The sequence below is a fragment of the Elaeis guineensis genome, chromosome 7 (genome assembly GCF_000442705.2).
Source record: "Elaeis guineensis isolate ETL-2024a chromosome 7, EG11, whole genome shotgun sequence".
Lineage (NCBI taxonomy): Eukaryota > Viridiplantae > Streptophyta > Magnoliopsida > Arecales > Arecaceae > Elaeis > Elaeis guineensis.
In genome coordinates, this window is record NC_025999.2 from 97217564 (window position 1) to 97283252 (window position 65689).

General features: G+C 35.9%; 4 protein-coding genes, 1 long non-coding RNA gene and 1 pseudogene across 10 annotated transcripts in view; 5 read left to right on the forward strand and 1 right to left on the reverse strand.

Annotated features, from left to right (window-relative positions):
• LOC105048383 (uncharacterized) overlaps window positions 1-3628 on the forward strand; it is an 11955-nt gene extending 8327 nt beyond the window's left edge. Inside the window, exons 3-6 of one of the 5 annotated variants that reach the window (XR_012142503.1) lie at window positions 1-553; window positions 686-755; window positions 823-2797; window positions 2876-3626. The exon at window positions 1-553 is cut by the window's left edge and continues 159 nt beyond it. This is a non-coding gene — a long non-coding RNA (uncharacterized lncRNA). Of the gene's footprint in view, window positions 2798-2875 lie in introns of all 5 variants that reach the window. The other 4 variants (XR_012142501.1, XR_012142502.1, XR_012142504.1 and 1 more) reach the window with 4 other exon arrangements.
• An 8555-nt stretch (window positions 3629-12183) lies between these two features.
• Window positions 12184-18079, forward strand: LOC105048224 (uncharacterized). The gene is made up of 5 exons (XM_010927469.4): window positions 12184-12837; window positions 13177-15283; window positions 16198-16258; window positions 16352-16575; window positions 17992-18079. Exons 1-5 carry the CDS (start codon window positions 12720-12722, stop codon window positions 18056-18058), a joined length of 2577 nt encoding a protein of 858 aa, XP_010925771.1. The 5' UTR covers window positions 12184-12719; the 3' UTR covers window positions 18059-18079.
• Window positions 18080-19479: 1400 nt separating this feature from the next.
• LOC105048382 (protein trichome birefringence-like 23) lies at window positions 19480-23050 on the forward strand (annotated as a pseudogene).
• Window positions 23051-23924: 874 nt separating this feature from the next.
• LOC105048223 (uncharacterized) lies at window positions 23925-28991 on the reverse strand. Of its 2 annotated transcripts, none has more exons than XM_010927468.4 (2): window positions 28504-28984; window positions 23925-24217 (listed from the first exon to the last, which is right to left on the reverse strand). In XM_010927468.4, the coding sequence occupies exons 1-2, from the start codon at window positions 28872-28874 to the stop codon at window positions 24214-24216; spliced, it is 375 nt and encodes a 124-aa protein (XP_010925770.1). In that variant the 5' UTR covers window positions 28875-28984; the 3' UTR covers window positions 23925-24213. The 2 variants fall into 2 exon arrangements, with proteins under 2 accessions (XP_010925770.1, XP_010925769.1); XM_010927467.4 differs by lacking the exon at window positions 23925-24217 and adding an exon at window positions 24469-25028 and having other exon boundaries at window positions 28504-28991.
• A 6419-nt stretch (window positions 28992-35410) lies between these two features.
• Window positions 35411-38242, forward strand: LOC105048222 (uncharacterized). Its single transcript, XM_010927465.4, has one exon. The coding sequence runs from the start codon at window positions 35508-35510 to the stop codon at window positions 35958-35960; it is 453 nt and encodes a 150-aa protein (XP_010925767.1). The 5' UTR covers window positions 35411-35507; the 3' UTR covers window positions 35961-38242.
• An 18292-nt stretch (window positions 38243-56534) lies between these two features.
• LOC105048221 (hydroquinone glucosyltransferase) lies at window positions 56535-58140 on the forward strand. Its single transcript, XM_010927464.4, is given in 2 exon segments — window positions 56535-57470; window positions 57473-58140. Coding segments are annotated over 2 exon segments (1422 nt in total). The 5' UTR covers window positions 56535-56602; the 3' UTR covers window positions 58027-58140.
• Window positions 58141-65689: the final 7549 nt, after the last annotated feature.

A 65689-nucleotide genomic window follows, 5' to 3' on the forward strand; every position in this document is an offset into this window, starting at 1 on the left:
TGAGGGTCATACAGTGATTCACAAGGATCATCAGATCACAACCCAGTGATGTTGGTCATGTGCCATATTGCAGCTATAAGTGATTCAATTAAGGTTGCTGCTCAGTTGCTCAAGGCCAGGGTAGGTGAAAAGCCCAGTGTAATTGTTGCTACTGGCTCCGCTGCATATAGTTTCGTCTGTGCTAGCAGCTATGCACCACTAATCAGTTTATGAGACATGTATAATGCCCCTTGTATATATACTTCAGTAGCTTTTGCAAACCTAGTTTTGATTATTGGAATAGTAGACGTGGGGTGTTATTGACCTCCGTGCTTGTTTGATCTAAACTTGGCTAAGCCAACTCCACATGATTGTGTGAATGAGATCATTCTGAGTGTATGATAGTGATTAACATATTACGGACAAGTCAAGACTCTAAACCTGCCCAAGGAAATTATGGGGTCCAGATTCTTTGGAATGGACAAAAAGAAGAAAAAAAATGGACTGAATCTAGAGCACTCCAAGTAGAAAAAGGGTTCGACTGCGAGGATGCCTCATTCATGATCCACTCGAGGTAGTTAAATCAAAAACTTGTTAGTTTTGAAAAGTCTACTGATTAAGCTGGTCTCTTAATCTCGTATATACATTTCAGACTTGCATTATGTTTCTAAAGTTTTGGTGTCAATGTATGATTGTCTTCCCCCAGTTCATGTTTTTTTGAGTTTCAACACAGGCAGATATGGAGTGGACTCAACACACTGAGGAACCGCTTTTTGGTGGGTGGAGTAATTTTACCTCTCTTAACGGCCATTGCAGAACTTGATCGTATCCTTACATGTGCAGGTATATGCATGGCTTGCTGGAGCCTAAAGGTGGTTGCCTTCTACCTATATAAATACTGAGTTTTGCTGAAACTAAGCCAAGCACGCCATCGGCAGCCTCAAGGTTTGCTTGGTATTATGCAAAATGGTTGGACCACACCATTTCTTGTACTCGAGTAGCCATCATAATGAAATACCCTAGTTAACACTTCATTTGCCACCATAATGAAATTAGTAGCCATCAACCTAATACAATCTTGAATAGGATTTTTCTTTGAAAAAAATATTGTCAATTACAAATGAGGTACTATTGGCCATTTTAACAGAAAATAAATGACGGCAGAGACTTTATTTAGTGCTTTAATATTCATATAATTTTTTTTTTTGATTTTATGCATAAATTTATGTCAATTTTAAAAATTAAAGTCATTATTTTAAGCATATGAATAGTTTCATCAACATTATCACTTCATGCTCATCTCCATGTTCCACAAAGCCACCAAAGATTAAAAGAGTTAAATCTAATATATTTTTATATGAAAATACATAAATAAAAATGATTAGATAAACTAGATAGTGAATAAATAATTGATATGAATAAATAAATAAAAATGATTAGATATTGAATAAATGTAAGGGGAAAATGTTGATATAAGTTCATAGATGGAAAGCATATATGCAATAGCTTTACCTTCAAGAACCTGATTTTTTTTTTCACTTCTAATGAAATTTCGAAACCAAAGACCATGCTTTAGTTTTAACCTCACCAAAACTAGCACTTTATTTATCCAGGAGATGCTTAAATCTGTGTCATCAGCAATTCCCAATTACATCTACCATAAAAACCAGTGCAAATTAATAATAAATATTAAAATGCAGAAAAAGAAATTGAGCTCTTGTTTAGGAAGGTATATGACTCACCTAATTGTAACAATAGGATATGGATAGATCAAACAATAATGTTAGTAATACACACAACATAGGACAGGAGGAGAAAGTAGGGAAGACATCATTGTACCAGAGTCATGGATTCTAAGGGTGGTGATGTAACCATGGGTAGCATGGGCAAGCATTTGGTATCACTGCAAGTAGCGCAGCTCCAAGAAGCCACGAACTATTACTATCACATTCTTTGTCCTTTTTGGCTATACAAGTGTTGATCTTGTTCACCACCACTATTTAATTATCTATCTCTAAAGTCATGCTTCATCTTCTTTATCAATCTCCTTGCTAATGCTTGTTCTTGACTATTTGCTAGCTCTATGGTGGGAACAAAAAGATGTCATTACAAATAGGTAAGAGTCATTGCCTAACCCTGTCCCTAAATGACTATGAACAAAGGTCCTTTGTATGTTTAATAGTATGAATAATTCGGCCATCAATTATGGCTCTATTATTAACTTGATGAAACATTTTAACCTATAAAGCGGATATCATGCATTTGTTAATCATAAGAAGAAATTATTCACCTATGAATTGCATAACAAGGACTCCATTTTATTTATGATTAAATAAAAGAATTTATATAATAGGTTCCAGAGTATAGTAGATATTTCCATGAGGACGATCAAAGCTTAAATTATTTGCTTTTAGGAGCTGTACATACATGCCTACATATACATATCTGTGCCTGGATGCGTGTGCATGTGCAGGCATGTGGGTCTATATGCATACGTACGTACAGTCAGAAAAAGGAGAAAAAAAAGGTTAAGAGTGTTTTCTTCAATTCACTAGCAGCATGTTACCCTGTGGACACCATTTCTTAATAATAAAATACTTGCTGATATCCCTTTGTCCTTTTTATTTTTTTTGCGTTACAGTATCCCTTTGTCCTTTAATGGAGAATGAAGCGGTTGTAGGAAATTCCCCACTGGTCTTGAAGTTGGTGTTCTGGTACTAGCTTTAAATAAAGCTGATTAAAGCTAAAGGATCCAAGGAGATTTGGTCTTTACCATTTCCTTTTTCTTTTGAGACCACCATGGCTTGCTCCTTACGCGGTACTGTAAACGTTTTTCTCTTTATATGACGAAATTTCTCAGCAGATCCCATTCAACTGCGTCTCTTTATTTCTGCAGAGGATGCAGTAGTGGGTGGAAAAATGGAAAAAAATAAAGCCTAGCAAATAAGGGATTTAGGCAAATGAATGAGCTGGCGTTACTGGAAACCAAAATGATTCAGCTGCAAGGTACAACATAGCAGAAGAATGGTGCATTGCTTGAAACAATATGGTTTTGGCCTGCACCTATAGAGAGCAGTTTTCCTATTTAAACCCTCAAAATCCACTTTTGCATTAAATGGGTCTCGCCACCTACTTACCAGTCCCAAGCGCCGATGTCCTCTATTTGGCCTAGGAGGAACGATAGCGTGTCCAGACATTGTATTAATTGTCATTAGTTGTCTATATGCATACTGGTACATGTAAAAATTTGGATGCAAGAGTATGAGAGTAACAGCCGTACTTTGAATAAATATTGATCATAGTTAGCATTAAGACTTAATTTAGCAGTTTCCTTTGACGAGAATGATCTTGAAGGATCAAATGCAAGCCTTTGGTTTTTTGCCTTTATTTTCTTTTTAAGATTAAAAAAAAGTAATAGAGTAATGTTATCTTTATAATAAAATTTAAATTATCATAATATTTAATGTATATTAAATCTTTGCAGATATCTCTTCAGACAAATGCGGAAAAACGTTCATAACCCATGACACAAATCCTATCCCTTCCGGATAAGTTCTCCGACAAAAGAAACCGTATCTGGAATAAAGATATCCAAGGTGATTCGAAGCCATAAAACAATGTAATTTTACTCTTGCATTCCTTTTTTTTTTTTTTCCCCTCCCCTTTCTTTCTTTCTGTTATATTCGTAACACTTTTGTGTAATGGGTGCATGATTGGCTTCAAATAATTGGACCAATATCAACTGTTCGGTTGCTGCGACTGCACAACCATAGAATCTACGCCTAGCTGGCTCTATACCGGACTCCCACAGCCACTTCTATTGGTGCGGTTCATCCAAAACCGTACACACGGCGCTGCCAACTAGATCCTCGGCGACTGACCTCCAGTATCTCGTGTACCGCGCCCTCTTCTTCCTCTTTTGACCGTGTTTCCCGCTGCTCCCCTGTCCAGCATCGGCATCAGCGGGACCAGATGCGCACACGTGTAAAGCCTGGCATCTGCCACGTACAGTAGCCCGTCCTCGCTTCCATCCACAGCATGTGCCCAACCTGGCCCAAATCCCTAAAACACCCTTCGTCCGGACTCTCATTTTTTTTTTTTTTGGTAGAACGTCCCGACTCTCTTTAATGCAATTTCGTCGCAACATTTGACGCAAAAGGTTTGTCTTCATAAGAAGGGTAGATTGGGCCTGGTCGGGACTGGGCCCGGAGACAGGAAATAAAGTCGAGAATTGGTAGGATTTGGACCTTTTATTTTTTCAGGTCCGACTCCTCGGAAGTGGGAAACGATTCCTGCTCCCTTCATTTTGTTCAGAAGAACTCAAACCGCCAAAACCGTACTTTATCGATAGGTTAAACAAAGGGGGAAAAAAAAAAGAAAGGAAAAGATCGCCGATTGACCGCGATTTTTCGGCTAGGCCAGCACGAGTTGTCTTCCGGGTTAGTGCGGAGCAGCTTAACATTATTATTATTATTATTTGGTATCAGCGAGGGAAGGTGGTTAGTATTTTTTTTACTTTAACCTGTTATCTTCGAATTCGGTCATGAGGGCCCCATTTGGGCAGTAACGTCTTGATTTTAAATACAAAGATGGGCCGGTTCTATCTTGAAAGGTGTAATGACGAACTGGCAACTCTTACCACCCTTCTCCATCAACACTCAGTCCTCTCAAGGGTAATACAGATAAATAATTAAGGATGATCATTGCAGGTGACTCCCTTGTCTTGCTCTTGGTTTTAGAGAGAGTGAATTCCTTGAAGCATTTGTTCAGTGGTTGATGATGACTATAAAAAAACAACATCTAAAAGACAAATTATAAGAATTAAAATTTTGGTGTACTCGTAGAGAGAAGCACATAGAGTAGCCAATTTGGCCGTGAACCGTGCAAGGCGACTTATTTTGCTTCGATTTTGTATACTCCCCTGTGTTGATAAAGCTATTGTATTTTGGTAATTCAGCTGAATTTACTCAATAACATAACTATGTGTACGTCCATACACTTATTGTTACAGGTGGTTTTATAGTATGTCATCATTTTGATACTTTCGTGACAAATTCAGAGTACGCAACAAGAATGGCTATGGACAAAGGAAACGGTCAAATGCTTAAATGATTATTTGCATTATCTTATGTGCATACTTGCTCTTCATGATCGCGTAAAATGGTGAGTTGTCAAAAAGAATTAGGTAGGTATGCCTTTCCATCAGTACTTAATCTAGTGAGTCCGTAACAAACTTAGGTTGTCGGTAATCGATGAAGTATCCAATTCAGTAAATTCATTATCGATCATTATCTACATACTTGACTACAGTTTCCGAAATGGTTAAGATGATATAAGGTTGGTGCTAAATTCTAGCACTTAGCAAGATTATTATGGTATTTATGAATTTGCATGGTCAATTGCCCACAATTTGCATGAAGGCTTAGCACCTATTCTTTTTCACAGCTCACCTAGAAAATAATACAGCTATATTGATAGTTACATTACACATCTTTTGTCAACATAAAATAATGATAAGATATATGAATAATCTTTCACTCGTTAAAGGCCCAAAAGTAATTTAGTTGTCTTTATCAAAGCTTCCTATAGTTTTATTTATTTCTACAATGGCAAAATTCATGTTGAATAATGGATACAATACCCTAAAATTAAAATCTAACAAGTATAAATTAACGGCTTATGCATGGAAATCAATTTTAGCAGCCCAAAAGTACTTGTAAGATGGCGAGAAACCTACAACATGATAACCTAGAATCTGATAAAAGAGCAATTCTTTGAGAAGCCTATTTTGGATAAATGAAAGCTTCTCCCCATGAGCTGGTGCAGGAGAATTTTTGTCACTCAATGTTATTAGTATTCAGGGCCGGCCCTGGGGCAGGTCAAATTGGGCGACCGCCCCAGGCCCCAGGTCTAGACTTTGTATTGACATTCCAATAAGATGCAAAGATAGCTTTCTACAATATTATAATAAGAAAAATAATTAAATAGGTTAATGATGGGTTTTATACACTGCTTAACGAATATATTTATAGAAAATTATTGCACGTAGATTAATTTTTCAATAATAATTAATATTTAAAGTATGTTAATTTTTAATAGAGAAGGTCCCATTTTTTCATTTAGCCCTAGGTCTAAAAAATGTCAGGACCGGCCCTGTTAGTATTATACGTGGGAAGTGATCGATTATTAAATTGCTAAGCTAGAAATAGTGGTCACCACGAATTTATCATATACCTTTGACAAGTGTTTTAAAATAGGGATGCCAGTTGTTCAATGACTTGGTTCAGATCCCACCTACATCGGGTAGCTGAATGGGGATACCTTCCTCCATTTTCTTAGAGGAAAACGATATGTTCTTAATAACATTTTCTTGCAATAAACGTTTAAACGGTCATTTGACAAACTAGTTCAAGCAGTAATTTAACATTGGTCGCCCAACATCCAGAACGAACCTGAAATATTATATCACAGAGATGAAACCACGTTATCTTAACTAAAGAAGTCATGTATGTGGTGCTTTTCTAGCAAGGCACACTTGTCCCTGTGAACAGGACCATGTATTTAATAGAGGACACTGGTAATTTATCCAAAAAAAAAAAAAATGGAGGACACTGGTACACTTTGTCGTATGGTACACTGCCCTTTACCATTACTCATGGCCCATTAGTATCTAACTGTGACCATGCTCGCCAATATCATTCTTTTCCTCGCTATGGGTCCCCCCTAAAAGCATGCACACTCGATCGGTGTTCACGTGAGGCACGGCATCAATCAATCCTCCTAGTTGGAACAGGGAAGGGCCCACGCATCAGATAGCCTACGTGGTACTGTTTGTCATCCAAGTAGATCTACTTCTATATTAGTTAGTTATTAATATTTTTGTACTTACGATCGTACATGTTCACAAATAGAGCAATGAATTCAATTAAATAAATATCAAAATGAATGCGGATGTAAACTTTTTCGTCAAGAAAAGTGTCAAACAAACATGACCGCATATAGAACAAAAAGAAGCACGCGTCGAGGTACTCCTCATGCACTAAAGAAAGTTGGCTGTACCACAATTATGAGTGCTTTATCTAATTAATTTAAAAAAAAAATTATTTATAAAAATAATTTAATTTTTAATTTATTTATTAAATTGATGTAAATAAGATAAAATGCTATTTTGAATGATATTTTATGATGGCCACATCACCTACTTTTTTTTTCTATTTTCCATGTAGACGACGGAAAAAAAAATCGTCAAAACAAATGACGTTTTAAAAAAAATATTTTATTTGATGATTTTAATTTTTTTTTCAAAAAAAAGAGAAAAAAATGAAAAAAATAAAAATTATAATTTTAAATTTATAAAAAAATAAAAATTATAATTTTGACTAAAATAAAAATCATCATTTCAAATTAGTATCCTCATTTCAAATTTTCTTTTTAAAAAAATATCTGAAAAAAATTGATGTAAAAAAAATAAAAAATACCATAAAAAAAATAAAAAAAATAAAAAATATAATTTAAAATTTAAAGAATATAAAAATTTTAATTTTAATTCAAATAAAAATCATCATTTCAAATTACACTCTCTTTTTCAAATTAATTTTTTTATAAAAATATCATAAAAGAAGAAAAAATGAGAAATAAAATTATAATTTTGAATGAATTAAAAAATTCTAATTTTAATTTAAATAAAAAATATCATTTTAAATTATTTTCTCGATTTAAAATTATTTTTTTAAAAATATCTCAAAAAAGTCTTAAAAAATAAAAAACATAAAAAATAACATAAAAAAAGAAAAATGAGAAAGAAATGAGAAAAAAAAAATTATAATTTTGAATGAATTTTACATAAAAATTTTAATTTTAATTAAAATAAAAAATATCATTTCAAATTACTTTTCCATTTCAAATTAATTTTTTTTAAAAATATGTCAAAAAAATATATCTTAAAAAAATTAAAAAATTAAAAAAATTAAAAAAATAAAAATTATAATTTTAAATTTAAAAAAATAAAATTTTTAATTTTAATTAATATAAAAAATATCATTTTAAATTACTTTCTCTATTTCAAATTAATTTTTTTAAAAACTATTCTAAACAAAGAAGAAAAAAATGAGAAAAAAATTAAATTATAATCCTAAATTTTGAAAAATAAAAATTTAAATTTTTATTCAAATAAAAAACATAATTTAAAATTATTTTCCTCATTTAAAATTAATTTTTTTAAAAAATATCCCAAAAAATTTTAAAAAATTAAAAAAATAAAAAATACTAGAAAAAATGAGAAAAAAATAAATATTATAATTTTAAATTTAAAAAATAAAAATTTTAATTTTAGTTCAAATAAAAAATATCATTTCACCACAATTATGAGTGCTTTACCTAATTAATTTAAAAAAAATTATTTATAAAAATAACTTAATTTCTAACTTATTTACCAAATTGATGCAAAGAGGATAAAATATCATTTTGAATGGCATTTTATGATGGCAACGTCACCCATCTTTTTTCCCCATTTTTCACGTAGATGATAAAAAAAAAATTAAAATTGCTAAAACAAATGGCATTTCAAAAAATACCATTTTATTTGGCAATTTTAATTTTTTTCATCAAAAAGAAAGAAAAAATTGAAAAAAATAAAAAAATATAAATTATAATTTTTTAATTTATAAAAAAAATAAAAATTATAATTTTGATTAAAATAAAAATCATCATTTCAAATTAGTATCCCAATTTTAAATTATCTTTTCAAAAAAATATATGAAAAAAAATTGGTGTAAAAAAAATAAAAAATATCAAAAAAAAGAAATAAAAAAAATTATAATTTTAAAATTTAAGAATATAAAAATTTTAATTTTAATTCAAATAAAAATCATCATTTCAAATTACAATCTTCTTTTCAAATTAATTTTTTTATAAAAATATCATAAAAAAAGAAAATATGAGAAAAAAATTATAATTTTGAATGAATTTTAAAAAATAAAAATTTTAATTTTAATTCAAATAAAAAATATCATTTTAAATTATTTTTTTCATTTAAAATTAAATTTTTAAAAAAATATGCCAAAAAATATCTTAACAAATTAAAAAAATAAAAAATACCGTAAAAAAAATGAGAAAGAATTGAGAAAAAAATAAAAATTATAATTTTGAATAAATTTTAAAAAATAAAAATTATAATTTTAATTGAAATAAAAAACATCATTTCAAATTATTTTTCCCATTTAAAATTTATTTTTTTAAAAAAATATCCAAAAAAATATTAAAAAATTTAAAAAATAAAAAGTACCATAAAAAAGGAAAAAATAAAAAAATTGAGAAAAAAATAAAAATTATAATATTAAATTTAAAAAAAATTAAAATTTTAATTTTAATTAAAATAAAAAATATCATTTCAAGTTACTTTCTCCATTTCAAATTAATTTATTTAAAAAATATTTCAAATAAAAAAAAATAACTAAAAAAAATATCATAACAATGAAAAAAAATACTATAAATAATAAAAAATTATAATTATAATTTTAAATTATAAAAAAAATTAAAATTTTAATTTGAATTCAAAAATATAAAAGAAATAAAAAATGCCATAAAAAAGAGAAAAAAAGAGAAAAAATAAAAAAAAATTGTAAATTAAAATTAAAAAAAAAATAAAATTTTAACTTTAATTCAAATAAAAAATATCATTTAAATTATTTTTCCCATTTCGAATTATTTTTTTAAAAAAATATCTGTAAAAAAAATGGTGTAAAAAAATAAAAAATACCATAAAAAAGGGAAAAGAATTGAATTTTTTATAATTTTGAATTTAGAAAAATAAAAATTCAAATTATAATTTAAATAAAAAATATCATTTTGAATTACTAAATTAATTTAAATTTAATTTTTAAAAAAATATTCCAAACAAAGAAAAAATACCTGAAAAAAATGCCAAAAGGGTAAAAATGGGAGAAAATTAAAATTAAGATTTTAAATTATAAAAATTTTAATTTGAATTTTAAAAAATGAAAAAATGGCATAAAAAAGTGGAAAAGTAATTTGAAATGATATTTTTTATTTAAATTAAAATTAGAATTTTTATTTTTTAAAATTAAAAATTATAATTTTTATTTTTTTCTCATTTTTTTTTCATTTTTTCATTTTTTCTGGTATTTTTTACTTTTTAAATTTTTTAATATTTTTTTGGTATATTTTTTAAAAATTAATTTTAAATAAATAAAATAATTTGAAATTATATTTTTTATTTGAACTAAAATTTGAATTTTTATTTTTTAAAATTTAAATTTTATTTTAATTTTTTTCTGATTTTTTTTTCTTTGTTTGAAATATTTTTTAAAAAATTAATTTGAAATGGAGAAGGTAATTTGAAATGATATTTTTTATTTTAGTTAAAATTAAATATTTTATTTTTTTTAAAATTTAAAATTTAGAATATTTTAATTTTTTCAGATAATTTTTTTGACATATTTTTTTAAATAAATTAATTTGAAATGGAGAAAGTAATTTGAAATGATTTTTTTATTTTAATTAAAATTAAAATATTATTTAATATTCATTTAAAATAATAGTTTTTATATTTTTTTCATTTCTTTCTCATTTCTTTCTTTTTTATGGTATTTTTTGTTTTTTTAAATTATTAAGCATTTTTTTGAGATATTTTTTTTAAAAATTAGTTTTAATTTAAATTGATATTTTTTATTTGAATTAAAATTAAAATTTTTTATTTTTTAAAATTCATTCAAAATTGTAATTTTTATTTTTTTCTCATTTTTTATGATATTTTTATAAAAAAATTAATTTGAAAAGGGGATTGTAATTTGAAATGATAATTTTTATTTGAATTAAAATTAAAATTTTTATATTCTTAAAATTTAGAATTATAATTTTTATTTTTTTATTTTTTATGGTATTTTTTATTTTTTTTACATCAATTTTTTTCATATATTTTTTTAAAAAGATAATTTGAAATGGGGATACTAATTTGAATTAATGATTTTTATTTTAATCAATATTATAATTTTTATTTTTTTATAAATTTAAAATTATAATTTTTATTTTTTTATTTTTTTTATTTTTTTTGGGAGAAGAAAATTAAAATCGTCAAATAAAATGGTATTTTTTAAAACGCCATTTGTTTTGGGGATTTTAATTTTTTTTCGTCGTCTACGTAGAAAATGGAGAAAAAGATGGATGACGTGGCTATCATAAAACACCATTCAAAATGGCGTTTTATCCTATTTGCATCATTTTGGTAAATAAGTTAAAAATTAGATTATTTTTATAAATAATTTTTTTTAAAATTAATTAGATAAAGCACTCCACAATTTTCGAGGGTCAATCAAATAAGGCTGGAGAATTAATCTATTCTATTTAAATTTGAAAGTAAAATCAAGAGGCGAGCTGCGCAAATAGTTGTTGCTAATTCCACTAATCACAATAACAATTGCAATTATATCAGTTTTAGGGAGTTTGTAATGATACGTGTATTTGCATCGCCCTCCACATATATAAAATACTATTTTAATTTAATTTTTTAGTATAATTTGAAAAAAAAATTCAATTAATAACTATCTATCATAAAAAATTTATGATATTATTCTGACCAATAATTATCATTATAATAATCAAAAATAAGTTACTTAAATATCCTATGCTCATGAGATTCCAATCCTCCATATTGCAAGTCTATTTTGATTTTATTTTTTCAAATCTATTTTCACATATATTACATATAATGAGATATGAGCTCGAGAAATTTCAGCTCACTATCAATAGTTTTAATGTCATCACAACAAGCATATCTAAAGTCTGAATAGAATTAGTTAAATTATTTTTTGTATCGTAGAATATGATACTATCATGGATCGCTATCATATCATCTATTTCAAAGATGAATAATTTCTCTTCAGCTCTTCATGCATTATGTATCATATTAAAAAGAATAAATTTTTTTAGCTAAATAAGGACCACAAATAGTTAGGTGATACCGCATTTATCATAATAGAACAAAATTTTGAGGTGCAAAATTGCACCGTAGGGGACACGAACTGATCTCATTTATCGAAACACATGCGCTATAATTTCTCAAGCGCATGGGCCACCTCAACATTTAATCTTCAAATCAGAGAGGAACACAAGTTATGCGTAGGAGGAAGATATATCCATTCCACACCCCGGAAGAACAAACCACCACCAAACTACTACTCTCCTTATAATAATCCTCCCCGATCAATGGACCCGTCCAGCGATGGTGGCTAAAGAACTCGCCGAGTAAATGAACCAAAAGCAAAGAAGCAGAACACCACCTCCCACCTCCCTCATCATTACTCCAACGTTCTCGACACTCCCAGTCCCCGCCTCTCTCTCTATCTTTGCTTTCCTTCTTTTTGTACAATCTCTCTTTCATGGCGGAATCGCGGGAGTAGAGAAGGGGAGGAGAGTTTCCGTGATAAAAGCGGGGAAACTTGGCTCCTGTTTTTACCTGACATGACAAGCGGAGTACCCGGCAACAACAGCGTCTAATGGGCTCTCGGGTTCGCTGCTGCTTGTCGTGAAGGCGATTCCTTCTTGAGTTATCTCGTTTGGCGTGGGAAAGGACGGGACTTGGCAGTGGGGGGGGTGATTGGAGGAAGTGAGGGAAGGTCTCTTCTGCTGCTGTTTGTTATCCTCTTGTTAGGGTTTGGAAGGGTTTTAAGCTGCTTCATTTTGGAGCCGTGGAGTTTTTGTTGGTATTTTCCTGCTTGAGATATATGGCGGAAGGAGGAGCCAAGGTCCGGGTGGTACGGTGCCCCAAGTGCGGGAAGCTTCTGCCGGAACTCCCCAATTTCTCTGTCTACCGATGTGGTGGTTGCGATGCTACTCTCCAAGGTATATCGCGAGCTTTCCCTTGTTTCTGCTTCTCTCATTTGCTCGTTTTAGGAAATGTTTTGGTGATTTTAACTGAGAATTGATGTTTCCTTAAGAAAAATTGATTTTTTTGAGAAAAAGGTTTGATCTTTGAGAGAAAATTTTGATTTTGATTAGAAAAAGTTTTGGTTTTCACCCTTTTTTTTTTTTTTGGTGGTACATCTGTTTTTTTTTTTTTTTCTTTGTACAAGCTAGTATAGCAATTTGGACGGAGTCAAGTAACTGTTCTTCAACCTTCCAAAAAAAAATGGTTACTGTTCTTCTTTATTCCTCTGTTTTTTCTAACTGAAAATTGTGCAGCAAAGAAGCAAGTTCCAGTATCAGAAGCTTCACTGGAGAAATCTGATGAAGAAAAGGTCAGCTATCTTGAGGTCTCGGAGAGTGCCGGTGAGAAGAAGGGGGTGGTTTTTGAGGCAAGCTTAGTGGCCGTTCTTAAGGGCGATAGAGCTGAGTTGAGGAGGGAGGACATATTAATGCAAGACAAAGGGACACCTTCCCACAGTGATTCTGTCTCTGGAAGTGAAGTGGGTGCTGTCTTGAAGGAATCCAACACCTCAAGAATGGATGATCATCCCAAAGAAAGCGAAATAGAGGGCAGGGGTGATAGTTATCAGCTCCAATCTAAAGCACCAGTCAGCGAAGGACAACACAAACGACTAGCTGAATGCAACAATGGGCCTCACAGAGCTCGGCAAACACAAGTCCAGGAAGATGAAGAGAGGGACAGAGAACCCAGGGTTCCAATTGATGGCATTCGGCCTGCTCCTTATCCCGATGAAGGTCCATCTGACTACCATCAGAATCCAAGATATAGATATGGTGATGGTGAGCATGATCTCAGACAGAAGGGAGCTGGCTACCTCAATCAAGACCGAGTGGAGCTTCTGAGAATGCTTGATGAATTGAGAGATCAGGTGCAAAGAACTTGTGAAGTCACAAACAAACAAAATGCTTCTCCTCTGAACCAGATGACAAATTCAAGTTCTTCTGGCCATCGGGGTGCCTGGTTTCATGAAAGCTCTGCATCATTGAACAGGAATTCTTCTCAGAGTTCTTCATTTTTGAGCACACAGAACATGGACATGTCAAACTTTCATTCTACTGTGCCTGCACAGAATGATGTTCCTGGATTTGGGCAGCTAATATTACATGGAAGAGCCCCCTTTCACCCACCTGGTCACTACACTCACAGGCAGTGTGACAGTTATGAACGGTTCGATCCTTATCCTGTCGTCCCTTGTCATCATGATGGTTTTTATCATCGACCTGCATGCCCATGTCCACATTGCTACCAGAGACAATTCTCATTGCCTGTGCAGTGCCCACCTACTGTTTTCAGTCATCAGGAGGCTCCTTATTTCGTCAACAATCAAGGATTCTACCCCATGGAGGGTCCCTCCATTTTTGGTGGAGGAAGCTATAATTCAAGAGTTGCAAATCATCCTTTTCATTCACGTGAGCCGCAAACCCACCAGAGAACCATTTTCACTAAGAAGGTTGGGCGTTCTTGCCAACCCATCGCCGGTGCTGCCCCCTTTGCCGTATGTTATAATTGTTTTGAATTGCTGCAGCTACCTAAAAAGTCTTTGCTGGTGGAGAAGAATCAGTTTAAGCTGCGGTGTGGGTCGTGCTCTAGGGTAGTCTCTGTCAAGCTTGATGGAAGTCGACTTGTTGCTTCTTCATCTGCACCAACCTCACATGTATCTTCTGAAAAAAACACTGATAGCCAAAGCAATGGCATCCAGTCCACAGATGAGAAGATACTTTTGCCTTACAGTTTTGATGTTTTTGATCATGGCTTAGTAGAAAAAGAGAATGGTTTGAATTTTAGTGATTCAGATAAAATGCAAGGACTGTCCTCATCCTCCAGCATGTCTGGGAATGTGGAGAGCCCGGAAAGTGTGATTTCTCATAAAGATGCCCCCAGCTCTGGAGGGACCCCCGTGGAAGCTGAAGTAACTTCACGTGTCCCGAGTTTACCGCTTCGTGAGCATTTTGGGTACTCATTGTCTGATCAAGTAGTTGATGGGCCTGGAAAGGGAAGCAGGAGTCAACGCTCTGATCAAGAGAGGAGTATATTATTAAATGCAAATTTGAAGCAAAACTCAGTAAAAGATGTACCCGTGGCAACTGAAATGGATTTGTCATCTGATGAATATCCAACTGCTGGTTTATCTCAAGATTCTTGGGACATGATAGGCAAAGACGAAGTTCAATCTAAAGTTGTCAAGGGTGGTGACTCATTCCTTGCTGGCCTTATAAAGAAGAGCTTTAGAGATTTCTCTCGATTCAACCAATCATTGGGGCATGGCAGAGCTAAAGTTTCAATTAATGGTCATCCTATTCCGGATCGATTAGTTAAGAAGGCTGAAAAGCAAGCTGGACCGATCTGTCCTGGTGACTATTGGTAAGACATCTATCCACATCCATGACTTACATTTTCAAATGTTTTATGATCCATGCTTCTAAATTTAGGTGCTTCATTAAACCATCAATAAGTTATGATTCGTAAGATGACCACAATATAGAAAATAACATATTATTTTAGTTATGTTTTGTAATATTTAGGTGCTTGGGTGCATTATGAGGTGACAAACACCAATATATTCAAATGCAGTTTGTCAAGAAAACACAAGTCATAACTACAATGCTGAGTTATGAGATTCTGGAAAATAGCATACTCAGATGGCAATCAATAAGCTCCATAACCTTGCTTTGAATTCATACTCTGAAAATGGAAAACAAAGATGAAATCACTAATAACCTGGCTTTGTGATCAGACATGTCTAATACAGTCAGACTTAGAGTTGAGGGAGCAAATACCCATTTGAAGCTTTATGCAGCTTCGTAATTTTAAAACATAGAACATTTTTGAAGAAACATTTCAATATCAGATGAATTTTGATTATGTGCTATATAATTGGTCAATGAGTACCAGTTGATATGAACAGCATTGTAGCAGAAATCAACTATGGTATTGCAAATTGATTACATTTTATCCATCAAGAAAAAAGGGCATCACTGAAATATTGATGTAGTTCTTTGGTCTGAGGCTTATGAACTGCAAGTTTTTTTGACCGGATGGTCAACATACCCAAGTACGTTTAGTGTCTTAGGGTGTGGATTGCTGGAGACGCTGCCTTGTTAGTCGTGCAATTGCACACCAGGTTGATCTAGTAATGTTTTATGGCATGCATAATGAATCAGAAGTTGCAGTCTGGCATTAAATCTTTATTTATGGTTCCTTGATGGAAGCATCTGCTTTGAATCCTTGTCATCCTTTAAAATACTGTACTCATGTTTTCATGCCTTCTTATTCAGGTATGACTACCGTGCTGGATTCTGGGGTGTAATGGGGCATCCATGTCTTGGCATAATTCCTGTAAGAGCAATCGACATTCATATGTGCATGCATACTAATGATTCTGTAGGCATTCCATCGCAAGACTTTTTGATGAAACATTCTGTTATGCAGCCATTTATTGAAGAGTTCAATTACCCTGTGCCCAAAAATTGTGCTGGTGGCAATACTGGTGTCCTTGTTAATGGGAGAGAGCTTCATCAGAAAGATTTGGATTTGCTTGCTGGTCGAGGTCTGCCAACTACTGCAGGTCAATGTTATATAATTGAGATTTCTGGGAAAGTTTGGGATGAATCTTCTGGTGAAGAGCTAGATAGTCTTGGCAAGCTTGCACCAACGTGAGTCTCTGCACCTCTCCTTACATGTTTGGGATGAATCTTTTTATGTTTGAACGTATTTCCTCATTGCCTAATAATATGATCAAGTCTACAAAAGGATAGCTTAATTCTATGAGTGCTAAGTTACTAAGTAGAATATCATGGAAGATGTTCCGAGGTAATGTTAGGGTGGTCTTCTGCTCAAGCAATTTGGATGAACTTGAATACATGACATGCATTACATTTGCTCAAAAATAAAATGACACAGGCTCCAGCAATGGGTTAATCTGCTCTTGGAATTTCTATAAAATGACACAGGCTCTTAAACTATTGCCTCTGACTAAAAAATTTTGAACTGTTTATCTCTGGCAGCCACATTATTGCTTAGGTGGTGGTCTGACTAGGTATGTGAGCATGGTGTACCGCCTATGCAATGAATGCCCTGCACCAAGAAGGCAAATTAGTGGCCCAGATATGTTCAATGATATGTTATAATCATCATCAAACGGGTCATCATCATTATCCAAGCCTTCCTTTTCCTATCAAAGCATGAGGTTGGAAATAGAGTACAACTTTAAGAGGGTTTTCTTGAGGATTGAGCAAAATTTATGACTGTCAACCAGATGTCAGTTCTCTATAAATCAGTGTCAAATTCCAGGTGAAGCATATTTAGACAAGTAGGGCCAGCCATGAAAACGATAAAGTCAAATCTACCTTGACACTGCAGTTTAAGTTCATGCAACAAGGAGCAACCCCCAAAATTCCCCAAGATTCAGAAAAGGATTAAAGAAGGGGGAGGATGGTAGCTTTCGATATACGGGGCCATGTTCATTTTAGAAGCACATGTCAGTCCCAAAGCCAAACAAAATGCAGTGCCTTTTCAAGTTATTCCTATGATTCAACAATTCACCCTATTAATGGGTGATTTGATTACTTGCTTTATCATAAGTATTATATATTTTAATGTTATTTCAAAAGTTCCAATTTTTTAAGCTTGATGACTTTTATAACCTCACCTTGATGTGTGCGCATGCACAACAAGGACATGCTGCCGCCTCTGTCCAAGGTGCGAAAGAGAGTATTGTACCAGCCATAGACTGTTAACAGCTTTATAGCGGGCACCCATTCACACCTTCCACCAATCCCTTCCCTCCTTTTCCAAACTCGGGTTCAAGTTCTGCTCTCTTGCTAACCTTGTCTTGATGGAATAAGACTTAATTTTTGTTGTTTTGTATCTTTATGTATTATTGATAATATACAAATTAACATATCAAAAATTTCTTCAACTCATGACCTAATAAAGGTGTCACTTTTTTTATATTGCATCTTCAACTGTATTGAAGATACTTTTCTATTGAAGATGACACGTATGTCTGCCCACATTTTTTGTACCGCATGGAGTTGTATTTGTGTTTTAATGACTTACATTTTGTACAGAGTTGAGAAAATGAAACATGGATTCGGCATGTGGGTTCCAAGAGACTATCTGTTGGTACAGTTTTGATGGTGACAGGCATTATGTAATCCACAAAGGTCTCAATCCCTGCAGACGTGTAACTCAGCATCTTGAGGTTGTGTAGTCCTGGAGATTGATTAAGAAGATCTCAATGATACATCTCATATAAAGCTACCAGAAATCTTCTGGGTACCATTATATCTCGGTCTGGCATTTTCCTATCCTCAGCACTTGCTCGATATGTTGAAGTCTTTCCCATTTTATTCTTTTCTTTTTTCTTGAGTTCTCTGTTAAATTTGTTTTTGCGCCTTCTTTAGGAAACATTGAAGTCAGAATAGTTTGGTTGTGATAGTTTTCATTAGTGTGCATTTGTTGTATCTATGTTTATTGTCGATTTGGGCCGTTGAGATGTGTTTCGGATTTCATGCTCATGAGATCTTCACCAAGTTTTCTGATGCAAAATAGAATTTAGTTTCCTGATGGTGTCTTCTGACCTGTGATGTGAAACTTAATTTTTTTTTTTCTTTTTTATAATCTGTATATAGTTTTGCCTTCTAACCATATACAACTTTTAGAATTTTTTCCCCCCTCATGATCAAACCGAAAATCTGACCATCCAGCATTAGGGCCCACTTTCAACTCCCAATTTAGTAAAATTAAGACCAGGATCTATCCATAACGGTCATTTTTGAAGGCTTTGAGTTGAAGCTCTTTGGTCTCTTTGGCTACCTTTGAGTGCAAATACTTGGGCTAGTGGTATCCCACCTCTAAAAAATTGTTCTGCTCCCAGTCATACATCTAGATAAATCTTGATGCAGATATAGACCTCTGTGCGATATCATTGCTCTGACCAAGTATGGTGGATGATGATATTGCCATTGCATCTTATCTTCTATCGTTACTTGGGGCTACTGTTCAATGAGGTATATGCTCCAGTGCATCGAACTCTTGCTACTTTCATAGGTCCAAGATTATCCTCCAACAACAGAATGGTTTTCAACCGAATTCCGTCCGTGTTTTCCTAGGTGACCATGAACTCTGGGTGCTCGGTCACCCAAATGTATCCATGAGTAGATATAGCAAGTTAACATTCTATGTATACAGGATGAGTGTATCATTTAGGGGGTCAACATTAGACTAGATACAGCTTAAAATTTCAAGTTTCTTGGATGTATGCCTGGCTGGATTTTTCTTCAACTTTTCTGCAGAGCCCCGTTTGACCTCTCTGATGTTCGGTCAGAAGGCAAACATCTGAGAGAGAGAAGGCAGACAAATGTAAATCGATGGGATTTGAGTTCCAGGACTAGGCTAATAGTGACGCTCCCAATCAATTTGTATTGAGGTGCGCCAGTGCAACGAAAGATGAATGAATCGCATTGTGATCTTGAATTATGACTTGTTTGCAGATTGGCTGGTGCTCGGTAGCAAATTTTGTTTGGGGACACAAGTTTTGTTTCAACTTAATATCGATGGCTGTTGGAATGCTCTGCAATCACAAACTGATGACGAGAGTAAATTTCTTCTGTATGATTGCTATCTATATAAAGGTGCTTGTATAGTTTTATCTGAAGGTGGGATGATAAAGGCAAAATGAGAGAGATACGTGTTATGTATACTTTTCTTTTAAAAAAATTGCATATTATTGTACCAGCGCATGCAGTTGTTCATTCAGGCATCCACTGTTAAATAATATCAAGCAGGTCTGAGCATTGGTGCCCACCTGAATGATGATTTGTTTTGTGCATAAAAAAGCCGGATCCACAGGCTTTTTTGGAAAAGTATTGCAGAAACTGAGCTCTGATGCATGGTTTCTTGTGGGCTGGACGGATTGGGGAATCTATGTCAGCCAGGAGTGAACCTATTGGAACCTGAGCATGAAAACGCACAGGGTTCGGAATATTACTGCAGATCAACTTTGTTAGCTTGGGCTTCTGTTTTGGATCCATTGTTCTGAGTCGCTGCTTTTTAATTCAGATAACGGGATCTAGCTGTCATGCCTGTTTGATCGGCTCTGCTGTTCAGGATTTTTTTTTTTTTCCCCTCTGCTTTTCTCTGTGTGCGTGTGTGCCCGCTTGGACGAGACCAAGTCTCGGTGCGTTGCCTAAGACCTTGTTCTGTTGCAGAATAGAATTATCCTTCCATGTGGCTAAAGTGATGAATAAAATATAGCAGCAAATGGAGGAATAAGTTTATTCTGCCATTTTCTAAGAATGTTTTAATTGTGGTTTGGAAGACCTAAGCGAGTAAACAGTTTTTCTTGGAAATTTTGGAGGCACGCTTGCACCAACATTTTCTATTCTAGCACGAGGTTGTGCTGTTTGGCTGGATAGGATGGAATAAACTGGATGAAGTTAATCTCCACTTGCCCCAGCTTCATTAGGCGACGCTCGTGCGCATGAAGGGGTTTTTTGCTTGCCAGCAATTCAATTGTATGTAATTCAAATAGAGGCTGGAATTGGAAATGCTGTAATTAGATCATACTTGTAAAAACTGTTTTTATTTGGTTGTCTGTAATTGGAAATTACAAATACATTTATGGTGGTTTGGTTGTATAATGGTGAAGGAGATACATTAACCTTACAAATAATCTGGCCAAAACGGTGATAGTTTACTGTTCTTGTTATAATATAATAAATATTATATCATTTTTATAATTACAATCAAATAATTATTCTTAGATTATGATAACAATATTTGTTACAGTAATTATATTATTCTAAAATAATTTGATACTATTATAATTAGATACATAATTGTAATGATAAATATGCATTATTATAGTATAAATTAATATATAATATTGTTAAAAATAACTATAATTATTATTATAATAGTATATAGGTTATTCTATTATAGTATATTGAGCTATCACCCACCCAAACACAATAAGCTAACTCCCTCGCTTAGCTTATACCCCATTTTTCATCAACACGAGCTTATCCTAGCTAAGCTGGGCAAGATCTGTACCTAAGTGGGTATATACAGTTATACCAAATGCAAGTGGGCTGATCTAGGGCCGTCCTCGTTAAAAATATATGATATTGCACGACTTATTAAAAATTAATACTAAAAATAGAATGGAAGGACCAGATAATACTTAAACAGCATTATATGTTATCCCGGTCTGCGACAAACATTAAAGCAAGATTTTTTTTTTTTTTTCCAAACGAAAGATAGAGTTCAAACCTGTTAGACCCGGTGCAAACTACACCACGGGGGATAACTTTCCCTGGTCGCCTTTTAGCCTATGCTGCCTCCAAACAGAGACATCCAAATTGAGCCTTGGTGTTTTGAGCCTATTCTAAGTTTCGTGTGGCAATGGTGGAAACAAGTTGGATTCATGTCAGGTTGAGAGAAATAGGTTGTTCAACGAAAATGTCAATTTGGACCCAATAGATCTAATAAACCAGTCGGTAACTATAATTGGATTTGCTTAACATGACCTGGCTTGCATGAGCCCTTCAACATGTAGATTGAGTTGGATTGTACTTGAGATGACATGGTTAACCTATCAGCTTGAGAAAATATATTTAAACCCACGCTGATGTGACTAAAATCTTAGCTGGTTAACCTATCAGCCGATACTAATCGACTAATTAAAAATCTCATCATTCTTTGCCCTGTATTGTATTTTATTAATGTAACTTTGACATGGCATAGAGAGACAGGTGAGCCAGCAACTGGATTTTTGGGTCTGGGTCCTTCGAATTATGCCATAAAAATCAGATGAACTAGCAACCGAAAAATAGCATCGCTTCTTGGGGGACAAAAACATTACATTTAGCAAGAAAGATGCAACCAACACATCTTATACAAATGCTCATCAAATGCCTTTTTTGCTTTTCTTAAAGATGAGAACACCACCTTATCCTCGTACAAATGCAATCCTTCCCTGTTCTTCCTCCAGAGTTCTGAGTAAGCCAAGCTTTTTGTACACTTCAGACAGAAGAAGCTGTTGAGGTCTACCACGATGACACTTGCAAATCCAGACGATGGCACTTCCCCTCCCACAACTTCACTCTCTCACTCATTTGGTCTCCTTTCCAGTTAAAGCTGAAATTTTCGAAAATGAGGATGGCGAGTCGAAATCAGAAATCCAGCTCCATCTTGACATTCTTGATACAAGTTGGACCAATCAATATCATAGCTTTGGCTACATTGTCATATCTGCTGGGCAATGGTTTCTGAAAACTGCAATCTACTGGGAGGACAATACGATGGTTGGCGGTCACTACTGCCCTGGGAAGAACTTAACAGAACTTGGAATTTATTATGCTTACCACAAAGCCCTTCAATCGGCTTTCCACTTCATCACCGCTTCCCATCACAAGCCCCTAATTCTTTATAGGACGTGGATCACTTCGGAAATGGGGAGTGGTTTAATGGTGCGACTTGCAACAGGACCGAGCCCTAAAAGTTAGGTGAGTACAGTGGCAAAGATTTTGATCATTTGATGCACAACATTGAGTTGGAGGAGTTTGGCAGGACAGCGGTGTTGTAATTTATCATAGATAATATCCATCTTCTAGTTGTTGTGATTGGTTCAGATACTATTTTTGATGGATGAAATACGTTATAGAAGGATTTCTACGAAATTACTTATTTGGACTTGAACAATAATGATTGCAAGTATGTTAATTCCCACGTTCAGATTAAAATTTTCTACAAGTGATGCTTTATAGACCGGATAATGTTGCATGCTTGAAACTTCTAGATATTTATCGGCATGATTTACCGTATCGCTTCATACTGGATAGTATGGAGCATGCCATACTGATATACCAAACTATTCCATATTGACATGAGCATATCATATGATTCCGTGTACGTAGATTATAGTAAAATTTTATTAGTAGAAGATCCGATACCAGGATGATAACCTTGCTTGTCATCTTTCATTGCTGAGACCATATCGGCATTCAGGTCCTTGCAAGACATTCCATCCATTGAGGATAAAAATGCAGTAGTACAGAGTGGCTGCGTTGCTTGCCAGGGCCTGCGGATGTCTGGAATGAGTTAATAATGGAGAGTTCTGAATGAGTGGAATCTGGGGTACCGGTTGTGGAGATTAAACATTTCTTTTTGCGTCCTCGATATCTGCTCAGTCCAGATTACAGAGAGCACAAGGCAGGCACCCACAACTCGCTGACCTGGAGGACTCTGCTTGTAATTTTATGGGTTTGTTTCTGTAATTAAATGTCGGTTGGTATAGTGTTTTCATGGATATGTCTGTAATTAAATGTGAGCTTGTAATATGCGAATGGTCTAGTCATTTGACACAACGTTCTGACATCCTTAAGATGTTCAAAGAGAACTTCTGGCATAGGGATGCAAATTTGCATTCTGGCTTCATTCTTTATCAACATTTGTTTCTTAACTAGCTATATCCTACATGGATGCAAATTTTCCTGTGCAATTTCATTGCCATCTTCAGTAAACCATCATTCTTGTACCAAAAAAAATCATCATAAGATTCAAATTTTTAAACCCCATCAAATAAAACTATCCTAATTTTTCCATGAAACAGGATGCGCCATCATCTAACCTCGTCTCAATAGTTAGAACAGAAAATATCCCAAAACATCTTGATTAGGATACTAGAATGCTAGCGAAACGGTCCTACCCGATATATGGAATGATGCTCTATTTCAGTGTCCTGCAAAACATCTCACTGAAATCTGAATCTCTAATGAGATTCAATATTATGGTACCTTTAGTGGTTACCGACAAGCTTTATATGGGCTCAGGTTCCTTATCTTCGTGGTGCAAATGAAGCAGTAAACTTCTCAGCAATTAGGTAAAGAGTTGCATGAAGATTCTTGAGGAGAGCTGCGCAAAGGTCCTTTGTCTTGTGACATGCTGACTAACGTTGAACAGGATGATATCAGAAACCACGAGCAATGATACTAACATATGTTTCAGAAGCCTTTTCCTTTTATTTTGAACAAGCTCACAGGAGTACTAAAACACAACCAAACAGTAAAACCATCCTAATGAAAGGCTCATTAACCAAAAAACCCAAAGGGCATCTCCACACGATCCAAGCAAGCATCTAAATCGCAGCCCCTGTATTTTTACAACAGTTGCCAACTATAGATATTGTATTTCGCACTTTTCACATAGAAGTGTTTGACCCTCTCTCCCTCCATATTGTGAAATAACTTTTGCCTTCAACTGCCTAACTTTGATCATACGAGTACTGATCACCTGACAAAAACGAAAAGTTTTAAGCACCCTGCTTATCACTGGCTAGCACTGATACATTATCAAGAGTATCTCAAGAAAAAGGTGGTACATCATCCACAACCAATTGCAGAAGTAATGAACTGAAAAAATATCAAATTAACATGGTTGTTCAGCATATATTCCGCTAAGCTGAAGGAAAATGAGGTAGGAGGCCCCATCGTTGAATAACAATTCTATTCCATCCTACCATTATAGGTTCACATCTGCAGTAATAAATTAATAATAGACCGCTGCATTAGATAATTCTTTTCTGTCATAGTCATATGCTACAAATTATAGCATACACAGATACTGGATAATATGTGGATCAATGTATAATCATTATTTGACACGAGTTTCACTGTAGCATAATGTTTACCCAATTGATAAATGACATGTTACATTGACACCGTCCATCAAAAGATATGACACCAGTGATATTGGCTTTCACACACGATCGCATGCGGATTGGAAGAGGTCCCGAGATACACAATGGAAGGCAGGTGGTGGAACCATTAGTTAAGGTTTAGATTTTCTTGTGGATCGAAAGCTTATCTAACAATGCAGAAAACAATGTTCATATTATTTTCTACCGAAAAAAGGAAGGTATAAGATCATCCAGCAGGCCTAAGCTTTTCAGGCATGCAGCAGCAAAAGCTAGTTCTCTGGAGATTAAAGCAGATTTTTTGGGCACGCAGCAGCACAGGCTAGTTCTCTGGAGATTAAAATAGGTTCTGCTTCAGCAAAAGCTGTGAAACCATTCTATACCACAGATGATGCGCCATGTATATCTCTGGGTCACACAGGTGTAAAATAAAAATGAACAGGTCACATAAGATGAAAGATTAACATGGCAGACCAGCAGGCGGCAAAAGAACTAAATTGTAGGCAAAGACAATAGATTCTACTCTTCAGAGAACAAGACTTCATTAAATCACATTTAGTGCTGATGATACTGTATATTTTATTGTGGCATGTTTTGTATAAACACATATGCTTCTTTTTATTTGGCATACTTCATGCTTAAGCTATTAATGATCTGAAAAATTAATTTACTAGAATGACAATTGCCTGCAATTTCACTAAATATAGATCCAACGGCTTGAGTCACAGCTCCCTCATTCCTCAAGTAGACATGACTTTTAGGCATGCTGGGTTGAGTGAAGCATATGGTCACCATATTGTGAATATTTAGTCTCATATTTTTCAATATACTAGCTTGACTAAATTAATCTAAGTAATTATCAATATATGAGCTTCCTTTAAGTTTGAGTTTTCTCTTTCTTCCGTAAGCTTTAATTTCCTCTTTAGAATAACAGAATCTGGAGGCATTAGACCACACTGAATCCTTAAGCCTGTTCTCTTTACACCCTAATTCCTGTAGAACTTAAAAGGAAACAAGAAATCAGTTGAAAAGATTGTAGATTAGAACGAGAAGTTAATTATAAATCCTTAAAAAAGATCAATTCATTTTTGACCACAGTTCTAAAATTTAACAAACTGTCACCTCACATTTGGCAGGCTTTGAGAATTTGTCTAGGATTAAAAGGGAGACCTGCAACAGCATCCTCATTTTGGTATCTTGGAGAAGGGAAAAGGTAATAGGATTCCTCGAGGCAGCTTGGGATAAGTTGGCTATAGTGGTGTGTGGAACTCTTTAGAAAGAAAGGAATTGAAGAGTTTTTGCAGGCAGAAAAACCTCCTTTCAGGTGATCTTCTGATCGGCTCTGTTAATTCAGACACGGGGAATATGTAATCAGGAAGGTAAAGGGAAGTTTGGTGCAGTCAGGGGTAGCATAGGATGTAGGAATCTGCTAGACAGTCTTTGATGGTTGTTTGTGCCAGCTTGTTGGTTGTTGCATATAAGGAGGTACTGCTTTTGTATCTGCGAGCTTATGTAACTGTATCTTTCCTTTCTGGTAATAAGTGAGGGGAGAGGGGGTTTCTTTTCTTCCTCTTCCATTCAAAAAAATAAATATCAATTTACTACAGGTGAGTGCTTAGGTTGTCGACAAGTACAACATTCTAATATTTTATATTGCCTAATCTTTGATGTCAATATTTTAGTTTGTTTATATCTCCTGCAGCACTGATCCTTAGAGATTCAATTCGACCTTTCAGCTTAATCTTGAAAAGGAAAACTTTTGATATGCGTCAGTTATAGTGAATTTGTCATTCGTTTGGAAAAGATTGCCGGGAGACTGCTTGGTGTGGTATTTTGTAGTTGCTGTTACCCTAATTTTGTTTAAATATTGGAACATTTGACTGCTAAATACTTGGGCTTTCCCACAGAATAAGAGCACAATGCCATGATGTGCCAAAGACAATGACATAAAGACTAAAAGCTCGCATTGAGGTATTGAGGAGATGAAGATGCAAAGCAATTATGCTGGAAAAGCTCTAGCTTGGTGAAATGAATTCTTCCAAGATTGAAAGAACTGCTAGCAATGAAGATCACACAAGGAGGTTCATTTCATTTACCTAATAAAACTAGGTTAGGTCTCACCTAACTCTTTCTTGGAAAAAAAAGGTCACACAAGGAAGGATTTATCAAAAGGATGCAAAAGATTGAAGGGAAATATATATCCATATTTTATTTTCTTATTCTTACTTATTTGGTAGCTTATTTTTTTCAAAATTTTACTAAACCAGGCATAAGAGAGAATTTTGGATTCCTGTCATTTGTGAGTTCTCGATCAGGTCGATATTTTAAAGCTAACTGTTGTAAGAAAAATTTCACTGGATCGCAGTTTTGGATCAACTTTTAGAGTTCATGAAAGGATGCTCCATATGTTTCAATGTTTAAAAGGCATTAGGTTATCGATGCATAGACAGGGGAACAATTAAGGCCTAGGTGCCAGCAAGGTGCCTTTCCCTGATGATTAACAAGGGAAAAAAGAATATCTTGGGAAAACTACAAATTAAGAAATAATTTATAAAACTAAGACCATATCCTCATCTCATCTCTTTCAAAAGTAAAGGTTACAATTACAACCATAGCTGCAACATTATTGTTGCCAATACAGAAGGTGGAGGAAGAGGAGAAACAGGACCCCTATCAAAGATGCCATTGCCATTGAACTGACAACCAAGAGCTTCACCAACTCTCACTCACGTGCACAATCACTTTTTCTCTCTCTTGTCTACACATTTATGTCACATTGGAGATGGTAATGCTTCCTTAGATCTTGTCTCAAAAACTACCAATCTACCTAAATTCTCATTATTCCTGCATTTAACCATTTCTGAGCAGTATGACATGTCTCTTGAGTTAGCATATTAGGCAAAGCAATAACCCACCCTTGTATAAGCAGGTAGCATATTAGGCTACCTTTCCCAGACGAACACCTAGTTGACCAACTAAAATACCAGTATTTTAAATCCCATGGGATAGAGCTATCTTGGTTTTCCATGGAACGGAATGTATCGCCATCCTACCCCATTCTGACACTTAAGACAAGGGATATTTCAAGATGTTCCGATCGGGATGCTGGTGGGACGATCCTGTCCTGACACATGGGATGGTATCCTATCCTAGTATCCCGCGGGATGTCCCGTCAGGATCTGAATCCTTGTAGGATACCTTCCAACTCAATCATATTAAGATATCATTTTCTAGAAAATCAATTTAATTGCCCACCCATTACTTCTTTTGAGGACAATTTCCTTTGATAAGATACCGACCATAGCCAGTTGTCAAACTAGATCAATGACTTGGTCACGGATTAGAGAGATAGTAAATCTGATCTGTAATTCAATGTTAAGGTAAGGCTCCATATTTCACCCCTCAACAAAATTTCTTTATTGTCTCAAGCAGTTCTTCATGTATAGAATCCAGAGGAGATGTCTGAAACTCCAGAAGATCATCGTTGACTCAAACCAGTAATATTGAATATCTAAGGATGTATTTACAGGGTTTGGGCAATTCAAGGTCCAGATGGCATTAGCCATATCTAGACAGTTTCTAGCAATGCATTGACACGGAGCATTTGCATAAAGTATTCATGTGTATTCTTGGTTTCCTGAGTCCGGATTTTGTTAGAGGTTTTCCAAAGCAATCGCCGGTTCACTCTTCTAGCTCTGTTGAATTACGTATAATTGGTGTTCGACTTATGTATAATTGGTGTTCGAAAGAGACTATTAGGGCCAAAAGTAAACAGCTCCCAAAATTCCAACATCCTCCCGTTCGCATAAATAATTACAAAAGATCCCTAATTTTTTGTAACGCGAAACCAATAATCGAAAGATATCGAGACCGAGAGTCTTACCTGTCGGTGGCGGCGGCGGCGGCGGAGGGGGGCTGGTCGTCGGCGTGGTCGGCGGTTCCGCGGGAGGGGAGAGGGTTGGAGCCCTTAATGAGCCATCCGAGGGCGAAGAAGGAGATGCCGGCGAGGATGGCGGTGCCCCAAGCGTGGGAATACCACCGGCTGTACTGCCGGATTGCGAACCGCCACTGGTCCCGCAGCGTCGCAGCGTCCGGGTTCACCGGGTCCGGAGGGTTGGGGTAGTGGGGCGCGCTTCTCGCCCCCGCCTCCCCGCCGGAAGTCCAGGACGCCGACATGGGCGGCGGAGGCGGCGCCGTCTTAGTAGGCTTCGGGGGATGCTCCGTCGCCGAACTGGGTTTTTGCCCCTCCGCCATCTCTCCCTTACTCTCGAGCACAGTCGGTTCGTTTGTACATACCTACGCGACTCGATGGATAGGATCCTCCCAGCGGCTTCCCCAATCGCTAGAATGTGTTAACTGGACGAGAACAGTGTGGGGTTTGGGCCAAGCGAAGCGGCTAATGCAAGGAAAGTTGCAGGCTTGGCCGCTTTCTATCGATACTATCCTCGGGCTCAGAATAAAGTTACGGGTTTGCCAACAAACTGGCCACACTAAAAAAGCCTAGCCACACCAAATAGCTTTGTTACATAAAAAAATATTTTAAAAATATTTTATCAAATAATTTAATTATCTAATCTAATATATATATATAATATATATATATATATCTATTAAAATAAAGATTTCTCGATGAAGAAGCTTCGTTTGCCGCATGAGTTGTAAGAAAAAAAAGAGAGAGAGCTATGTGGCCTAAGCTTTCCTACTCCAAAGCACGACAATAGCACTATCCAATGTTCCATGCCCTTTCCTTTCCTTCGGCATTCACGTGGTCTAAAGTTTCTTACTCCAAAGCACGGTCACAGCACCATCCAACATTCTATGCCTTTTCCTCTCCTCCGGTGTTTATAATAATGCCCTATCGAAACGTTCGCCACTTGATTGGGAAGAAAGAAGAAGGACTTTTGATCTCTAGCATTCAAGTCTGACAGCAATGGCATCGACAGAGGGATTAGTGTAGGGATGGCAATAGATAGGATTTGGATCGAGTATTGTACTACCCATCCTCAAATTCGAACTTAATATCCTATACCTAAACCCTATCCGATATCCAATCGAGTAAAAAAAAAATACCCATCCTCATATCCAATGGATTCGAAGATACCCACGGATAACTCATTTTCCCATATCCAATCCATACTTGCCCTATACCCATCCTATACCCAAAAAGATAAATAATTAAAATAATTTTATACATATTATCAACCAAAACAAAATTATCAATTCAACATAGAACATAATTTATAAGTCCAGATTTATAAAAATCAAATATTGAAATAGAATTATAATTCAACATAAAATATATAAGCAATCAAAATAATTTTATGTATATTATCAATCAAAATAAAATTATCAAAATAGAATTATAAATATATATATATATTCGGATATGGATTCGACTATTATCTATACTTGTAGGTTCGGATCAGATTCGGATTCGAATTTGGATAGAAAACAGTACTATCCATGTCCGTACTATAGTTTTCAAATTTTACTCAAATTCGAATCAAAATTCGATCAAATCTTATTTTTCGAATTTGATAAGATTTGGATATGATGCATGCTCATGAGGTCGAATCGATTTTATCGTTCTTCGATTAGTGCCAATCACAAGAGTGTTTCTCGCCCGCTATCACGATAAGTACCCCATCTGCCATGTATTGCCAAAAAAAAAAAAATGCGGAACTGGATCGATAGGAATTGGCCCTTCACCTCTCCGTCATCGTCACGTGTCGTCCGAATGAGAAGTCATTGGCGGCTCGCAGCGCTCACGGAGGCCTCCGCCTCTCTGTCATCGTCGTGCAGTGTCCGGATAAGAAGGGACGGCAGGCTTCGAGGGGTTCTCGACCTCTCCATTATCATCGTGCGTTGGCGCGCTCGAGCTCGCCGAGGGACTCACAAGCGAGGGTGCGGAGAGGCGGTCGGAACCGTGGTTGGGGCGGTTAGCGACGGCGAGGGACTCGAGGTGGGAGCAGCAGAGGTGGGGAGGGGAGAGGGGAGGGCAGCGATGGCGATAGCGGAGAGGATGGCCTGGTCGCGAACAGTGGCGACGTCGGAAGAGGGGGGTTGGAGGAGGGCACGGAGGGCATCAAGAATTGGGGCGAGGGCGACGGCGGGTGACGGGAAGGAGGAGGGGTGGTGGTGGTCGTGGGCTAACTGGGGTGGAGAAGAAGGTTGAGGAGGAGAGCAAGTGGCGATGGGAGACGGAGGGGTGGTGGTGGTTGTGGGCGTGGGGCGGGGAACCAGGCCAAATCCAGGCCTAACATGCAAGCTCTTAATTAACGGCGGCCATGACAGTGGTGATGGTGACAAAAGAGAAGGAACAGTAGAGGGATCACCTAAGCTTCTCAATTCGCAAAGTTGGGGAAGTTCTTCTGAGAAAGTGAACTCCAACAAGGATGGAGATGTTTGGGGTGGAGCCGAGGCAACCGAGAAGAGAGGGTTAATATGCTAGTTTATTAAAAAAAGTTGATCTCTCTTGGCTTATACTTAATTTTAATTTTTTTAAAAAAAAAAGAAAAAAAAGAAGATCAATCCGTACATTAGTTATTTAGGCTGAATATTTTGGAGATTTACGATCCAAAATTTGAATCTAAAACATATGAGTGCCAAACATGAAAGTGATACAATTAAAATAAAGCCCCAATTCACTGGTAAATCACTATCATTCCATCATTATGAGTATTAATGACATTTGTGTTTGTTTTGATAGTCATAAGAATATCGTCAAACATGGTATCAGTATTTTAGGTGCATCTATTACAGACTATGCATGTATTGATTAAGATAAACAACGTACTCACCATCCAACTTATGAGTATGATAGTCCATTAAAGCACAAGTCTAACATGAAGTGTTTTTACAAATGGATGATAAGTACTCTATTTTTGCAACTATGAAAATAAACAAAAACTTTGGCCTTCCAAGTTTCAAATTTGCTTTGCTCCCATGATAAAGATAATACTTGCATCAATAAATCTTGCTTACATTATTAAAATCAGTTACTATAGGTACCTTAATTGAAATGGTAGGCTGGTCCGAGGCTATTAGATTCGTTTGAAAGGTTGATAGTGGCACGAATGCGCTCCGGCGTGTTATAATCCAATAAATTGCACTTTGCGGGCGTTTGATTCCATAAATTCAGGGCTGCAAACTCTAAGCTCCAAAGGAGTGTTTGATTCATAATCAAAATTAAAATGGATTGAAATCGGAATCGAAATTAAAATGATCAAATTTTCTAAGACGTTTGGTTCTGGGTCAAAATTGAAATTCAAATAGAAATTTGAATCCTTGAAAGAGAGTAAAGAATGTGTTTTAGATAAATTGGATCATTTTTATTCTATTTCGGAATCAGAATCGAAATAGAACTCCTCTCAATCAAATGATTGGAATGAGAGTCACTCATTTTTATTTTAATTTCAGACCTCAACTCTCCCTAATCAAACAACCCCTAAAAACTTGACATCTTGGAGAAGTATGCCATCAAATAAAATGGTATTGGCTGGATCCAAGTTGGGTCTCGTTGGGATGGTTCGCTGTCGCTTATGGTACATTGATTAGTTTGAATAGGATCAGCTCAAGTCAAGTTCGAACCAATGAAATAGATTTGGGCAAAATCAAAATACGTAGGAGAAAATATTTGTTGCAACGGTGATACCACATCTAACTTATCATAACTTAATAAAAATATTTGTATTTCATCGAGTGTCGTGTATTTTACCGATTCTTATGAATGATGTTCAACACTGGCCATCGATTTTCAGTTTTTGATTGGATTGTGACAATTTTGATGTGATGTCACCGTTGTAATAAATATCTTCGCGGTACGTAGGCTTTGTCAAACCGGCAGCGGAGCCTCTATGCCCATGCACATGGGCCTGGGCCTGAAGAGCACATCAACTAGGGCCCATGTTTTGTAACAGTGGGTTACATGCACTTGGTTACATGCACTTGCTTTTTACCCAAATTTTACTTTTTTTTTACCTCGCAAGTAGAAATCAAATGACAAATTAAAAAGGGTTTCTATAATTCACTTCAATACAATCAAACAAGCACACGAAAAATAGCAGTCCCAACCTCCAAGTTAATGTTGATTCGCATTAAAAAAATGGCCCTTGGAAAATAGGCTTAGGAGTTACTTCGTAGCAAAAAGATTTGCGTCCGCTTGTTGGCACCCATCCTTTTGCACATGCAAAGAGGAGGTTTTATATTTGAATCACAAACATTTCTTAATCAAATACTAAATAACCTGTGCTTAGACAAAACTGGATTAGGATTTATGACTTCATTGAGGCAGTCATGAGTTAAAATCTTATTGAGGTGTTCTGGGGTTTTGCGGTGTATACTGGGGTTTTGACATCCTGCCTTTAAGACAATTACTCCAAAACACTATGTAAACTCAAGTATAAAGAATTTATATGAAAAAAGAAGGATGAATTAATTAAAAGTCCACCAAAAATGGTTTTTCTTCTAATTATTTTGAATAAAAGTTTATCAACCCAAAGTATTTTCCTTGCATGAGATTATGTTTATAGAGGTTGTAGTTAGTGATAGCAAATGCCTACTTTTGTCCTTAGAGACAATTGGTTTGGGAAGATTACTTATATATTAGGCGTCTAATATGTCACTTAAAATGTTGCTACTTGGAGAGGGAAGTTTGGCACCAGATTGCTTAATTAAGATTATTTTATTCATATTGGTGATTCTTGGAGCATTCTTCTCTGAAATGGGAGTCCAGCAGCACATCGTTTATGATTACTTTGTTCATCGTGGTTGTTGAAGGCTTGTTGTCAGAATTATATTGTTTGATTTCTTAATCCCGCTACAATGCTTCATTTATATATTCTTCTTTTCCATGCACTGCGAGGGCATCTTATCAGTCTTATATTGAGGGTTTAGAGGTTCCACGGATCCCTGAGGCCAAGTACCATTTGAAACCATGGGAGAACTCTCTTTCCTATGCTCCATCAGTCTATACTTGCTCTTCATTCCTGGATTAGAACGAATCCATTGGCCAAATATTATTTTTAAAAAAATAATAAGTGGAGAAGTCGTTTAACATCCTTCATATATCCAGAATTAACTTGTGGAAGAAGAGCTAATCTGCGTTATGTAATAATCTGGTCACCTCAACAGCCCCGATCTCATTCCTGATATTTACTTCTGTTGGCAATTGATCTCTCACTTTTTTTTTCTAAAATTCTTAATGACTCTTGAATGCTGCAGCTAGCAGCAGAGCCAAGAATTAACATGAGATAATGTGGTCTGCTCCAAGCTTACACAATGAATTAAGAAGCAGTGGTTTTAGAATTTATAAAATTCCATCATAGGCATATCGCATTATGGGACGTAGCACATGTGATTACTTCTTTCTTTGGAAGGAAAGTGATTTTCCCCCTCCGTGAGAGTGGAATTGAGGCTCTTATGCATCTTCCAATTTTAGTTTTTCTCAGCAGACTTGAAGAAGGAAAATGGAGTATTGTGATCTCCACCCCAAACCCTTGAAAGATAGTGGATTAATTTCAGGTTCCTTTACCAACTAGTAATCCTTCATCCTGAAATTAATGGTGCTTGTTGATTAAAAAGAAATTAGTCATCCCACTGTCATTAGAACTATGGGCACATCAAAGTCCCATCATCCCTGGTCGAAGGATAGGAAGTCAAAGCGCTTACTTCCATTCTTTTTTCTAAGGGCCCGTTTTATTGTGGGTAATCTGTTATGGGTAAGTGAATTCCATATTAGGTTATCGGTATGAAAAAGAGAAGAGAGACATAAAAAAAAAAAAATGATAGATTTTATATTTATATTTTGAAGAAAAAAATAAAATAAATATTATGAGATGATTGGTGTTTGATAAATTTTTGAATGATGGTAATCTATATTTGATAAAAATACTTTCAATAAAGATGCACATATAATCATTAAATTTATTTGATGCCTTTTAAAATGCATTCAATATAGAGCTTTCGTAAAAAGAATTAAGAAGATGATATTATGTAAAAGGCTATATGATTGTAGTCATTATATAAAAATTAATTGGAGATGATAATATTTAATATTAAAAAATTATTTTATATTGAAAAATATATTTATAAATTTGACCATATTTCTATATAGATTTACATCCAATCAAATATAATAATATTTTTTCAGTGTTATTTTTTGAAAATTTTTTTTTATTAATCAAATATATTAAAATTTATTTTTTTGTATAATTATTTTTTTAAATAAATAATTTTTAAAAATTATTAAATTATTTCACAATCTAACGCATCCCAACCAAATGGATTCTAAAAGTTAAATATTTTTTTCATTACCCACCCTACCTCTCGTTAATCAATCAAAATGTGATCCCTCCTCCCGTGTTCTAATTTTAATAAGCAATTTTAAATGGTTTTGCTTGTCCATCATGGGAGGACTTTCCTACTTTCCCGAAACAAGTGGACAGAGAGAGATCGTGCGGAGCAAGGAAAGTAGTTTAATGTCATTATTTAGGGCCATGCAATTCATTAGCTGGTCAACTCCATGTAACCCCGTTTGCCTGAATCTCTGGACAGATGTACCCCAGCAAGGTAAATTGCAAGCTTTTCTTTCAAACTTAGGACTTATACTCAGTTATTGCACTCGTGAGAAGCGCCCCTCATTAAGACACAAATTTACCGAGTGGAAAGCTGAAACAAACACCAGTTCGCTCCAGCCACTATTTACTGGTGTTGGTGGAGAGATCGTGATGCTTCCTTAGCGTTGGCAACGCGTTTGGGCCGCGTCCATCCACTTGTAAAGCCTCTCCAATTTCAACCTCCCTCTCAATCCCTTCCATATACCTCCTCTCCTTTCCACCACCTCTTTATCCTGCCTTTCTCCTTCTTTCTTCTACTTTGTAGTATAACATGGATAAAGACCAAAACCAAATCCCTGCTAACTCTCTTGTATGGGATTGTGGCAGCTCTCTCTACGACTCCTTCGAGCTTAAATCCTTCAAGCGGCAACTCGACTCCGCCATCGCCTCCAGGTGCCTCTCCATGCCGCACTTATCCGAGCACCCTCCACTGCCACCGCCGCCTTCCGGCAAGACAAAGAAGCACTCCAAATTCTACAAATCACTTCACAAGCTCCTCCGATCCGTGCTCCGGTTAAGACCTACGTTCAGGGTGCGGCTCCAAACTTACCAGCATGATGAACATGGCTACCATGGTGTTTATTGGCGATCCGGCAGTCTTGCTTCGATACCGGAGGTCTGCGAAAAGGATTTCGGGTCACCGGATCTCGACTCGTCGGTGAGTAGCACCATGTCGGAACGGTTCACGAGCACCACCGCCGGCCAACTGAAGGTGGCGTCGTGAGGGAATATTCCGTACGTTCATGTGGTTTCAGCATGTGTTGCTCATCTCTTGCAGGATCGTTGGACCTTGCAATTTTGACTTGCAGCTAATTGATCAACGAAGACTCGAGTAGCTTGAGCTGGATCTTTGGTGGGGTTGGCTGTCGGCCGTTTACTGCTTCCTCTCAATTATTTTTTTTTTTTAAAAAAAAACAAGAGAATGTTTACTGCTAATTTTTCTTTAACTCGAAGGCATGTTTGGTTTTATCAGGAAAGGTATACTTCAGAACATATATTATGAGGAGGTACCTCTGATCACAAAATTATAACAGGCAGTGCGATGCTTGGATGTATGTATGAAATAGGTTTTCTTCCTCAATTCAGTTTCATCAAAATGACACTGGAATATTTTTAGCTCCACATATTTAGATAGAATAGTGATTTAAATATTTGTTTCTTATTGACGTTTCTGTTCGTTTGGCATTTTTATTGTTATTTGATTGTTTTTGTTGTATTGCTTTTTCTGATTCATGCGCTCTCTCGCTCTCTATCTTTTTCTTTCTCTTTGGTTTGTTTGAGTTCATACCTGTTCAGCTAGGTGAGAGAGGATGATTTTTGTTAGTGAAAAGAGGAGACAAGGGACATCTTTCCCTTGTAGCTTTGAAGCTGATCTTTAGGGCTGATGACAGGTTTGAGTTGAATGGGACAAAACTTGAAATGAAAATCGTAATAAAATATCATTTAAAATCTTGAAAACTCAATTCTTTTGATTTTCACAATCTAGATTGGATTGGAGATCCAGATATTTATGAAAATATTTAAATGAAATATGTACGGATAATATTAAATAAAATATGTATAAATCATGTAGATAATATGAAATATATATTGATGCTAAACACTTTCCAAGGGCCGAAACTTACTAAGTTGGATTGGTGATTCATCCAATAAGTAGCTGAGTTTTTAATTTTTCTAGTTTTTGAGTTGAGTTTTCGAGTTTTCAGGTAGCAGATGTTTGCTAATCAAACTAAGAATCTAATCGATCTAACGTGACAGAGCTATCCTTAATTTGGATGAATATATGAAAGCTTTATGTGAAATAAATACAAAAAGAAATTTTAAAATACATGAAGGAATTCTTAGCATCAATTAAAAAAAAATTAAGATAAATGATCAGTGATCAGGTTAATTAGAAGAACCAAAGAAATAAAATATTGTTGATCAGAACCACTTCCTAAAACCACGATTACTTCAACTCACAACTTATGACTCGGCTCTTACATCAATTGAAAGCTTGGTTCTTGCTAATGACATGCTATAATCACCTTTATTTTCTTTCTTATTATCCATCATGTCATCCTTTATCATCACAAATTAACAAATTGTTTGACCTTCTATAATGTATGTTTCACCTTTTTATTTTTAACTTGCCAGATACTAGATCAACGATAACCTAACCTGTTAACTAACCAATCGATTCTAAAAATTTAACTAATACTGAAAGAATCAACACTATGTATCAAGCTTAACATCGTCACTCATGTGCGGCTTGGTGATTGTTCCGGTCATCATCTTTGTTATTTTGATACTTTTTAATTAGTTATTGTGGTTGCATGTTTTCGATCACATACAAAGGGATGTTAAGCCTGATATATATTGTTGACCATTTCATTATTAACTTTCCCTGTGGGTCTCCAGTGGCTGGTTAACAAAACCGTCTAATAAAACCTGTGGATTATATATATTTCTCATTGGTTTCATGAACAAATGGACCTTTAGCTACGTGGTTGACAAACCTTCAACATGCTAGCTTTTCCGGGCCAAGACTAGCTCTTTTATCTCCGAGATCTCTTTGTGAATTCGAGCTCGAGCATTAAATCAGAGCCGGATCAGCCGATCAGGCAAGCTTTACTGTGAACGATATACTGCTCACACCCAAACACGACTCTGCCCACCCATGTAGAAGTTCATTATGGTGCTGGCAGGAGGCAGATAATGAGCTGCCACAAATGCAGGACTCATAATGGACACCAAGCCACTATTTAAACAACCTGACAGAAAGAACCACATTTGGTGGGCCTCTTTAATGATGTGAAAAATGGGACTGGTTATATGGAGCCTCTGCAATCCGTGGCCTGAGCATAACGTGAGGCAGATATATGGAATAAATTACATGTATCTTAATTACATAATTATGAATTACGAATTGCACAAGATTATATTTTGATTGCATGAAGGAGAACAAGTTGTTGTTTTTTTATGTATGAGTTTTATGATTTTTCATAAAATTATACGAATTATACATGTATTGATATTCCAAAGTGTGAAGTTGGGAGAACATTAGAGGTATCACATAGATTTCACAATCCAATACAAACATCGGAACTCTATATGGGTCTTGTACGTTCTCATATGCTGTGACTAACTGTATACATATACTGGTCACCATCCAGAATCTCTCTTTTTTTTTTTTTTTTTCTTTTCCTTTTTTTTTTTCACTTTAAATACTTGTAACCTGAACATTATTTTCAATAGTTAGTTGGAACTATGAGTGGAAATAGACCAGGCCAAATCAGGCTTTGGCTTAAACAGACCAGGTCTGTATCGTAAAATACTAGCCTGAGCCTAGTCTGTTGGATTAGTTCATGCTTAAAATGAGGCTCGGCCTGGTCTGTTTTACAAATAAAAAAATTTGACCTAGTCTGAAAGCCTATTTAAAGATCTATAGACATTAAGGGAGTGTTTGATAGAGATAATTAAGATTTGGAATAGAAATCAGAATGGATGACTTCTATTACAATTGTTTAGTATTCCCATTCTAAAGATGAATGGGAGTAACTAAATTTAGATTCACCTCAATGGAGTCAAAATCTCATTCCAGTGGAATGAGATAAAAAAAAAAATTGCAGAGGCAATGATTGGGGCAGCGGTGGGGGTGGAGGCGTTTGCTCGGGATGCGATCATTGCTTGGTTTCGAAGGGAATTCGCGGCGACGAACGCAATCATCAACATGTAAGGCTCTATTAGAGGCTGAGCAAGTGGACGAAGCCGGGCGGGATGGAGGCAATGACGGGAGCAGAGGCACCAGAGAGGCTGAAGACGGGGAGCACGGCCAATCCCTTGGTGAGCACGGAGTCGGAGTCCGCCTCGAAGCAGATGGTGGCATGGTCGTCTGCGTCGTGGAAGGCGTAGACCCTGACTTGGGAGATGCAGCCGTGGATGCGATGGTCGTCGGTCTTGAAGCAAGGGTCAAGAGGAGGGAGCTGGGCACCATAATGAAGGAGCTGTTGGTACTTGACCTTGGGTTTGGTGACAGACTGGAAGAGAACGACGATTTCTTCCAATCTAAGGGGTAGTGCGGAGAGATCAACCTCGACCTCTCGCTGCTGGCGTTGGTGCTGCTGTTGGGCTTTGGGGGGCTCGAAAAGAGAGAATCTAGGGAAGCATTGGAAAGAGATGGGAATCATCTCTTTTTAAAAATCATAGAACTATTTTTTCCTACCTTTTTCCCTTCTTATAAATTATTGAACTGTCGTAGATTCCAAAAAAAAGGATTCATTTTTCACTGTCATGTCATTGATTAGCTTCTATTTCTAGTTTGATTTTTAATTTTTTTTAATTTTTTAAAAAAATTAAAAATATTATTAAAATATTTAATTTTTATTTAATATCAATTTTTAAAATAATAAATTTTTAAAAATTTTAGTTAAGAATAAAAATAAAAATTTGAGTAGATTTCAATTTCTATCTTTGTATAAACCAAGCAGCAATAATGAGAATCATCTATTCCGATTTTGATTCCGAGCACGAACCAAATACTTCGAGGGATTAACCTATTCCGATTTCGATTCTAATCCATTCCGATTCCTATTCCGATTTCGATTTTGATCGTGAACCAAACACCTCCTAAGATCTTTAAATAGGCCAACAAATCTAGGCCTTTAAGACCTCAATACAGATCCAAAAGCCTATCAAACATAATAATTTTCTATCTCTAATTAAGAGGCCTCAAATTACAGACAATATAACTTGAATCAAATAGAAAGTAAAAAATAGTATCTTAATAATCAATTAATTATACATATTAATAAAATTATAATTTATATATATATATATATATATATATATATATATATATAATTTATACAGGCTACCTGCAGACTTTTAAGTTAGGCTTTGAAATTTTAGGTCTAATCTATTTATTTAAATAAATCTTTTTAAAAACTCATATCTGATTTATTTAGATAAACAGTCTGGTCTATTTTCACTCTTAGTTAGAACCTTGAGATATAGGTATACCGTTTTTGAAAAACTTTCTAAAGTAGGATCAGGTTAACCTTCTGACTTTTTTTTTTTTTTTGGTAGAAGCATATAAATTTTTTCATTCATATTACTGTTCAAATACAAAACCCCAAGAAGCCTGCAACACAGCGGACAAAATTAAGACGTAGAAATCAGACACAAAAACTAGACAACAACATGTTCCAAAATGGGAGATAAACAAGTACGTTAGTACACAGTTAGTACATATGTATCCGTGTAAGGGAAAAAACAAGAAAGAGTTCCTTCTGTGTTGGCATCTGTATACTGTAATGAACGGTTGTCATGTTTCTCTATGATTAGACCTCCAAAATAACTCTTCACCGATGGGTGATCGAAGAAGAAGAAAGGTGAGTATAAATAAAGTAACATATAGGGTTGAACAGTGTGTATTATAATAAACTAAAGAGGGTTCCAAGAGAGTCAATAGCCAACATGTAGAGCTAACTCATGGCCACAAGTCATCATTGGAATCACCTCCCAAGACAAGTTCTCCTCTCAACGTACGAAGGAGAGACCAATTGCTATTGCAACATCTTTATTTGGACTAAACTACAAACCTGCCACGTAAAATAGTGGCAGCTTTATAAGATTGAAAATAATTATATGTGTACATAATATTTGCTAGAAAAATTATAAATAAGTGAAATTTTGATCCTTCATCTACAATTGGCATTATATTTACCCATCATTCTTAATCACTAACTGGGTGTTCATCATTATTTGACATCTTTGAGCAAGAAGAAACACTTACCATACATTTCCGTCCAATGCTAGATTGATGCGGATGATAGACTTTTGGCACAGAAAGAAGGAGGTTGTAGCAATTTTGGCACAGGAAGAAGGAGGTTGTTTGCTACAATATTCGGGTCTTAATATAAGTAAAATCTCATGGCCTGGCCCGACCCACACTGTGATGATGGGCCGGCCTGTTCTCGTGATCAGACTTGTCAAGTTTCCAGTTTCAACCCAGTTCATTTCTCGATGTTCTAGCCTGTTAGTCCCACAGATTTCGTGCCTTCTGGAATCAAGCTTTCAAATTGGTTCCTAGGTAAAGAGAGCAAAAAAATGATGTCATTGGTTGCGTCTTGCGTGTATTATAGTAAAGAGAGTTCCTTTTGTTTCAGAAAAAGGTCAAAAGAAGTGTGGATTTAGGTAGAACTCGCTAGGAGCCAATGTTACTTGGGCCCAGAAGAAATTCCCATGAATGCATAGTGCAAAAAGAGAGTGCATGCATGACACTGCAAAACATCGTGTGCTCGCACATGGTCATCATTATAGAATAGACAGCCATCAAATAGCATACATATTGTGCATCATACGGTTCACATCTGTGCATGGCCGTTCATCCTGTGATGGATGCTATGCATGGATCCACATCTTATTGTGTACAGCCATTCATCTTATGGTGAATGCTATATATGGATACACCACATCCTGTGATGCGGTGCACACACCACAGGAATCCTTCCTCATGGAAAAAAAAAAGGCAAAGAAGCCGCTAGGTCTCATTCTGAATACAGTCATAGAGCAGGTGCTATGTCACTTCACCAATGATGTCATGTTTGCTTTAGGTGCTGAATACTCAGCAATTACCTTTAATTATGGCATGATTAACAAATTAGAGGCATTGTATGGATATATCGGGTAGTAATTGCTGTACTGTGCTATTATAGTTAAAAGAGTGGATATCTATAAAGGGGTGGCAGGTAATGTACGTCTGGCAAACTAATTATTTTATATTTCTCTTCGGCTCAGTTTCAGATGTTGCACTTTCTTTATTTGGAACACGCCCGACAAACTGCATGGTATATGTCGCAAGACATGAAAGAAGACATGCTTTTCTTCAAATTTGTAGTCTGCGAACGACAAAATGGTAGAAAATATAGGTAGTATTTTTAAAATATATCTAGGCAAACACGTATTCAACTTCTTCAATTATTTATTTATTTTTTTATCCCAAGATCTAAGAAACAAAATATAAGCTCATACCCTCAAAACCATCCTAAAATTGGAATTTCATCACCCAAATTGGTACAGAATTTGCAAATGAATCAAGACACTTTGTAGTATGATATTTGATGAATTTAAAATTTTGAAAGCTAAAATATTGGCTCCAAGCCTCCATACTTGGCCAAAAGAAATAGCGAAGGATATTCATCTATTTTTTATATTATAAAATCGTTGACGCCAGAGCTAAAGATAGATTACGACAAATATTGAGAAGTAGGAAAATATAAGCTGAACGTGGAGGTACCAAAAGAATTCGCTGTACTGTTACCAAAAAAAAAAAAGAATTCGTTTTTCACGTTCTCCTTTTGCTTAGGTGGCCCTCTTCCCATGTGAAGCTATATGAGTTGTAAGAGGGGAAAAGGACGCTGGCAGTATCATATTCTAGTATTATTTATGAGCGGTTTTTTTATTTTTATTTTTTGGGTGAGACTTGATGTACAGTCTTTTCATGACACAAACTTGCCTACGTGGAATGGCAGGCGGGACCTTGCCACCTTCTTGCTCAATAAATTAATAGTTATGACTTATGACGTAGAGCCATCGTAAGCCGTTATCACATAATTATTATCGGTGAAACAGGAATGTATTAATATTTTTATTATGTAATAGTGGATTTTTTGCAGTCAGCTCGTTGCCAACTCACATTGGGCTCATGACAGCTACAAAAATTTATACTAATAGTTTTGGTAATAGAAAATATTGGCATATAGTAATCATTATAATTGTTTTATTGTATTGCTGTGAATCATCATATCATGTAAAAGCACCAATCATTTATTGGCCTTAGGTTCAAAATGCAACATTGGCATTGAAAACTCACCATCTCTATTATTATTATTATTATTATTATTATTATTATTATTATTATGGATAGAAACCGTGTCTATTATTTAATATCAAATTTAGTAGTAGATTTTTTTTTGCTGGAGACTTGTGGATCTTAAAAAGTTAGTGGGTTGGGGCTATTTTGAAGTTTGAACGTATCCAAAACTCTCTATGAATCTGATCCGATTGTTGAGTCCAAAATAATATATAATGAATCCATATAGGCATGTTCTCTTTTATGATTTTTTTTTTTTTTTTGTTGGATAAAGTCAGGTGGCATGCTTTCATTTTAGAAAATATTAAAGATCTATTTTATTTGTAGAGGAGATTTTTTTGCAGGAGAGATACGGATCTTAGAAAGCTAGTGAGCTGGGTATATTTTGAAGTTCGAATATATCCAAAATTCTCTATAAATCTGGTTCAATCGTTGAGTCCTAAATAATATATAATGAATCCATATAGATATGCTCTCCTCTAGCATTATTATCTCCATTTATTGTTAGAGCTTTTTTTTGTGGATTTTTTTTTTTTTTTTGGTTGGATATGGTCAAGTGGTGGCAGGCTCTCATTTTAAAAAACATTAAAAATGTGTTTGGTTCGCAAAGTAGATCTTTTTTGCAAGAGAGATGCGGATCTTAAAAAGCTAGTGAGCTGGGTATATTTTAAAGTTTGAACATATCCAAAACTTTCTATGAATCTGATCCAATCGTTGAGTCCAAAATAATATACAATGAATCCATATAGGCATGCTCTCCTTCAACAATATTATCTCCATTTATTGTTAGAGATCTCTTTTATGGATTTTTTTTTTTTTTGTTAGATAAGGTCAGGTGGCATGCTCTCATTTTAGAAAACATTAAAGATCTATTTTATTTGCAGAGGAGATCTTTGTTGCAGGAGAGATGCGGATCTTAAAAAGCTAGTGAGTTGGGTATATTTTGAAGTTTGAATATATCCAAAATTCTCTATGAATCTGGTTCAATCGTTGAATCTTAAATAATATACAATAAATCCATATAGGTATGCTCTCCTCTAGCATTATTATCTCCATTTATTGTTAGAGCCATTCTTTGTGGATTTTTTTTTTTTTTTTGTTGGATAAGGTCAAGTGGTGGCAGGCTTTCATTTTAGAAAACATTAAAGAGGTGTTTGGTTCGCAAAGTAGATCTTTTTTGCAGGAGAGATGCAGATCTTAGAAAGCTAGTGAGTTGGGTGTATTGTGAAGTTTGAATATATCCAAAACTCTCTATGAATCTGGTCCAATCGTTGAGTCCTAAACAATATATAATGAATCCATATAGGCATGCTCTCCTTCAGCATTGTTATCTCCATTTATTGTTAGGGCTTTGTTTTTTGAATTTTTTTTTTGGATAAGGTCAGGTGGTAGGCTCTCATTTTAGAAAACATTAAAGATGTGTTTGGTTCGCAATCGAAATCGAAATTAGAATGAATAGGAATGAAAATTGAAATGACTATATTCTTTAATTTATTTAATTAATGGTTGAAATTGAAATGGATATTAAAAATTAATTAAATAGAGAGATATTTTTAAAAAATTAATTAATCAAAGAAGTTTTTGAAAAATTAAAATTTTTAAGTAAATATGATAGAATGGGATTTAAATACTAGAAGAAGAATCGAAATTGAATTTTAGAGATTTGAAGCATTCCATTCTCTCATAGAATGGAATTGGGAATAGGATGGCTTTTAACCCAAGAGCTTGAGTGAGAATCATTTATTCTCATTTCCATCCCAAAGCTTATCTCCTTCCAATCAAATGTGTCCTAAATTAAGTTGCAATAACATCTCACATGGTGTAATGATGTGACCAAGAAAGAAAATGACCATATGATTCAACTTGTAAATCAAATATAAAACGTTTGGTCCATAATCCTCTCCATTGTCTAGAAGCTTTTGGTGGGAGCCAACAGGTCCAATTACGTCTTTATCATCTTTATCATCCCTACATAAATAGCGTAGAGAACCCGTAATTAATAGATAACTCACATATGCATTTAGGTGAAACAGACTTGTGGGACGCATGAAACACCCATGCTCCTTTGTCCAGACGCACATCCGGTTTATGTGACACGAACTGGACACTCCATACTCTGATTTTTCCTACATCAGGTTTAGCATTCTCCATTATCCCACCAGAAAAAGGGCCGGGGGTGGGGGGAGAATTCATACAGTAAATCCATAATAGGCACTGTAGTCAAACGAAATTGCAAGTTTTTTTTTTTCTTTTAATTTTGTTGTTGTTTTTGTTCGACGCCAGATGGTCCAAAAACCACCGCTAACGATCGATTACCCCCCCTATCGTCAACCTTGAGAAAAGCACAAGCACAAACGAGAAATGCTTTTTTTTTCCCTTGATATGCAAGTACAAGTTAAAAGCAAAATCTCTCAAATATTAAAAATAATTCTATCAAATCTTTCTTCTTCGTATAACTTTCAATTATTTTTCAGATACGACGGATAGAATCAAAATTTCCCTACAATTTTCGTAATATTTTTTTCTAACATGAGCTACACGCTCTGTGGCTTCGACTTCACATAAATTATTGGCTTAGCCTGTTAGCCATCTCCTTTGATCTATATGCAGCACCATAAAAAAAAGAAGAAATTAAGAATAAATCAAAATATTAATATGTATTGATATACCTCGAATCCAACCTTTATTGATATCATCCAATGGATCAATGAGGTTTGCCATGTGGCCATCATTAAACATGCCATAATGCTTTTTAGATCTGCTCTAACGATAGATGATTATAGCTCGGCCCATAATCGTGCCCAATTAAGCAGATGCATGTTGTGCACTGTGATAGCCCGGCCCAGCCCATGTAAGAATCCAGCAAGCCCAAACGAACAAAAAAAAAAAAAAAATAGAAAGACAGGAGTCTTCTTCCTTCTCTCGTCGGCTCCCAATCGGAGTCGGAGACGAGCTCCCTCCAGCCCTATTTAAGGAGGAGAACCCTCCTCTCTCCTTTCATCGAGAAATCCTGGGGCAAAACGGTAGAGAACGCCAGAAAATCCACCGCAGAAGACCGTTCCTGTGCCGTCCAATTTCTCGCCGGAAAAGCTTCGCCGGCGACGGAGATAAGCCTCCTCCATTCCTCTCTTCTCTCCCTTCCTTTCCGTGCCGATGTGCACGCTCGCCGGCGACCGGAGTCGTCGGATTTTGTTGCGGAAGAACCTTCCTTTTTGCCATTTTTTTCCGACGTCGGTGGTCACCGCCGACCATCGGTTTGGCCTCCTCTTGCCATCGGGTCGCCTCTCCTCCTGCCGACGGCTGCCCCACGCTGGTTGCGTCGCCGGTCGGAACACCAACGAGGGGACCTCATGGTCCCCTGTTTCGGCCCAAAGAAACCCACGGGAAAAGAAGAAGAAAAGAAGAAGAAGGAAAAGAAAAGAAAAAGAAAAGAAAAAGAAGGAAAAAAAAGAAAAAGAAAAGAAAAAAAAGGAAAAAAGAAGAAAAAATAATATAATAATAATAATAGGATTTTCTCTCCTTTCTCTCGTGAAGAAAAAGAAAAAGAAAAAAAAAGAAAGAAAGAAAAGAAGAGAAAAGAAAAAAAAATTTATTAAATTAATTAATAAATAATGATATAAATAATAAAATATGAGAAAGAGAGTTTCTCTCTCTTTCCTCTCTCTCTTCAGCCTGAACTAGTATTTTCTCTCTCTAGAATTGGACTTTCTCTCTCTAGAATCCTCCCTCTAGATTATTTCTTTCTCTTAAGATTTTTAAAATTTTGAGAAGAATGATGATGAATTTAAATGATCATCGTGATGAATTTTTGATCTGTGATTGTCGGACGGTACACCGACATCCACTTTGATCAGATCAGGTATTTTAGATTTTATTTCTCATGATTTTATTAAATTATCTACATGATAATCTTAGCATGATTTGATCTGATCGATCGGATTTATTGAATCATATTATCTGAAAAATTCAAGATGAGTTTTCTCTCTCTAAAGTTTTCTCTCTAGAATTTTCTCTCTCTAAAATTTCTCTCTCTTGATTGATTCTCTCTCTAAAAAGGTTAGTGAATGAAGAAATTTCTTTTAATAGTCCTGATCTGATTTTAATGAAGAACTCTGATCCATGATTGTCAGACAGCGTACTGGCACCCACCTTAATCAGACCATGAATCTTTAGATTTGATCGTTCATGATTTCTATCTAGCCGTGACTTGATTTGATCATGTTGATTTCATCAATCGAGATATTGGACCAATTGTAATATTGGATTGTGTCGTCTGATCAATTCGAATTGTACCTCATGAATTCTCTCTCCTCTAATTTTCTCTCTCCACTTGATTTTATGAAATCGATGAAGAAACCTTGGTCCTATCACTTCGAATCCGATTTGATCTGATAGTCAAACTTTGGATCGTTTAGGTCCTAATTAGATTTTGATTAGATGAAATTAGATGATCGGACCCAATCTAAACCGTTGAAATATGGTATTCGTATTCTTTCTAATTATTGAAATTGATTCTGTATAGGATTGTGGATGTTTGATCATGGGATATCGCAATATGATCTACGAACAGAATTTTTGGAAGAAAATTTATAGAATTATGTGGATTTATTGGAATGCATTCGAGGTAAGTAATGTTTCACTTTTTCTAGATTTATCGATAAATTATAATATATTTTTCTGACATGATTTGTGAAATGATGCATGAATTTGATGAATGGTATTTTGTTATGAAAATATCTTATTTAAAATGTTATGATGAAGCATGATTGAACATATTGATTTCATGATGCATTACATTGATTGATTTTGATACTACATAATTATATATTTTATTATCGAAATTAGAATATGAAATATGATTTATGAAGAATTATGATATAAGAAACATTATGAATTGACAACCTGACTATGTAAAGGACCCTGCCAATGGGGGCATATACGATGGCAATTGATTGTCCTGAGGATTTATGTCGCCAGCGAGACCAGCGACACGCAGGAGACCAGCGACAAACCGCCAGCGAGATCAGCGGTTCCAAAGGACATGGCTGCCAGATGATTCGCAGCCTACCGCAAGCAGATACGTGGTATTATGATCCTACCACAAGAAAAATATGGTCATAGCTCATGGTTGACGAAAAGAATTGAAGAACAAAAGAAATTGAAATCTGGAAAGAAACTTGAATTTTCGAAAAAGAAATGAATTTGGCATAAATTATATTGCATAATTGGAAATTGATTTCGAATTAATGAACTATATATGCTTATTTTCTATAAATGATTATTTACTTAAATGCCTGATGAAATCTGTTGAAAAGTGATCATTGCTTACTGGGTTGTCTAGCTCATTACCTCCTATTTTACTGTTTTTACAGATGTTGAGGAATTAAGATGATACAAGATATGAATGGAAGAGTGATCAGAAGCAGAATCTCTGTACTTTTATTTTCGGTTGAAAGTCTTATTGAATTTGACGTAAGGACTATGAATCATTATTGAATTTATTGAGACATTATTAGGAAAAAAATTTTTAGGTCATTATATTTTGGATTTAAATTATTGACTAATTATTCCGCTATTGTTTTAAGATAATATGATAAGATACCTTGCATGCTTATGGGAAGAGTTTTCTATGAGTATGCGGCGGTTGCCATGACCCTCGATTCATAATCTCGGATCGGAGGCGTGACAATTAAAGTGGTATCAGAGCATAAGTGGATGAATTATGAAACATAGAATCAGATATAGAATAGGTGTAAGTGGATGGACACCAGGGACATTATAGTGTAGATCTTTGATGATTGTAGTGGGAGAAATATTTATAATTTTTGATTAAACATTGAGATTATGTATAAAAGGATCGCAAGAGATTATGACATATGGAGTTTGAAATATGATGGATGATCTATAGATCATGATATGATTACTTAGATCTTGATCGAAAGTAATCACAAAAGGATTGACCTAAAATTTTATTGTGCATTATGGTTATTAATTTGATCATTAGTTATTCAAGTGAATCGTAAGTTTAAATTCGATGTGAGAATAATACTATGATATTACTTTTAGTTGAGAAGTTGACTATTATTGGTAAGGTAAAGATTTGATAATAAAATATTATTCCAAGATGGACTAAGAAAAATCTTAGGATGAATGCATATTTATCGAAATTGAATTTGGTATGTTGATTATATATAAAGTGGTATATTAGGATGAATGCATATTTGAGGATATTATAAAGAAACCTATTGATGAAATCGATTATGAGGTTGTAGAATATTCATCATACTGAAATCTTTAATCATCATCCTTAGATCTAGAAAATAGATCTTATTATGTCTCTTGGAGACTACATGATGTGTATGAAATTTTAATTTAAAGATTTCGTATCTAAGTTGATCAAGAGATTTTCTGATATTATTGTTGAGGTTGTTAATGAAAAATTGATATCTTTAGATTAAGATAAAAGATCTGATTTATATTTATTTCAGATTAAGAGATCCATGTGAATTTACAATTTAGAAATTTTGGATTTAAGAATTGATATGGAGTTCCTTTGCTTTTGTTAACGAGGTCCCTAATTGAATCTACTATTAAATAGAGATTTGATTTTTTGAAGCTTGTATGATTGTTATGAAAGGATATTTGATAGATATTGAAGATCCTGATGATAGAAATTTAAAAAAAAATATTAATGATTTGAAATCTATATATATTCTAATTATGTCCAAATTTGGTAGAGCATTGAAGGATTTTTTTTCATTGACTTGACTTATAAAGATTTTGATTTGAAAATTATCAAATTGAATTGATATGAGAATTAAGATTTGATTCATATTGATTATAGTAAATCTATATGATGGTTTAAATATGATATTGGACTCAAGGGTTAATCAAGATTATTGTATACCAGTAAAAGTATGAATGAGAATTGAAAGTTAATCTTTGACTTCAATTGAAATTTGAAATTTTAGATCTTTTCTATTGATAAGGTAAAGAAATAATTTGATCAAAATTTTTTGTTGATGAAGGTAAGAAATTTTGATTGTTAGAACAGAGTGCGCAGCGGAAGCATGGTAATCTGGATTACTTTGAGTAAGTCAGGAATGTTGACCCTTTGAGTTAAAGAATTATGATAAATGATATTATTTGATACAATAAATTCATTGATATTGGAAAGAATAATTTTTGGATATCCCTAATGTAATTTTTTAAAAAGTAGTGCTTTCACCTATTATGCTACAAAAATAATTAGCATCCTAATTCTAGGATGAGTGGACCTTTAATTTTTTATTTTAGATTTAAAATATTTAGAGATAAAATTTTTCTATCCTAGAATTAAATTTTATAATTCTCTATTTATTAGGAGGAATTTGAGATTGTTTATCGAATAATGATTTCGATCTTAGATTATTATACTCAAATATTTATCTCCAGGATATAATAAAATTTAAAGTTTGAACTCTTTTGATCATTATTATTTTTCTGACTAAATGAAAAAGATTGAGGTTATCTATTGATATTGACGATTGTTCTACAAAAGATGGATTGGAGTTATTTAATTTGATAATGAATCGATTAATTAAGAGTTGTTAATGTTTAGATAAAGAAAATTGATATACTTACTTAGAATAGAGACATTGATTTTGATTATAAGAAAAATATAGTTTAGATTTAGATCAATTTTTGAGTTATTAATTTTTATTATGGAATGACTTAATGATAAAAATTTGCTTCAAGAATTAGAATATTTAAGAGTTTGAGGATTTGAGTAAGAAAAATTTCGATGACTAGAAACAGTGATATTGATTCAATCAATAATGGTGATATTGATCTTTATGAAATGACTTAATGATGAAGTTGCATCGAGAAATAAAATATTAAAAGTTCGAGAATGAGATTGAAATGATAAATCTTTAACCTTTGAAAGTACGAATAAGAAAAAATATTTTTGAATTTTGATTGATTAGGATGTCATCATATGATTCATAGAAGTATGTTTTCCTATCTTATGATGGGTTGAAATTAAGAGTGGTTAATATTTAAAAAAAAATGAATGATGATGATGAATGAAGTTCTTATGCAAGAATAGAGACATTGATTTTCTTCTACCTACAAGAGATGGATTTAATTTTAATTTGAGTCGTGAGATATTGAACATGATTTTATAAGAAATGAGATCATAATTTCAAAATCTTGAAACATTGAAAATCTTTAAGACGTTGATTTGATAAATAAGAAAATGAATGGTTCCGTTTCAGATAGATATTTGATCTACCGACTTTTCTCTTATGAAATGATTTAAGAATGAATTTATATCAAGAATTAGAATATTGAAATATTTGAGGATGTGATTCAAGTAAGAAACTATGAAGACTCAAGCAAAAAAAATTTTGAGGACGAAATTTTTTTTAGAGGGGAAGAATGTGATAGCCCGGCCCAGCCCAGCCCATGTAAGAATCCCAGCCAAGCCCAAATGAACAAAAAAAAAAAAAAAAAAAGGGAGACTCCCTTCCTCCTCTCGCCGGCTCCCAATCGGAGTCGGAGACGAGCTCCCTCTAGCCCTATTTAAGGAGGAGAACCCTCCTCTCTCCTCTCATCGAGAAATTTCGGAGCAAAATGGTAGAGATCGTCGGAAAATCCATCGCGAAAGACCGTCCCTGTGCCGTCCAATTTCTCACCGGAAAAGCTTCGCCGGCGACGGAGGTAAGCCTCCTCCCCTTCCTCTCTTCTCTCCCTTCCTTTCCGTGCCGATGTGCACGCTCGCCAGCGACCGAAGTCGCCGAATTTTGTTGCGAAAGAACCTTCCTTTTTGCCATTTTTTCCGACGTCGGTGGTCACGCTGACCACCGGTTTGGCCTCCTCTTGCCGCGGGTAACCTCTCCTTCTACCGACGGCCGCCCCACGCTGGTTGCGCCGCCGGTCGGAACACCAACGAGGGGACCTCACGATCCCCTGTTTCGGCCCAAAGAAACCCATGGGAAAAGAAGAAGAAAAGAAGAAGAAGAAGAAGGAAAAGAAAAGAAAAAGAAAAGAAAAAGAAGGAAAAGAAAAAGAAAAAGAAAAAGAAAAAAAAGAGAAAAAGAAGAAAAAAATAATATAATAATAATATAATAATAATAATAGGATTTTCTCTCCTTTCTTCCGTGAAGAAAAAGAAAAAAAAAGAAAGAAAGAAAAGAAGAGAAAAGAAAAGAAAAATTATTAAATTAATTAATAAATAATGATATAAATAATAAAATATGAGAAAAAAATTTTTTCTCTCTTTCCTTTCTCTCTTCAGCCTAAACTAGTATTTTCTCTCTCTAGAATTGGACTTTCTCTCTCTAAAATCCTCCTTCTAGATTATTTCTCTCTCATAAGATTTTTAAAATTTTGAGAAGAATGATGATGAATTTAAATGATCCTCGTGATGGATTTTTGATCTGTGATTGTCGGACGGTACACCGACATCCACTTTGATCAGATCAGGTATTTTTAGATTTTATTTCTCATAATTTTATTAAATTATCTACATGATAATCTTAGCATGATTTGATCTGATCGATCGGATTTATTGAATCATATTGTCTGAAGAATTCAAGATGAGTTTTCTCTCTCTAGAGTTTTCTCTCTCTAGAATTTTCTCTCTCTAAAATATTCTCTCTCTTGATTGATTCTCTTTCTAAAAAGGTTAGTGAATGAAGAAATTTTTTTTAATAGTCCTGATCTGATTCTAATGAAGAACTCTGATCCATGATTGTCAGACAGCGTATTGGCACCCACCTTAATCAGATCATGAATCTTTAGATTCGATCATCCATGATTTCTATCTAGCCATGACTTGATTTGATCATGTTGATTTCACCAATCGAGATATTGGATCAATCGTAATGTTGGATTGTGTCGTCTGATCAATTCGAATTGTACCTCATGAATTCTCTCTCCTCTGATTTTCTCTCTCCACTTGATTTTATGAAATCGATGAAGAAACCTTGGTCCTATCACTTCGAATCCGATTTGATCTGATAGTCAAACTTTAGATCGTTTAGGTCTTAATTAGATTTTGATTAGATGAAATTAGATGATCGGACCCAATCTAAATCGTTGAAATATGGTATTCGTATTCTTTCTAATTATTAAAATTGATTCTGTATAGGATTGTGGATGTTTGATCATGGGATATCGCAATATGATCTACGAACAAAATTTTTGGAAGAAAATTTATAGAATTATGTGAATTTATTGGAATGCATTCGAGGTAAGTAATGTTTCACTTTTTCTAGATTTATTGGCAAATTATAATGTATTTTTCTGACATGATTTGTGAAACGATGCATGAATTTGATGAATGGTATTTTGTTATAAAAATATTTTATTTGAAATGTTATAATGAAGCATGATTGAACAAATTGATTTCATGATGCATTACATTGATTGATTTCGATACTACATGATTATATGTTTTATTATCGAAATTAGAATATGAAATATGATTTATGAAGAATTATGATATAAGAAATATTATGAATTGACAACCTGACTATGTAAAGGACCTTGCCAATGGGGGCATATACGTTGGCAATTGATTGTCCTGAGGGTTTATGTTGCCAGCGAGACCAGCGAGACCAGCGATATGTCGCCAGAGAGACCAACGATAAACCGCCAGCGAGACCAGCAGTTTCAAAGGACATGGCTGTCAGATGATTCGCAGCCTACCGCAAGCAGATACGCGGTATTATGACCCTGCCACAGAAAAAATATGGTCATAGCTCATGGTTGACGAAAAGAATTGAAGAACAAAAGAAATTAAAATTAGGAAAGAAACTTGAATTTTTGAAAAAGAAATGAATTTGGCATAAATTATATTGCATAATTGGAAATTGATTTCGAATTAATGAATTATATATGCTTATTTTCTATAAATGATTATTTACTTAAATACCTGATGAAATCTGTTGAAAAGTGATCATTGCTTACTGGGCTGTCTAGCTCATTACCTCTTATTTTATTATTTTTACAGATGTTGAGGAATTAAGATGATACAAGATATGAATGGAAGAGTGATCAGAAGCAGAATCTCTGTACTTTTATTTTTGGTTGAAAGTCTTATTGAATTTGATGTAAGGACTATGAATCATTGTTGAATTTATTGAGACATTATTAGAAAAATTTTTTTTAGGTCATTATGTTTTGGATTTAAATTATTGACTAATTATTCTGCTGTTGTTTTAAGATAACATGATAAGATGCCTTGCATGCTTATGGGAAGAGTTTTCTATGAGTATGCGGCGGTTGCCATGACCCTCGATTCATAATCTCGGGTCGGGGGCGTGACATGCACATATGCTTATTGAGCAGTTAAGATGCACATTCATCTTTTTCACTAATGAGCACTGCACTACATCCTATGTAAATGTTGCTCGGGAGATCTTTTGGTATGTTTTTTTTCTTTGCTTTTTTCACACTCTTCACATTCTGTGAGAGTTTATATGTGCATATATTTAGTTCCACTATAGTTATTCGTTGGAAAGAATTTGGATACTTATATAGGATCAAGGAACCCCAATTATACTTTCCACTAGTCTTGTTATAAGATGAGGTCTTAAGTTGTTACAAATAGTATCAGAACAAATGCGGTCTATAACTTATATGAACTAGGAGATACTGTAATATGAATTTATTGAGACTGATCATGGATTGAGCATGGTGTTTATAAATGAAAACATAAAGTTGGATCCATAGGCTAGCAAGGATATTAGGGTTTAAACGGAATGAGTATATTAAGATTCATATGGGTATGTATTTAGTCCTACATCGATTATTCATTGGAAAAAATTTGAATATTTATATAGGATCAAGAAACTAAAATATTACCTTCCGACTAATTTTTTTGGATAAGGTCTTTGACTATTACATACCCATTAATACTCTCAAATCTACATTAGTTTTTCCAAAATTCTCACCTAATGTAGACATCGGAAGGTCTCCCAATAAACAAACTTCAATAAATGGACTTCTTCCTCTTATGTTCATATCATATGATCAATGCCACAATTTCTTTCATCATAGCACTGTCATATTGAATTTTGGCAACAATAAATATTATAGTAAAATCAAAAGTATAATGCCTAAAACATTCTTGAAAATCAAAACAAATTCCAACAATACCAAAAAGAATCTTTATGGGAATAAAGTGTTTTATGTTCCACCATTTTGGCAATCCCTATTCTAAATTCCACTATAAGGACACGCGGGAAAGGTATTGGCCACAAAAGGAAGAATATATATCAACATTCAATCACAAAGGTAATTAAGCTCCATCATAAATAGGGAGCGACTTTTAATATCACATCTGCCTCTTCATTTTCATACTAAACTTATCTTGATATTGTCTAAGATAGAATCAATAGGCTAAAAATTCAAATTTATGCATCTATTCATAAACATGATGACCGACCTACGGTCAATCCCAATATATTCATATTACAGCATCTCTTAGTTCACAAAGGTTATGAACTTGATCGATTATGATATCATTTATCATAATACGGGACTTCATCCAAAAAGACTAGTTAAAAGATATTATTTGAACTTTTTGATACCGTATAAGTATGTAAGATCTTTCTAGTAAATAATTGATATGAAACTAAATACACGCCTGCATAGATTCTCATAAGAAATGATTTCTGACTTTTTTATATAAGCAGAAAGGGAAAGTAGACTTCCAGCTAAATTTCTCAAGCACATTCTACTGTTAATTTTTTTACAATCCTACTATGTCAATCTTCGTTTCTTTTTTTTTTTATCATTCTTTGGATTTTGATCGATTTAAACATTGAAAAATCTTTTATTACAAAAATGCAGCAAAAAGTCTTCTTTTCATATTCAACGGTCAATCAGAGAGCTTCGGTTGCTATATCGGCCATAATTTACTTTGGCCTAATTTGATCGTGGAGTCTGGCAGCAGTATCTTCTATTCAATCACCAAGCCTCACCTTTAAGAACCCTTCCATCCAACCGCAAGAAGATACTCTGAAATGGATATTTTGCACCGTGGAGAACTCTACAATCGTGAATGGAATCCAAACCCGTTCCAATTTCCCCTCCATTCAGACCCTCTCCCACAGCTCCCACACCTCCAGAGCCTTCTGAAAACATCGCCAGTGGTCAAATCCCGTTCCCCACCTTGGTTAGGTAAGAAGTGTCCCTCGAAACAAAGCTAGGCCTAGCTTCTAGAAGCCACCCTTCAGTCCCCAGTGGCGAACGTTAAACCCATGAACTCTCTCTCTTACATAAGCCTTACGCTTTTCCTTACCTCAGCTCCCCTCCTCTCGATCCCCCGTCCGTTCCCCCACCTTGTCTCCCGCACGTATCCGTGTACAAAACAAAGACGTCACCCCTTGAACAGAACCAGCCAAACGAAAACCCAGCCATCATGATTATATATATATAACCATTTCCCTCATCCTCTCTCCAACAACAACTCGAACAACAGAGAGAGAGAGAGCGCAATCCTTCGAGCTAGGCCAGCCATGGAGCCGAATGGAGTCGTCACCAAGACCAACCCACACCTAGCGGTGCTGCCGACCCCGGGCATGGGCCACTTGATCCCCCTGGTCGAGCTCGCGAAGCGGCTGGTCGCCCACCATGGCTTCTCCCTCACCTTCATCACCCTCGCCAGCTCCGCCTCCAAGGCCCAATCCGCCTTCCTCGGGGCCCTGCCCCCTTCCATCTCCTCCCTCGCCCTACCCCCCGTCCCCCTCGACGACCTCCCCCCCGACGCCCGCGTCGAGACCATCATGTCCGTCTCCGCCGCCCGCTCCGTCCCCGCCCTCCTCGACGTCCTCCGAGACCTCCAATCCTCCACCAACCTCGTCGCCTTCATCACCGACCTCTTCGGCGCCGACACCTTCGACGCCGCCAAACAGCTCGGCATCCCTCACTACATGTTCTTCCCTTCTAATCTATTGTTGCTCTCCCTCTTATTACATTTGCCGACTTTGGACGCGACGACGTCGTGCGAGTACCGGGACCTCCCCGGCCCGCTGGAGCTGTCGGGCTGCGTGCCGATCCCGGGCCCGGACCTCCTCCACCCGCTCCAGGACCGTTCCAACGAGTGCTACAAGTGGATGGTCCACCACGGCCGGCGCTACCGCGAGGCCGAGGGAATCCTGGTCAACTCGTTCGACGCGATGGAGCCTGGGGCGGCCAAGATCCTCCGGGAAAAAGAACCCGGTAGGCCTCTGGTCTACCCCATCGGGCCTCTGATCCAGACCGGTTCACCGGCGGGGATCGACGGGTCGGAGTGCCTCAAGTGGCTGGACGTGCAGCCACATGGGTCGGTGCTGTTCGTGTCGTTCGGCAGCGGTGGGACCCTGCCCAAGGCGCAGCTGTGGGAGCTGGCCTTGGATTGGAGATGAGCGGCCAGAGGTTCCTGTGGGTGGTCCGGAGCCCCAGCGACAGTGGGGAGACCAGTGGGTCCTACTTCAGCGCCCAGAGCAAGGGTGACCCTTTCGGCTACCTGCCCGAAGGGTTCGTGTCACGGACCAAGGATAGGGCGCTGGTGGTGCCATCGTGGGCGCCACAGATACAAGTGCTGGCCCATGGGGCGACGGCCGGATTCTTGATGCATTGCGGGTGGAATTCGACGCTGGAGAGCGTGGTGAACGGCGTGCCGATGATCGCATGGCCGCTGTACGCGGAGCAGCGCCAGAATGCGGTGATGCTGGTGGAGGGGGTGAAGGCGGCGCTGCGGCCCAAGGAAGGAGAGGACGGGTTGATCGGGAGGGAGGAGATTGCGAGGGTCGTGAAGGAGTTGATGGAAGGGGAGGAGGGGAAGAGGGTGAGGAGCCAGGTGAAGGAGCTCCAAGAGGCGGGGATCAAAGGGCTGCAGGAGGATGGGCTCGCCTACAAGACCCTCAACGAGGTGGCTAACAAATGGAAGGGCTTGAACTAATCCTGTGTAAAGAAACATATGTCTTTTGATTTCTTTCTTCGTTTTTCCCCCTTTTTTTTTTTTTTTAATTTGGTATGGTGTTGGTGCTATTAATTTTATGTCACTTTCTGAGAAGGGTGCTTCCATAGTTTAGAGTAATCTGTTAGAAGTGAGGTCACGCTCACGACTAGACTATTTTTTCCCAAGTCCTACACGCATGGTGCATGCGCTAATATTTTTCTCTATATAAAAATCTACCATTAAAGAATGAAAGAGGAAAGTGGGGAAAAGAAAAATAAAAGCTGAAAGCTTCTTCCCTCCAAGACTAACGCAAGGTACAGCAACCAGGGAACTCTTCAATAATTAGCTAATTGCTCATTTGGGATTCCACTGCTTGATGATAAAGGAACACGTTGGCCGAAGAATCACTAGTGGTTTTTTTTTTTTTTTTGGGTCAATAACACTAGTAGTTTAAAATTTGAGCATGATCTTCACAAGTTAGAACAGCTAATTGCTCCACCGCTTGATGATAAAGGAACATCAGCCGAAGAAACACTACTAGTTTAAAATTTGAACATGATCTTCACAAGTTAGAACAGAAAACTCCTCATTTAGGAGTCCACTGCTTGATGATAAAGGAACATCGGCCGAAGAAACGCTATTAGTTTAAAATTTGAACATGACCTTCACAAGTTAGAACACATTTTAATCCATGGTGAAAACAAGAAAAAAATGAAAAAGAAAAAAGTTTGATGACTTTCCAACATGAAATGTGGGCATCCTTTCATATAGCCGGGTTCCTCCCTCACAAAGGAAAAATTCTGAAAACAACCCATGTAGCACAGCAAGCTGGTCCAGAGCGACAGTTTCGCAGTGATTGGACGGTTTGTTGCCACCAGAGAACTAAGTTGACGGAGATTCTTAGAGACCATATTTAATTACCCGTGCTTTATGGTGGCATGTTCAAAATCCAATCATACTGTTTAATGTCCTGCGTCGGGACCACATTCACGTGTGTTGAGTCCCACCACTCCGAACCAGCCCCAACCACAATAGCTGTTGAAATAGAGATGGCATCTTTCCCATCACGGCGACCATTCCATAATTATTTAATCATCAATCATCTCAATATTTTGATTGTTCCTTGGACCTTTCCTTGTATGACACCTCCTTCACGCAGCAGCAGAAAAGTAACTCCAAATTTCCATTTGATGCAGCTATCTCATCATGCAGCAAGAATTACTTGTTGATTACTGGACTGCTACCTTGGGTTGGTAAGATTTATCCACGCCAACTCTCAAAAAGTTTGGATGATCATACTTCGGAACATGATATTCGAGAAATTATTGGATGGGTCAGATTCATTATGGATCTATAATGAAATTATCTTAATGTGCGCTGTTTTTACATGTCAATATTCACTTTAGTTTCACGGTCGATCTAATCCATCTAGTTAATAATTCCTTCACAGCACTTTGAGATTGATATGACATAATTCAGATTTTTTTTTTTTTTTTGATGAAATGGGAGGTTAAATGCCACCCAGAATTCTTTTTAGTAGTTCCGTTACCGTGTAAATTGGTGCGTATTCTTCTCAACCTCTATATTCTTTTAGTTCTTTTTCTTCCTATTTTCGTATGATAAATCAACTGTTAGGCTAATACTGGATTACAAAATGATGCGGTAGCCTAGCCCTCCCCATCATTTTGTAGTCCAGAAGGACCTGCCGCAAGTTTTTCACCGTCCACAAACCCTGTATACTTACTTACCAACAAGTTGGACAGGCAAAGGCTCCGATCACCATAGCAAAATGGCTAAAACAAATATTTTGACAGAAATTTCTGAACTAATTATTCTCTGGATCATACCAAATATATATATATATATATATTCTCTGGATGATTCAAATCTTGTCAGGTCGTATCCCCTGCATAAATTGATAGCCCATCTGGTTGAAGACAAATATTCAATTTCAAATCACATCAAAGTAATTAATGACCCATGCATGGTTCAAGCCTGCATTTCTTGTTTTTTTGGATCTAGCAGGCCCCCTTGCAGCACAAGCAACAAAATAATTGATCGTTCACAAATCCAGTATCATTAAGACACATGCCTTACGTGTTTTCTATATTACAGTGATAGGATTCCACATAAAAATCTTTTGTAACATGTAGCTATATTACAATGATAATATTTATATAAATGTGAGTCAATCAAATCGTACATAAAAATCTATTGAGCATCAGCGTCAAGTAGGACAGACTCATAATCAGCACATAAGAACCAGAGTAGCAGTTTCAATATAACGATTGATTAATGTTACGACCAATCCCTCGTCGCTTGATCATCGAAAACGAGCACCTGCAAAAGAAATCCATACTGATCGAAGGTGACTCCGACGGAGATCCTCTGATGGTCAAGTCAGAGAGGAGATTAGGCAACAGTAGACAAGAATTAAGGAACTCAACAAGAGAGTGCGAGAGAGAGAAGGGAGTCAAGGGATTCGAAAGGACCTCCTGACACTGTTGCCTTCTCCGATATATATAGTGGAGCGCGGTATGGCGCCGTCATTAATGGTACTGACAATCGAAGGATTGTCAACCTACTGAGGACTGTCAGAGTCGTCGTGAGGCTGTCAAATCGTCGTGGAGCTGTCAAATCGCTAGGGTCGACCCATGTCTTAAGTGGGATAATACCCCTAGACGGCAGTGCCGCATGCCGTTGTCAGGACTGACAGTTTCCAGCAGTCGTACGGCATTTGCAGGAGCCGGCCGACTATAGGTCGGCGGTTAGTTGAGGGGCGTCAGGTGGAAACTCGGGGCTCCTCCGACAGTCAATCGGGTGCGTTGCGAGAGTCGGACATCGGACTCTATAGTTCAGCCGATCAAGAAAGAGAAGAAAGTCTGTCCGATCGATGTATCCTCAGTCGGTCGGTAACGGCAGCCGTCGGTCGGTAGAGTCAGGCGTCGGTCAAGTAGGCCCAATGATGAGTCGGTGTGAGAGGGTACGATCGGTATATCCCAATAATTAATATTACGAGATGGCTCAGAAATGGTTCTTCAAAATTAGATCTTCTACAGTCATCGAGCTTTAAACGAAAGAATTGGGCCATGATCCCTCTGCAACACATTCTTTAACCGATTACTATTTGCAACTCCACAAATTCCCGAGGAAAAAATCATGAATTACTTATCGTTTTTTTTCTCTGACGTGATGACCATTCCATCCTGAAAAATTTTTGCTTTGCACATTAAAAAAAAAAAAAAAAAAGCAATCAACTCATTATTGGTTGGTTCTCTACATGAGATTTATTATTCCATTAGTTGCTTCAATTTTTTACACTATTATTGTTCTTTTTGGAATTTAAAATTTTTTTATTAAGTCAAAATTGAACCTCATCTCTTTGAGTGATCTAATTCTATTGATTTACCTGAATCCTGATTGAGCTGACACGTACACTAACAATTCATTTAGCCACTGGTTTACATCTTTTTTAGAAAATATAAACTAAACCTCTCGATTTAATTTTGAATTATAAAGATTCAGACTTATTTTTTTTTAATGAAAAGAAAGAGAAATGGGACCTATTTAGTATTTAAGAAAAAAAAAAGGGCATTACAATTAAAATGGCTGCACGGTGAATCACACCAAATAACCTATACAGCCATAGTCTAAGCATCTAGAAATTATTAATTAGAACTATTCTACCATATATAATTTGGATCATCTAATAAGAAGCTATCATATCATCTATTGTTAGAAAAAGATGCATTATTATTCAAACTTGATTGAAAATTTTGAATGCAAAAAAACGTCACTATTAACTATGATTAGTTCAGCTGACAATTTTTGTTATTTTAAATAAAAAAAATTTACTTTTTAATTGGATGATGTCATGATTTTTTATTTAGTGGTCCAAAATATAGGTGATAGAATAATTCTAACTAATAATTTTTTTTAAGTACCTCCTCTTGTGAGTCCCACCTCGGGTCCCTCAAGATTTGGAAGGAGATTCTGTTCCATAATGCAAGAAAAAGATGGGATGACTAGGATAACCCTCCTCTATGAAATCGTGGCCATGTTTGACCAAGTAAACCAAAATAAAGGGAGATGGTATTTGGGAAAGACCCATCCTCTATTCACGAGAAGACCAGGGTTTTAGATCACACATTGTCCCACTTCCACCACTAAAATTATTATTAATCATTATAATAATTATAACCATTTTTATATATCTCAAAAAATAAATTTTAAACTTCAATATTAAAATAATTATTTAAATAAGTGTTGTTATAATAATACTATGATAGAATAATAAAAAATGAATAAAATTAATAACATTATATTTTCTTTACTTTTATAAAATCAAATAATATTATTTTTTAATTATAAAAATATTTTGAAGGAATTTTGAGGAAAATTGAATTTTAAAATATTATTTTATGAAAAATATAAATATAAAGAGGGGCTGCTATTTATGCTATAACAATCTATGACAATGAAAAATAGTGGAAACTAATGCTGTTATATTTTTATGCTAGTTATCTTAATAGTATAATAGGAGATGAATAGCTGAATATTCAAAAAAAATGTATTGTCTATGGATTGAGGTAGCCTTCACCGGATTATATGGCATATAATTAATATCTTGGTCTCAAATTTTTTGTACTGTATTTTTTAAAAATCAATAAAGATGCCGACAAAATTCAATTATAAAGAGCGGTATAAAAAAATAAAATAACTTTTTTTTTAAAAAAAATTAGAATGAAGAGACCACAAAAAATGTCCTTCTATTTCATCAACGCAACCAGTTAGTATCCTCGTACTTGCAACATTTAAGTTGGCAATGTTTCATTATAAATTCCAACGTTATACACAAGCAAATCAAGAAAATGAATTTATAAAATCTTGAGCCATGCAATCAAACTAAATTATAGTTTGAAGGCCATTGAGCTTCCAGTTGGACATGTATTGCGTGAACCTGCAACCATAAAACATATGCAAAGAGATAAAAAGGAGTGAGGAGATATGAGAGGAATCAAGGAGAAACTAGAACTTTGGATGGATGATACTTCTAAATGCTACTTGGAACTCTTAACAAAAAGATTAAAAAAGAATACATTGCTACTTGGTAGAGATGGGTTCCACCCAGATAGCAACACCCGTGTTATATGATCTACATGTTTTTATTGTTATTAGAAAAAGAAAAATATTTAGGTGGCTTAAAATTGGATGCTCCAACCAACACGGAAGATAAATAATAGAGAGGGGACAGGGAAATGGGCATCCAAAGATTCGTGACAAATTAAATTTTCCACTAGCAAAAAGTTATGCGCTTGTTGACCCATTAAACAGAAATAATTAATGAACACGAGATAAAATGATTAAAATCCCAAATAGTTCCATAATCTGATGACTACGATGCAACAAATTAATATATTTTTATTCCGGCTGATAGCTCCATCAAATCTGATCATCGGGCACCATTTTGAAAAATAAAAAACATGGATCCCTGGCGTTTGGATCGTTTCGTCAAACATGTCCTTCTAATGGACCACGAGAGTGGTAAAACCGGTGTGAAAACCTGGAGGTCCGAAGAAGGGGAGGAATATTCGTACGCGACAGGAGAGTCTCCTCCTTTCACATTAGGTGGATTCCGCCAAGCGGGGAGATAGAGACGTGCAATGTGGAACCACCAAAGCCATGATGAGAGGCTGACAACGGCATGAGCTCAACCCAAGAATCTATGGTCACGGGTGATTTTTTATTTCTTTTATTTTTATTTTTATTTTTATTTTTATTTCTTTGGTGTTGACGCTTGACCAAGGTGCCCATTTCGCCTAATTTTAATGGAGCATTGTCGAGGCCGCTGTTGGATTTGGTCCATTAGGAAATCAACTTGGTGGCTGCCCAGTTGAAACATTGGTGGAGCATTAGGTTTGCGGCCTTATTATGGTCGGTTAAGTGGGTCATGCGTTGGTCATGACTGGCGTAGAGGTGTGTATAGTTTGGTTCAGACTTAGGCCCCTGTACGCTAGTTCCGGAGACTCAACAGAGATATACAATCACAAAGAGGTTGGGGATCACAAAATAAAGCAGGACATGACAGTATTTGGACGTTCCCTTATCTAGACGACAACTAAAGAGGACAGAGTGCTCAAGAGTGGAGCAGCTGTCTGGAAGCAATTGGAGGGCTAGCAAGGCAGAACACTATTTATGATGGGCAAAGTCATCTTGATGAGATTTGTTCTCACTTCTATATCTGTTTATTTGCTATCAAACACTATTATACCAAAGATCTGCCTGATGAAGCTCGAGCAACACTTCAAGATGTTCTTATATGATTCCAATTAGGGTGCTGGTTATGTGCATCTAATGGCTTAGGATATAATGGATCAACCGATCAGGAATGTGGGGCTTGACATCTAATTTTTGGTGGTGAGATGTGAGGTCATGATAGCGAAACATGCAGCCAAGTTCCTCCATCTGGATAGCCTTCGGAGCATGATGATGAGGGCCAAACACAGTCAATACTCGTCAAGCATCGACATCTACGCGGCCTCCTTTATGTAGAGAGAGATTTGTGCATGGGCTTCGAATATGATGGCTTAGGTGAGATGGCTTGTAGGGGATGGGTGGATTGTAGATTTTTATAGGATCCATAGGTTGCTGATCTCCATCTAAGTTGGTGGCCGACTTTGTTTAGTATCAAGATAGGACTGTCCATGAGGATCTATGATCTGTTCTTTTCTGATGGTAGGGATAGGAGTCCCTCAGAGATGTTCGATTCTTTAGTGAGAAGCTTGGAGAGCAAATGGTATCTCTGGTGGATCTTATCCATGGCAATCACGACGTGTGGGTCTGGAGATTATTCTATAGCCCAAGAGTGATGACCGTTGACCTTTACGGTATGTACTAAAGGGAGTCCATTAGGCGTATGAATGCTACATAGATCTAGAGGACCAAAGTGTATCAGAAGATGAGCTTATTTTTGTTGAAGGTTCCTTGGGGTTATCTTCGCACCAAATCCATACTGAGAAACAAACGTATGGATCTCTCTACCCACCTATCCATCTACAAGACGAGATAGTGCAGCATGCATATCCTATTCCTATGCTCGAGAGTAGTGTAGATCTGGCGGTTGGCTAGCCTTCTTTTATGACTATCGAGTCAGATTTATCGGTTCAGTCCTTCTTGGAGTTCTTAAGGAGGAGTATTGGGCCCGAAGCTATCACTAGCAGGTATTCAAGCTGCTTCTATGGCTTGTCATATTTGATTGATCAGAGACGGTCATATGTTTGAGTTTGGGAGATGCCCGACGAAATTTATCCCAAAGAGAGCTATGACCCAGATGCTTGAGATCATTCGGCCCTCATTGTCAAAATTGATCTTGAGAATTTTGGATATCTGAAACTTTCTTTCTACTCATGCGGTGACCTGTAGGATTTTCTTCTCTTGAGAGCCTCCTTCATTGACCTACCTCAAGATCAACTTCAATAGTAGTGTCATTGATAGCAGAGGAGGCATTGAGTTTCTGATCCATGAGCTAGATTCTTAATCTATGACCAGTGGTAGGAGTCATCTATTTGAGCCTACAGTTTCAAGAGCGGAGCTATGAGTTGCGTTGGGCTAGAATTGCATAAAAGTGGTTGATGCTATAAGCCGACCAACTCTTCATTGAGAG

What these genes read in the sequence shown, in the direction of transcription:
- LOC105048223 (XM_010927467.4), bottom strand. Translation starts at nt 28,874, where the DNA reads ATGGCGGAGGGGCAAAAACCCAGTTCGGCGACGGAGCATCCCCCGAAG. An exon ending in GCCGCCGCCGCCACCGACAG is followed by an intron (nt 25,029 to 28,503) that starts GTAAGACTCTCG and finishes TGTGTGACCCAG; the next exon opens with AGATATACATGGCGCATCAT.
- LOC105048224 (XM_010927469.4), top strand. Translation starts at nt 12,720, where the DNA reads ATGGCGGAAGGAGGAGCCAAGGTCCGGGTGGTACGGTGCCCCAAGTGC. An exon ending in TTGCGATGCTACTCTCCAAG is followed by an intron (nt 12,838 to 13,176) that starts GTATATCGCGAG and finishes AAAATTGTGCAG; the next exon opens with CAAAGAAGCAAGTTCCAGTA. An exon ending in CTTGGCAAGCTTGCACCAAC is followed by an intron (nt 16,576 to 17,991) that starts GTGAGTCTCTGC and finishes CATTTTGTACAG; the next exon opens with AGTTGAGAAAATGAAACATG.
- LOC105048222 (XM_010927465.4), top strand. Translation starts at nt 35,508, where the DNA reads ATGGATAAAGACCAAAACCAAATCCCTGCTAACTCTCTTGTATGGGAT.